This window comes from Tursiops truncatus, chromosome 4 (assembly GCF_011762595.2).
Source record: "Tursiops truncatus isolate mTurTru1 chromosome 4, mTurTru1.mat.Y, whole genome shotgun sequence".
NCBI classification, from domain to species: Eukaryota; Metazoa; Chordata; class Mammalia; order Artiodactyla; family Delphinidae; genus Tursiops; species Tursiops truncatus.
This window is the reverse complement of record NC_047037.1, coordinates 106,130,115-106,202,203: the sequence shown is the minus strand read 5'-3', so window position 1 is coordinate 106,202,203 and position 72,089 is coordinate 106,130,115. Positions and strand designations below refer to the sequence as shown.

At 33.1% G+C, this 72,089-nt stretch overlaps 1 non-coding gene across 1 annotated transcript; it reads right to left on the bottom strand.

Moving 5' to 3' along the window:
* Positions 1 to 44,156: 44,156 nt before the first annotated feature.
* LOC117312269 (small nucleolar RNA SNORA11) lies at positions 44,157 to 44,286 on the bottom strand. The gene has a single exon (XR_004526526.1). It is a non-coding gene; the product is annotated as a small nucleolar RNA SNORA11 (small nucleolar RNA).
* Positions 44,287 to 72,089: the final 27,803 nt, after the last annotated feature.

The following is a 72,089-nucleotide window of genomic DNA, read 5'->3' as shown; positions in this document are numbered from 1 at the left end:
TCAAATTACACAGCAAAAATATTTTCCAGAAAGTTATCAAGATTTATTCTTCTGTGAATTATGTATTGATTGACAGCATCCTTAGCAACAATGTATTTGTAAGTTAAATAGTGCCGCTATAATATCAAATAATAGCATGTATTATGTGAATGGAGATAGAAATATTTTAAAGAAAATAAACATATATATGTAGGTCACTTGGAAGAAATATATAATTAATTTATTATCTTTGTAATTAGAATGATCATATCATTAACAAAAACCAGTAATACAGTATTGCATTTCTGTGAGTTGCAGATCTCTAGTCCATGTTTAAAAGACTGTAGAAGTCTTTGAAAGGCTTTGTAGGTTGAATTTATTACAAGCACTTTATTTGTTGGGATCCATAGCTAATTAAGTAGATGTTTGCCAGATGACATTTAAGAGAGATCTTAAAACTCTGGTAAAAAGTTCATATAACAAGATGGGAAAAGGGGTGCAAAGCATCTTGGGCATCAGGAACCACATGAACTGAAGTGAAAAAAAGGGAGAAAGTTCAATAAACACTGACTAGTACCTCTTAGCTATATGAAAGATAAATTGATATGTCAGCAGCTGTCAGGCTGTGGACGGATTGAAGGATATAGAATTTGTAATTTATTTGGAGAACAAAATGGACCCTCAGGACTTTGCACCCTCAGACCATAAAGCTTTAAGATATAAAAAATACATACATAACACATCTACATACTCCTGTCCCCACAAAATGAGAATTGTTATATATTAAAACATAAAGACTATAAAAATCCTTATTTATTTGCCTCTTCACTTTAAATCATTTCACTTAGTTGTTTTTGTTTGTTTGTTTGTTTGTTTTTTTGCGGTACGCGGGCCTCTCACTGTTGTGGCCTCTCCCGTTGCGGAGCACAGGCTCCGGACGCGCAGGCTCAGTGGCCATGGCTCACGGGCCAAGCCGCTCCGCGGCATGTGGAATCCCCCCGGACCGGGGCACGAACCCGTGTCCCCTGCATCGGCAGGCAGACTCTCAACCACTGCGCCACCAGGGAAGCCCTCACTTAGTTTTTATGGCTATCTGTATTCATGTAATAGCTTAGAAGTAATTTTTATATGTTGTCACAAACTTTGGTATCAATTTCAGTACTTAAAATTGATACCATTAACTTTGCACATATTATATTTGAAGAAACTGCTACTATGAAAGGAATAGCCACAGGATTCATTTTTGTCCTTGGATTTCTTTGCCTTCTTTGCTTATCTTATATACTTTTCATGTGCAATCTTGAGATAGGTGTGTGAAGGTGAGCTGGTGGCTTATGATGGACAAAGAAGATAACTGGCAGATATTGGCAAGTCTCATGAAATGTTTAGTTACTTCCTGGTATTGTCTTTTAAAAATATTTTAAGGATATGGCATTACAGACAATAACAAGATATAATTCATAATTTCTCTCTTAAGGAGAGAAGAGATATAGAGAATTTTGAGAGATGTCAGGGTAAATCTTTTCTCCTGTTTGGGCCCAATTCTGCCTCTAGCCTTTGCCTTTAATCAACTCTCTGACATAGATCTTATTTTCAAAATCCTAAATACCCAAATAGCAGTCCATCAGGGGAATGTGTGGCCTCATTGAATTCCAGTATTTAAAGTTAAAATTTCCTCCATTTCCTGGTAGAGGATGCTGTAGGCATACATCTCCTGAGACTTGTTCAGAATGCAATCAGGCATGTCTTGATTTGTATAGGCAAATCTCAGCAATTGCTTTATTATTTCTTTTAGAATAAGAATCTGCCCCAAATGAATAGACAAACGAGGATGTGCCCTCACTTGGAGATTTATCTTTCACATGTTTAAACATGATGATATTTATACATTATTTTTGTAGAATAGTGCATTTTACATGAAGAATTTATTCCCATTTTTAAATGACAAACTTGCTTTCAAACTTGATAAGAGGATGTAACATGTTTTTCAACAAAATATTGTATGTAGAAGTAGACAAGTACTACCTTGAATATTAAATGCATTTCTTAATACATACACACATTTAATATCAATCTGAGACCTCACATGGGATGAAAAATGTTGAAAATATCTAAAAGTCCAAAGGTCAATAGCTTCATGATAAAGAAGCCCAGAATATAGGAAAACTATTTTTAAATTAAATCGGCTAACTGGGGACTGTAATAAGCTATCTTATCAATTTCATACACTTATTTCTAGTTCATAAAATCAGAGCTCTTGAATTACACTTATCTTTACATATATGCAAAACACATTGCAAAGGACAGATATTAAAATACGCCATCCCTTCCATGAGACAGTATTGCTTCCACAAAATTTATTTATTCTCTAAATAAAGCTAAATACATTCACAGACCTTTAAAGAAAAACAGTTTACTCAGTGATATGAGAAATGTTTAAGAACTTAAGGATGCAGTTAAAAAGGAAGTCCCAAGGTATTTTAAAAATTATTCCTTATGCTATATTGCTTTAGGCTTCACTAAATTTGCAAGAGGAAATAAACATTTTTCATATTGATGTAATGTATGCTTAAGGGTATACAATAATTTTAATATGTGTTTTTTCCATAGTGATATATACTTCTAATAGAAAAAAAAATACACCTAAGTATTTAGAATATTTAGGGATTCCTTTGCTTTTGTAGGTCTTAGGTAATGAACAAATGTGATAAATGTGTATAAATATCATCCTTTAAGATGCAGAGTTTACCAGCTTAAGAAGTTACATTTTTGAAAAATGCAGGCAACAGTCTATAAAATGTTCAAGTTGCATTTAAAATTGGTTACTGTTTTTCTCAGAGTGATACAGTATTTGCCTTTTAGGAAAATTAAATTACTAACCGGTAATTATAGTTCTCTGAATGTAATATTCTCAATGGATTTGTATGAACTATCTTGGGGCATTTTGGCATGTGAGATGTAGTCATGTAGCTACATTGTAAAATAAAGAAAATTAAGTTCTGATAGATTGTATCTTAAATTTGTCTAGTATCTTTCTATAAAGGCACTCTTTTATTTTTCCTTCCCAACAGTCTTGCAAAGTAGATTCACTTAACCCAGATATAGTTCTTTAAGGCACAGAAAGTTTGAAATGTAGGCCTGCGATAATAATATCATTTATAGAGCTGGAATTAAAATCAGTGCTGATAACTCTTAGTGAAGCTCTACTCTGTTATATTGAGTCTGCCTTTGTATTTGCTAAATTATGTAGCAAAGCAATACAAATGGAATGTGCTAATCTATAGAAGAGAAAGATTTAAAACACCCCTTTCCCACACTATCCCATGTGCTTTAATTTTTGGAAAATTTAATTCAGTGTGATGTTATATTTTAAACTGTATTAAAAATACATTTTAAAATTTGTATATAGTATAGAAATTCAATTATTCTGTAATGGGATAAAAAGCATAAAGTATCTCTAGATTCTAGAATAAAAATATTGAAACATAACTGTTCTATTTACAGTTGTAGAACAATAACAAATACTTTACCCTTTGAGGAATCATAAATAATAAAATACATATTTCTATTGACTCAAAATTTTTATAGCATAATATACTTAAGAAAGAACTAATAACTTCTTGAAAATATAAAAACCATTAGTCTTCATATAATGTTGACTTAAGGAGATTTTAAAAGAATAATTTAAAAGTTTAAATTCTTCTAAATTCCAAATGGTTGCTTACTGTTGCCAAGTCAAAATATTTTTTTTTCTTTCATTTATGTCCAAAATAGTAAGTTTAAATATTACTTTTAAAATACATGAGGTGACTCATGAGTAGAGAGTTAGGAAAACAGGTGAATGCCATTATGATAGATACTTGGATGGTAAAAATGCCAATCATGCCATAGAATTTTACCCCCATTTTTCTTAAGTAGAATTCTATTTATTCATATTGCATAGAAATAGAGTTAATTAAAGTTAAATAGATTTATTTACTTATATGAACATCTGGAAACAAATGTTCAGTTAAGAGAAAAACATCTAGTTCAAAATATCTATTTCAAAAGCAAATTTTCATACTATTGAAGCACGTCTTAGTTTTTCTTTTAGAAATACAGATTGCATGATAACAAATAATTATTTCCTAAAGCCTTTATCAATATATTTGAGGTTGCGAGATTAACCTTTATTTCAGATGAATATTCGTGTTTCTAATTTTAAAGAATGGATGGTTTCAAAAGATTCTAGTATAAAGCATGACTTCCAGGCAGAATTTTGAAGCTCACATGGGAATTAGATGCATTTTTCCCTCCGATAATGCATTATTCAGTGGAAAAATGCAGTGTAAATTTGAGTGACTATGCCCAGCTCTAAATTCCATTTAAAATTTGAGAAATATTTTATTATATAATCATCAAAGATAATTATTTTTGCAGTCATTTTACTTTATGGGAAAAGAAATAGATAAGAAAATAGGTATAAATTTAAGCATAAAAAGTCTAATAACTTATAGAATACTCATTTTTAATATGACATTTTGTAATAATAAAAGCAGCTAACATTTGAAAGCAACTATGAGTGCCAGTGCCTTTAGGCAGTATTTCATTTCAGATTTACAATAGCTTTGCATGGAGAGGTAAGTCATCCTACCAAACTGGGAGGGAGCAGAACTGGAAATGAAACCCAAATCAGCCTAACTATAAAATGCATACCCTCAGCTAATATGTTGTTCTTCCCCATTAATTTTATTTCATAATTAAAACCTTTAAATCCATTTCCAAGTTTTAATTTATCAAAAATATTTTATTTTACATTTAATACTATTCAGTACCTTTCTTTGAAAGATAATATCCTGTATTACAAATGTAGCATGTGCTAATTATAAAGTATACAAAAAATGAAAATTACATCAGAGAAAAAAGTTTTAATTACCTGCAGTCATACTACCCAAATCTTATTTACTCATTAATCACAAATTCCTTGGACTCTTTCCATACGTTTGGTACATATAGACCCATACAGGCCCAGGTAGGCACAAAGGTTAGGTGCCCTCCATCATAGAGCTTGGAGCCTAAACAGTGAAAGGAACTAAGATTGAATGAAACTTTTTGATTTTTACATAAAGTGATAATGTTAATTGTAATGTTTATAAGTTGATTTTTCTGAAAGGATTAATGGTATAATTGTCCATATTGTCAATTTTTATATTATTTATAATACATATTTTTCTAGTAAATATGTATGTTATAATAATTTTAACATTTAGTTTTCTAATTTTCACAATTTATTTGCTATTTAATAAACATAATTCAGATAACCTCTAAAAAACACATATTTATTGTATAAAACCAGGCAAATTCATACTTATTATATTTGGTATCATTAAAAATGGTATCTTTTGTCTAAATTTTGCCTAATCTGTAAATTGCCTTGCTGGTACTGATGCCTAAGACATCATTTCTTTTTTCACTATCTCAATCATATTTGGGGGCCTCCGTGTAAATATGCTATAGATTTTGAATTAAGACTAAGTGAATATATCTCACATTCAGTTTCAACGCATTCTGGTTTTTCTTTTTGTAAATGTCAGCACATTCATCATTTTTCATATCCTTACTGGAATATTAGTTACACAAAGACAAATCCCATGTCTGTCTAATTCTCTGGCATACAGCAGGCACTTAATACATATTTGAAAAATAGAACAAATATCCTAGTTTTAGAATTTATTTCTTAACTATTGAATTGTAAAATTTTATTACATTTTTGTTTGTTTTTGGGTCCACGTATCTATGCTTATTTACGTGATTTTTAAAATTGTTATTCTGACATACACTATTATGTTATTTTCAGGTGTATAGCAAAGTGATTTGATATTTTACACATTATGAAATAATCACCATAGTAAATCCAGTTACCATCCATCACCATACAGTGTTGTTACAATATTATTGACTATATTCCCTATGTGTACATTACATCCCCTTGACTTATTTACTCTGTAGCTGGAAGTTAGTACCTATTAATCCCCTTCACCTATTTTGTCCATCCACCCTTAGCTCAGTCATCAAATTAAATGTAATCATCAAAATAAAGTAAATTTTAGGTAGGCATAGCATGACTTAAAACATAAGCAACCCTTATCACTCTTCATAAGGATTATAATGTAAGATTTGATTTCCCTATAGGAAGCAAAATGTCTCCATATTTGTATTTTTATAGGAAAACCACCAAAGGAAATTTGAAATAAGATTGCTAAAAACATTTATTGATTTTCAGTGTATTGAGAAAACTGTTAATCACATAAGACTATGATAGTACTATTTTATTGTGGAAATGTTTTTTGTCAGAATTATTTATTCACAGAAAGTGTTGAGCAAATTACATTTCTTTGCCATAGAGAATTCAAAAAATGTGTTGTCTCCTGTGCTGATAATGTGGTATTATTGTCACAAACTAAGAGCCCTCAACAGAAAAATTGTCCTGCTATCTATTATCAGAAATAATAGTTTGAGATCAACTACTTTAAAGTTAAACAATAGCAATAATTTTTTAAGCTCTCCTCTGCTGTTGAATTGGCATCTATCCAATATCACTCTGCATGGCTCAAATTATTTATTTACCTAGGAATACATTTTGCAATTAATTTACCCTGAAGCCTTTTAGATTAAGTTATGCTGCAGAAAATTATATGTAACGTGGGTAAAATATTGTGATTGTTTTCAATGACCATGATGGTAGATAAGTAACATCTGTTTTTAAAATTTTCCAAGGGAAATTTTTATGCCTTTTCTCTGCAGTGTTGAACCTGGAGACTTTGTATTCTTGTTTGTCCTTATGTTGGATGCAGATGACCCAGATCTACTTTTACAGGAAAAAAATTCTTGGCTCAGACAGCTCTCACTAAGCCCATTTACCTGAATAGGTTGAGTATTCAATCAAGAGTCTTGGTTAACTAGGGGCAGGACAGGAATAAAGACACAGACGTAGAATGGACTTGAGGGCACGGGGAGGGGGAAGCTGGGATGAAGTGAGAGAGTGGCATGGACACATATACACTACCAAATGTAAAATAGACAGCTAGTGGGAAGCAGCCGCATAGCACAGGGAGATCAGCTCGGTGCTTTGTGACCACCTAGAGGGGTGGGATAGGGAGGGTGGGAGGGAGACACAAGAGGGAGGAGATATGGGGATATATGTATATGTATAGCTGATTCACTTTGTTAGAAAGCAGAAACTAACACACCATTGTAAAGCAATTATACTCCAATAAAGTTGTTAAAAAAAAAGATAATGTCAAAAGGGAAATATGTTGAAGCTCACAATAAGTTGTAAAGTAAAAATCGACCAAAAAAAAAAAAAGTCTTGGTTAAGTCGCTTTACATAACACAGTTGTACTTAATGCTATTTTCAGCTACCAAGACCACAAAAGTATGTAAATCTGCTGTGATCTGGTAAACAATATGACTATTATACTCAAGTATCAAAGGCCTGAAACTTTTGTGCAGCCAGTTCATTTCCTTAGCTAGTCAAAGTTTTATACCTAGACAAAGCCAGAACATAGGAGCAGTGACCTTAGATGATAAGGTTTTAGTTCCCGAAACAATTGTTGTCATTGATTTTTAAAAAATATATATATACATAAATCTATTGGAAAACAATGGTAAATATTTCTAAAGCTGATAACCTGAAGTTACTTATAAGTGTTTTTTGGGTTTTTTTTGTTTGTTTGTTTGTTTGTTTTGCTGTACGCGGGCCTCTCACTGTTGTGGCCTCTCCCGTTGCAGAGCACAGGCTCCGGATGCACAGGCTCAGCGGCCATGGCTCACGGGCCCAGCCGCTCCGCAGCATGTGGGATCTTCCCAGGCCGGGGCACGAACCCGCATCCCCTGCATCTGCAGGCGGACTCTCAACCACTGTGCCACCAGGGAAGCCCCACTTATAAGTATTTTTATTCAAACAAAATTGTACTTGTCATCTTCCACTGTCATCTTCCATTTAACTGTATTGTTAAATGACTTGCTTGAGTCTGTATGGACACATTAGGTGATTTATACCTTAGCATTTTAAATTTGAATAACAGCTACTAAAATGTGGTTGAAATAAACCAGCCAACATCATTGAAATATATCAAGTCTAGAAAGAATTTTAAGAGTGACTACCAGCTTCATGATAATCATAAGTTAAAAGTATGTTGAGATATTTCCATTAAAAGAAAAGAATCATTGTTCTTTCTATGTGTTTTATTTTAAGGTTTTCTCATTAGCTAGTACAATTTGATAAAATAAATTATTCTTAGGGATGGAATAATGCATATATTTATACATGTATGCAGTCAAAAATAGCTTTTCACATTCAAAATGCTTTATACATACTAATTAATCCTTATGACCTTCCACTGAAGTAAGTGTTATAATCCTTATTATAGAGATGAGGCACAGAAAGGTTTATCTACTTGCTTACTGACACAGAAACGTAGAGATGGGGCTCAGATTAATCACCTATATTTGGTTCTTATTCATTCTTCCATAGTCCCATATAAGTAGCCATTTTTATCAGTAGATTTAAGGATTAAATAATTCTGTATGTACGGTTATATATTCTTATTATTTTAGCAAAAAATTAACATAAATATGAATACTTTACTTAATCACTGAAATATAATTTCAAATCAAACGAACACTATGGGGCAATCTCATGGTGTGATGTACTCTCAAGCAGCAATTTCATATAAACAGTACCTGACTTATTTTTGTGTCTCTAAAACCTCAAGATTTGTCTGAATCTACACTCCAAGAAGAGTAAATAATTATGCTGCGATTGCACAATAAACTTCAGGTGTAAACTAGGATTATTTAGCTTTTACTTTCCTGTGCAATTTATAGAAATCTAAACTTAAAAACTAAAGTTAAATGTATTATTCTAATAAATGTCTCATTACTGTTTCTTTATGTAATTATTTTTGTACTATAGTTGCAAAGCATTGACTGCTGTCAAAAAAAATTAGGTTACCTGGGGATGAATATTCTCTAATGGTAAGATCACCAGACTGCAATCATGGGTGAGCCCCAGTTTCTATTCTTAGAATCACCCAATAATGCCCAGTTTAATCTTCTGCAAAACTTTTTAACAGTCTTCACTTTTGTTTCTTCAGTTATAAAAAGAGTTCAATTCAACACATATATTTGATCACTTACGAGCAAAGTAATATAAGAAAAATAAGGGGGATGCAAAAACTAATGAAAGGTTGTAATCCCCCTTAAGAGACAAAGTTTCTAGTGGGGAATACATTATAAAAATAACTATTCTAATAAAATACATAGAATTTATAGAATTTAAAGAGCAGTTGATTACTTTCAGATGGTTAAATTGGAGATGATATGTCTAAATAAAAAGTGGCTGAGGTGGCATTTAGAAGACTTTGAAAGTGATAGGACATTGGTGGAAGAGATTAAGGACAGGATAACAATGAGTATTTTATTTTTGAACAGAGATAAGGTGGAGGAGATGGCATGAACAAAGGCTCAAACTGACAAGTGTAAGACATGTGATGGTAGTGATGGCTGCATATGGAATAAAGAAAAATATTCTGGAACTAACTGTGAAAGTCTTTGATGACCAGGCTTAAGAAGTTTGAATGTTTTTTTCTAGTCAATGGCCATACAATGAATGTTTTAAAGGGTGGGTCTGTGTAATCACATGATCTAGGGTAGCTGCTATTGGAAGATGCCCTAAAATTGAAAGGTATGAACTAGAAACATGGCAGTGAGAGATGAATATATATGTATATAAACTTCTGAAACATAATCAGAGGATGAACCACTCAACCTCTGAAACTTGCAACCATATATATATATATATATATATATATATATATATATATATATATATGTATATGTGTTTCAGAAGTTGAACAGACAGGAATTGGAAAATTCCAGAATAAATGTGAAATAGGGAGGAGACAATGTTACATCATAATTTTGTAGACAATTTCTAAGACCATTTTGTAAATCAAAACTCTTCAAAACATAGGATTTCATGTAATTGGATTTAAATCATGAATGATGATTTTAACTCATTCATGTAACAGTATGGAGTATTTTATTTTTGGACGAAGTGGTTTCTTTTTTGTGATCTAAGCGTTAACTGATTCTTTAATTCAACCTTTCTTTTAAAGATTCTTGAGTTTTCTGTTGACTAGTATAATATATCTCTCTGACATTTTAGGATGTTGAATCATCAAGTTTTTATTGAGTGACTGACAATTTGATAAATTTCTGATAAATTTCTACATATATATGTGTATGTACATATGTACATATATACTTGGAAGTCCACAAATAAGAAATGATAAGAGGACATTTTAAAGAGTAAGGAATTTTATTTTATTTAAAGAAAATCCACTGAAGCATAAGGGAATGAGGCATTTGAGCCTAGCAGTAATATGAACAATTCAATTTTTAAGACTACAGCTACAGGCAAAATCTGTTCTTAAAACCAATTACTTTCCAAAGAATGCCTGATTCTTTTTTATGTAGCATTGATATCTTAGTTGTGTTGTTGTTAGTCATTATTTTGTTTACATCTGACTTTGTCTGTTTGGTCCTTAGGGTAAAAACTTTGTCTTTTTATATTCCATACAATAATTAGGAGAGCCTTAGAGAAACAAAGGAATTTTAAGGAACTCAGCAGGTCATATATTCTAACCTCGTGGTCAAATAAAATACAAAACCAAAAAAAAACATAAACAATTTTTTGTGATGCTCCTGGCCTCTGATTCTCTTGTTTATCTTTGAAAATGCATGGAGGGCTTACTCCTTTCCAAAGCTTCCCAGCTCATTGTTGTGCAGGTCTCAGTTCGTTATTAAATTGAGATGGAAGTTGCCTCATTTTAACTTTTAACACTGGCTCTTGCTTTCTTGAGAAACACAGGAGTCTAATCTTTCTTTGACATAATAGACTTTCAAATATCTGAGGACTGCTGTCCTGCCCTGTAAGAATGTGAAATGTACATGAGTGGGATAAATTGTCAGGTTTGTTGTATGTGCTCCTTTGTTTATTTATTTATTTGCTCAGAAAAATGAGAATGGTTTATTGTATCCTGCTGCATTAATGTGGCTTGGTTTTTCCCCATAAGAAAATTTCTGCTTTTAGTTTCTTCTCACCAGTTGGCTCATTTCTTAATTAAGCTTTTTTTTTTTTTTTTAAGCAGTCAAATAGAGGCATAAGGATGAACTTAAGAGAACCAAATAGCTGAATTGAATTCAACTACTATTCAGAATTTGCTTTTAAATTCCTCTTTAATATAAAAATAAATTTATAATAAAAATTTATCTGTTCTCTTAAGCTTACTAAATTTCACTATTGACATTATAAGATATGGAGAAGTATTTCCCAGTCATTGTTGATCATGTTTAAATGTAATGTGAAGGAAAAGGGAAGATAGAAGATTGACTTTACCTAATAAAATGATGATGTATCAAAATCAGGAAGTGAGACGAGTTCATCATTTATGCCCTATGTATTCTGTATTCAAGAGATTGTTGTTACAACTCAAGAACAACAAAGCAAAAAAGAACTAAAAATGGGCAAATAACTTGAATATACATTTCTCTAAAAGAGGTATACAAACGGCCAGTAAGCACATGAAAAGATGCTCAACATCATTAGTCATTAGGGAGTTGAAAATAAAACCATAAAGAGATAGTACTTTACATCCATTACGATGGCTATTATAAAAAAAGCAAGCAAACAAACCAACAGAAAATAACAAGCATTGGTTAGTGTGTGGAAAAATTGGAATGCTGTACATTGCTGATGGGTATGTAAAACAGAAAATATTTTCCACGTTTACCCGGTGGAAAATGTTATGGCAGTACCTAAAAAAATCAACATAAAAGTGTTACATGATCCAGCAGTTCCATTTCAGGGAATATACCCAACAGAAGTAAAAGCAGAGAATAAAAGAGATTTGTACACCCATGTTCATAGCAGCATTGTTTACAAAAGCCGAAAGATAAAAGCAACCCAAGTGTCCATCAAAAGATGAATATGGTATATAAATACAACAAAATATTATTCAGCCTTAAAAAGGAAAAAAAAAGTCTGACATACACTACAACATTGATGCACCTTGAAGATATTATGCTATGTGAAATAAACCAGACACAGAATTACAAATATCTGTATGATTCCTCTGACATGAGATTCCTAGAGTAATCAGATTGGTAGAGACAGAAAGTAGAATGGTAGAATGGTGGATTGCCAAGGGCTGGAGAGAGGAGGGAATGAGGAATTAATGGTAAATTGGTACAGACTTCAGTGGGGAATGTGAAAACCTCCTAGAGATACGTGGTGATGGTTGCACAAAAATGTGGATGTATTTAATACCACAGAATTTTACACTTAAAATGGTAATTGTTTATCCCAATAAAAAATGAAGTAATACAAAAATGGGAGTAATGAGAGTAAAGGAAATTCCAATAAAAGTGTGTGTGTGTGTGTGATGCATCACACCCAAAAATTCATATAAATTACAGTATAGTCCATCTGAGTCATATTCTAATTGCGTGGTACATGGTGCACTAGAAAATGGAAATAGACAAGAAGATAAAACAATAATATTTTAAAAGGTGGATCAGACCAATACACAGTCTTGATAGATCCATTTAATAGGTTTTGAAATGTTTTCTTGAGCATTGTGAGAAAGACCTGTCCTGATGATGCAGTTGACTACTCTGTCACTTTGCAACACTGTGTGCGCTTCCGTGAGTCGTAACCCCTTGCAAACTCATAAGTTTTATCTACAGATTTATATCTAGTCCTCTTTTGATATATTATGTTTTCTGTTATGAAGGTATCGCCTTTATCCTTGGATTGTATAAGCTACAGGAAAATTAGGTCAACTCTATTAGGAATAATTTTAAAAGTGATACTTTTGAAACAGTTTTATTCAATGAGATACTCTTAGATGAATGTCAGAAACCTCACTTTTTTCTATCTAGTGATGTACAGTTTGCTGTGGGATTTTATAATTTTCTGAAACTGACGACTTGATTGCTTTGGGGAAATTCACATGCAGATTTTACCTTGAAGAGTCAAATAGCATTGCTAAATGATGGATCAAGTGTAATGGGATTAAGGATTTTTTCCATCCTTTTTATATTAATTACCCATCCATAAAGAGAGAAACTAATCACCCTGTCCCTGACTAATGCTCTGTAGGCTTTTGATATCTGTTTGATGAAACTATCACAAAAGATAAAGCTGGAAAAATTATTTTCTACTTTAGATACGCATATAACACTAGAGTTGGCAGGGTTTGAGTTTCTGAGACCAAATGAATATGAAGTGATGAATGCCACCTCGCATAGAGAAGCAAAACTTAACAGCTATCTTTGATGTTAAAAACAAGTGTGATATGTGTGTTTCTAAAACCGAAGTCTGACTGCCCATTAATCAGGCTCTGCAGGCATAATCTGTGGCCACTTGAAGTTTGGCTGAGGAAGGACAAATACATAGAAGATGGTATGGGCTCCTTCTCTAACCATGGCAGTAGTCTGTCTATCCTGCTTAGACCTAACAAGTCCTAGGAGATAGGAACCACGTGAATGTTTACTGTAACAGGAATATTTGTTCACCTGTTGTGACTCACTTCTATATAAAGATACAATCATTTAACTTTTTTCAGTTATTCCATGTGCAAAGTGATATTCCAAAACCATCTGGGGAGAAAGCTTCCATTAACCACTCCTGGTGTTGGGGGAGCTAAGTTCTCCTTGTATATGAGTGAATGGCCATTAACTTTCAAGCTATTTTGTCTTAGTGTGCTCTTGATTAGAGATTTTATATAAGACATGCAGAAAATTTGTACTAATGTTCCAAAAAAAGTCTATAATCCAATATCTAGTTAGCTACAATCTGGGAATGATAGCAACAAATTTATATAACACTAGAAGATATTGTAAATAAACATAGAGGAAATTTTTTCCTTCATAAATGCTGATTAAGCATTAAATGTAGCACTTTGGCTAATGCATATTTCAAAGGCTTAAATTAAAACTTTTTACCTAGGCGCCCCAACCAAGTGTAACCTGAAGGATATTTTTTACTTTTTTTGAATTTCCATTATTGCTGGACATTATGTATGAAATTTATGAATTAATGGGGAATTTAAACATTTATATATAAAATGTTACTTGTAATAATACCTTGGAATAAGCTTTAGATTATTAATAAATTGTGTGCTGAGTCCTGTTCTTTGCTACATCTTTTTGGAAACATTTTTACCTATTAACTTCCATTACTATAATCTGAATCCTATTTTTTTAAATGATAAATTAGACAAATTTAGAATTTATGATGGTGGAGGACCATGTATTACACCATTTCCTAATTCTGGAGGTTTTGAATAAAAGGCTGCAGAGGGCTTCCCTGGTGGTGCAGTGGTTGAGAGTCTGCCTGCCGATGCAGGGGATGCGGGTTCGTGCCCCGGTTCGGGAAGATCCCACATGCCGCGGAGCGGCTAGGCCTGCGAGCCATGGCCGCTGAGCCTGCGAGTCCAGAGCCTGTGCTCCGCAACGGGAGAGGCCAAAACAGTGAGAGACCTGTGTACCGCAAAAAAAAAAAAAAAAAGGCTGCAGAAATTTGCAGAGATGTTTCTTTTGCTTATGTTTAAATACAGATTTTTAAACATAGTACAAGTATTTTTCAGTAGAAAATTATTGAAACAATTTTTAAATTGCTACGCTTATTTTTGAATATTTAAATGGATCCTATTTGTATCTGTTTAATAGTTCTAAGTTAAAAAAACATAAAAATCCGTGAATCTACTTAAACCTCAGGTAACTAATTTACTTCTGAAAGTTTTCTTGTGACCAACAAAAGCTGTGATAACTTTACTTCCACAAAAGGAATGTAGTGCCTATTTTACCATTTATACTTGAAATGTTCTTGAATAATAAAAATAAAACTTAGAAGTATACTTTTGAATACAAAACATTTTACTAATTTTGACACAAATCTGTTAAAATATACTGCACACTTCCATGACTAAAAAATGAAATCAATATAATTTTACTTTTCCTGATAATTCAGTTATTACTAACGTGTAAGTGAACTCTTCGAAAATGCAGTGGTACATTGCCTAGTTATGAAAGTGTTTGGATATCTTCTCCATATATTGTAAAGATATTTGAATACTTACATTTGTTCTTTTTTAGTTTCTTCTTATTATGCTTTTCTAATTGCCTTTCAATTTCACCCTATAAGCTGCAGTAAATGAGATGATTTACATCAGCATCTTTCCCTTTCTAATGTTGCTTCTAGTCAGTGAGCAGGGAACACACATATCTAAACTCCTTCAAATTTAGTAAAATTAAGGGGAAAATGTGTGTAAGAACATGGCTTCCTATAAAGTGTATAAAATTTAGTACATGGCTTTTATAACAACCATTCTGTCTGCCTGAAGGTGTTTTTGTTTGCTGTTTTTTAAAAAAATGTCTTTATGATATATAAAATGAGTTGCATTTTTAACATGAATGCCAGGTCAGTGCAAAAAATATAATTTTTTCACATAATTTCTGTTCTCTTAGTTTTTCTGCATATATAGTTTCTAGGGTCATGTTATCAGTACAGTATTTTTTTCTTAATTAAGAGTAGTAGGAAGTATTTAGAAGGAGTTACTATCTATTTCAAGTCTACTAAAGTCTTTAGAAGATAGTTTTTGGATGTATTCCTTCCATGTGTACTTAGAAATTGACAACAAATGGTTGATATATGATCAAATATATGAAACTGACACCAAATGGTCAACTATATGTAATATAACTTGAAACACAATTAATTTTGTTTATAGTTTGAATATATAATTCTCAGTCAGCCCTATTTTAGTGTTTATGTTGAGATTTTTTCATTTAATAGAATGTTAATATGATCAATTATACAAATTCAGCTTCATTTATTTCAGAGGATTACTTTAGCACTTTATTCATATTTATAGTCCCACAAATATTTATTGAGCACGCACCTATGATATGCAAAACAATACTATAGGCCCCGGTGATACAGAAGTATACAAAATAGAGTCCTGGGAACACAGACGAGTACATAAGAAATGATTAATAGCTACAATATATTATAGTACATAGTAAAATAATAGTATCTTTTATCTTACAGTCTATCAGAGCCGACAGACAAATAAACATAAAAATAAGTACTATATGTAGGTTATATAGTTTTAAGTGCCTCATTGAGAAGATGACTTTTGCTACCTGAAGGAAGCACAGAAATGGAAAAAATCTTTTCAGGCTGAAAAGAAAAAGGGAAAAAATTTCCCATCCTACTTTTTCTGAGTTGTTCACTTCTAACCACTTAGATTCAATTTTCCCCTTAATTTAAGTGTTTAGTTTTCAGTATTGCTATTTAAAGTTCACAAAGTTCTATAGGATTTCTAATGTACTCTTAGAAAATAGCAATCATGTGGCAGAGCTTGGTGAGAGACTGGATTAGAACCAAAACTATGAGAAAGAAAGAGAAAAGGAAAGACAGGGAGAGAGAGGGGGGGAGAGAGTGAGAGCAAGGGAGAAAGAGAGAGAGAGAGAGAGAGAGAAAGAGAGGAGAGGGAAGGAGAGATTTTGTAATAGACATGATCTCTAAAGTCAGAAAAACTCAGTCTGAAATATTACAGAAGGCTAACACTGGGCAGTATCTTATCAAAATTTTAGGAATAGATAAATGTAAATTGTTCTGTTTAGCAATAAAGAATGAGAATAAAATTTAAACCTCTAGTACATAGTGCTATTTTTTTTTTCGGATGAGAATTCAGATCTTTATGTATCATTGAATACATCTTGAAATGTAATCCAGAAGAACGTTTTGGCTAAGACAGACAAAGATCTTTAGGGGATTTGTGATACTATTGTTCTGGAGTGTAAGTGGTTAAAGAGATACAAAAATTCACTTGAAGTGTTTAAAGGAATGCAACAATTCTGAATAGAAAAACTGTTTGGTAATGTAAGGAATAATCTGATGACAGTTTTATGAGGGCACAGTGGAATATGCATACAAATGAGCGTGACATATCCACTTAAAAAGTCAGGTTGATTTTTATAAGATGGAAATGCAACTGGAGGTTTTATTAAAAATTTCTCCCAAGAGACCCATTTCATGCTTCATTAATTAATTCATTCAATTAATCAATAAAAATCTATGGGAAGGCAACTAAGTGGCGGACGCTGCCTTTATGTTCTTCTAGAGCTTAACTTCCATTGAGATGAGAAAAAGTAATTAAGATAATATTTGCTAGAAAATAAGAGTTATATGAGAGAGAATGACTTTGGAGAGACTAATGTACCTGAAGAGTTAATGAAACTCTTTCTGAGGAGATAGTATATAAGTTGGTAATTGAATGTAAAGGTATCACTCATTTGAAAATCTTGAGGGAAAATCTCTCTATGACTAGGAGAATATTTAGTGTAAATTTAGCCCAAACTGGTTCCTCCATGGGCAAATTTGCATTTACTTTATTAGTATTTTTTAAACTTTTATAGAGATATTATCAAGAAGTCTACCAACAGAATTATTTTATATTGGTTTAGTTAATAATGTTTTATTTTATATCTCAATTTACCACATAAAAATTCTATAGGATACACAGGGATAAGATGATATAAATAAAATGGCTAAGAGAAGAATTAAAAGAATATATCTATTCTTTATATACATATATTTTAATATGTCATTATATTAAATAATGTTTCATATTAAATATTATATATCATTATACATGTCATATATATATACCATATATATATATATTACATATATATATATCATTACATATATAATGATATTACATATCATTACATATATATATATATCATTCCTAGTATGTAAAATGGTCAATTGAATGCCAAATTAATGGCAAATATGTAAGAAGAAACAAGATATATGTATAGCCTCAAGTATCTCCCCCAAATACTTACTATTTTTTATGGTGCTTTTACATATGTCTACAATTCTTTGAAACTACTCCCTCTGGGAGGAGTAGTAAGTTAACCTCCTCTTGAGTGAGGGCTGGGTTTAGATACTCACTTCTAATGGAGTCTAGAAAGGGAAAAATAATAACCTTACACTGGAGAAACCTGGCAGATACTATCTTAACCAAGACATCCAAGTTAACCAGTAACACCACATTGTTATCTGTATCCATAATATAAAATGATGGAAAGGGAATTTTACCTTTGTAGTATTCTCTTCTAAAATCATTAACCACATCTAATCATAAGAAAACATAGGCAATCCCAAACTGAGGGATGGTCTACAGTACCGCTGACCATTATTCTTCAAAAGTCTCAAAGACAAGGCATCACAGATTGGAAGAGACCAAGGTGATATGACAACTAAATGCAACATGGTATATTGACTTGGACCCAAGAACATAACATTTAATTTTGATAAAAGTTCTACTGCTTTGTAAGACACTAAAATTAGGGGAAACTAGGTGAAGGATATATGGAATCCTCTACATTATCTTTGCATCTCGCTTGTAAATCTAACATTATTTCAAAATAAAACATTTGAAAAATATCAATTGTTTTATGGTTAAGTGTTTAAAAATTTTTAAATCTATATTTTTCTGGTAAAGAGCTCATTTTTAATCTGGAATGGAAAATTATCTTGGCCAGATAACTTTTACAAGTATTATATTGCTATTTAGAAGCCATGTTGTTTAATTTTAGTGACTTATGTTTAGACTGTATCATTCATTCCCATGCAAAAACAATTCAATTGTGTAAAGTGTTATATGAAAATGGCTCTAAAAAGTATGCTATGTATAATTGCAATTTATACAAGAAGCACTCTGAATCCTACTTTCCAGATGATGTAAACAAAAATGATTCTCTCACATTAACACTTAGCTTTTCAGAGATTGCATCAGTGATGCTGGGGAAGGATTAAGGCATTAGAGGCTAAAATCTGTCAAGTGTGGTTATGCATCTGAGATCATTTACTGAACCAGGAACATACTTTTATTATTTTCATGAAAAATGTGCTTCTATAAATGAATACTCATGTGATTATTAATACAAAGACAAAAATAGAGCATGTTTGTACAATATATTCTGTTGCTCTTATTTATGATTGTGGTCCTGAAATATCCTATGAGAAAGCATGATAGGATATCTTTTCCAAATTTATTTAAAGACTTTACAAAGAAAAAAGAACACGCAATATGTTCCATTTCAATATATTATGTGTCTAGGTGCTGGAAGAAGCCAGATGCACAGTAATTTCCATGCCTGAGACACTTTCTAACCTTCTGATGATTAGCCCAATCCCACCAGTGCCTTCAGAAAGCTCTTTCTGCTGAGACAGCTATTTGAAATAGTGGCTATTTTGAACATGTCTAGATTTGAAGATAATAAACTAATCTCTTCATAAATCTTACTATTTCATATAAAGTTGAGCTATACAGTGGGTTACAAAAAGAGCAATCTTTACCTATTAGGTATTAATACTACCTTAAACCCTGAAGTCTATAACGTAAGGCCTAATTTGCATAATATAGTTCCAAAATAAGGAATGGGAGTATTTTCCTTACTATTTTGTGACAGTGATGATACAGTAAGAGCATGATTCACTCAATTAAATTAATTTAATAAACATTTACTCAGTGGGACCTGAATTTTAGAAAAAGTGATGGCTGTGCCTTTTATACCAAAAGTAACAGATAAGTTAAAATATTGCATTAACTAGAAAAAGAGTATGAAAATAAAGAATAAACATAAATGTTTAAGTGTTTACATGACAGGCTATGAATAAAACGGTAAGTAGGCGATCAGAGAGTTAAGAAGTGAGTTGAGAACGTAAGATGTTACAGAAGCCAAGAAATAAAGTCGTTTAAGATGGATACTTGAGAGGCAAACACAGCAAGGCAGTGATAAAGAAAAGAAATGAGAAAGATATTTGGAGTTTTGATTGAGAGATTATAAGTGACCTTTGATGTAAGAGTTTCAATGGATTTATGAGTATGTCTCTTTTTTTATTTATTTTTGCTGTGTTGGGTCTTCATTTCTGTGCGAGGGCTTTCTCTAGTTGTGGCAAGTTGGGGCTACTCTTCATCACGGTGCGTGGGCCTCTCACTCTCGTGGCCTCTCTTGTTGGGGAGCACAGGCTCCAGACGCGCAGGCTCAGTACTTGTGGCTCACGGGCCTAGTCGCTCCACGGCACGTGGGATCCTCCCAGACCAGGGCTCAAACTCATGTCCCCTGCATTAGCAAGCAGACTCTCAACCACTGTGCCACCAGGGAAGCCCGAGCTTGCCTCTTAATGGTTAAGAAGCCAGTGGTTTGCAAGGAAATGCAGGTGTAGGCACGTCTTTTGGTAAATGGGATAATGCAGGAAGGGACAGTTGTCCTATGGCCAGGATTCCTTTGACAACTGATTACCTTTCAGGTCTGAGAAATGATCTAATATTTTATTTCGTTGTTTTTCTTTTTTCCTTTTCGTAATGAAAATGTACCAATTTGTTTTGTTTCATTTTACTTATTATTTCCAGTCCTTTAAACATTTGCTAGATTTCTGCTGTGTACAAATTATAGTGTTAGGCACTATGGGTGGCATTAAAATGAGCAAGATATGCTCCCTCTCCTTAGGAAAATGATACTTTTTAAAAAGTATTTGAGACATAATAGCAAAGAGTATAGTATAAGGAAGACTATGTTCTAAAATACATAACATAATTTATTACATGTATCGGAGTGGGGGGAAGATATAGAAAACTTGGTTGAAATAAGATCAGTAAGACATTTTAATGCCATGCTTAGAAAATGGAGTTTAATGTGCATCATTAATGATTGTAACAAATGTTTATTTTATGTTTGTGAAGAGTCTAGAAGATTGGATTGATGAGGATCCTAGACCTCAGTCCTTTACCTCTAGGAAGATGAGCTCTGCTCAGAACTTTGGACTACCTGAAAAGTTCAGTTAAACATGTGCCTTTGTGGTATCCTGAGTAGTGCTTTCTGACAGACTTGGGATGTTGACTTTGAACAACCATACAAAGTGCTAAAGTAGTAGGCCTCCTATAAGAGAAACATAACCCTGGCTCCAAAACAGATGGCACCATTAAAAAAAAAAAAAAAAGGCTATTATTTTTGACATTCCCGAGAGAATGTACTGGAGTACTCTTCTGAGTCCCAAGGTGGGAAAAATAGAACCCACAAGGGTTCTCTAGAGATAATGCTCTATCTTTTTTTTTGGCTGGAATAAATCTGGAGACAGTTCCCAGCAGTACTATGACTAATGTTCTTGGAAGGAATCATCTATATATCGATCCAAATAGAGAATATTTATTTTAAGATTGGCATCTAACTACTCTCTCTGCTTTTCAGGGAGAAAAAGGAAAAAAAAATGTGGTAGTTCTTATTGGAAATAGGAGCATATGTTTCCCAAAATATTTAACAGGCTTTTGTATTATCTAAACCTTGATATAAACCAGGAGCAATTAAAATATAATAAACAAAATATGCTCTTTTTTCATATAATATGCAGTACAAGCACTTAACATATATAGCAATTTGAAAGGTAAATTCACATTTATTATTTTAATATGAGTTTATAAATAAGCTTTTTAGAGCAGTTATATATGACATATTTAGACACACCATCTCTAAATGCACATCAAATTCTTCGTTATAATGCTTACATTTTCTTGACAAAATAAAAAGGAAACACATTGCTCTTATTTCTGTATGATAGAACATGAATTTCCTCTACAAGGGAGCCTCTGAGGATTTGGTAAGAGCAGTTGAAGAGCTGTGAACTGTACTTAAGCACCTTTAAAATAAAAGTCTTTAATAAATGGGAGTCATTTGCTTTTTCAGCTGTTCTTAAGAATAGCAGCCCGCAGGGGGAGAAAATACAAGAATGAATGAATGCTTAATAAATATTTGTTGAATTGAATTGAGGAAGTAATTGATTATTCTTCAGCCACAAAAGATATTTTGGAGCTTTTAGAAGGAAAATACTATGGCAATTTAGTTTGATCTATGTAGAATTCAGTAGAGTACCTGGTAGGTAGGAGGTCCTGCCATGGTAAGGCAGCATGCCTCAGCATGGAATTGATATGACACAGGCATTTGAATATGATCATTGGGACATAGCTGCTGACAATACAAAAGGTTAAAAAAAAGTATATTTTTAAACTGGAACAAAAGGAGATGGCAGTTCTTGACACACAGTAGATCCTTAGATCTGCTATGAATATTATTTTCTTCTCTTTCCTTTCAAAGTGGGAAATGAGACAAGTTTCACCGAAATTATGATGTCTTGATCACCTAGGAAAGAGCCTATAATTGCCTTCCAGCACAATAGTGAAATGGTGCTACTGGTCACAAACTTGATTTTGGAAAGAAAAACTAGAATACCTCATAATCTTAAATCTAGTGACCAACAAGTAGATAACACAATGACACTAGCAAACACCTTTTTAAAAATCTTTAAACATTTCCTCTTATTTTTTCCTGATAAGAAGGGTAAACTGTAGGTACATTTTTACCTTTTCAGACATGTTTCTGTAACTATATTTATTATAATTCATTTCTTTACCTGGTATAATTGCTGTCTACAGAAACACCTAGCTAACACAAAGCCTCTCAATCACGACTCACTTGAGATTTGGAGCTGGATAGCCCTTGTTTTGAGGACACTCTTGTGCATCTTAAGATGTTTAACAGCATCCCTGACCTATATACACTACATATGCCAGTAGTAGACCCTCCCTAGTATTGACAATCAAAAACGTCTCCAGATATTACCAAATGGACCCTTGAGGATACTGGCTAGGCTAACTGATAAATTATATATATGTAGTTCTATTTAGTTGTGTGTATATACTGTAGACATAAAAGGGACAAGTAATTTCTGTAAGAGTATATTTAAGGAAGGTGAGCTTTCTTTGCTTTATACACTTTGAAATATTAGTCAATTGCTATTGTGTTAGTATTTATTGAATGATTATTACATGATTCTCTTTATGTTCTTGTAAAAATAATGCAAGTTCCTTTTACAATGAATGGCAATTAAACTTAAGGCACTGAACTAGATAGTCTTTACACATTATATAAGCTTAAAAAAAAAGACAATATATATGGAATGTACATCTCACAGTTAAAGTTAATTTTCAGAGGACTTAACTTAAGGTCACACAACTAGAGCCCAAAGTCAGCTCTTTTTATCAAAACAGGTAGACTTTCTTTGACAAGACAGTGAAATCACATGGTTTAGGAAGCTGTTAAGAAAATGCTTTCTCATATCTAAGTTTTATAGGCCTCCAACATAATATTAACTTGCTATTATTTTTAAAATTTCCAAATAGTTTGAGACTTTCTATTCAGGGAAATTTTAAAACAATGTAATATTAATTTTTCCAAACATTTTTTATATTCCTCTTGGGAGTCTGTCCAATAATATAACTCAAATACAAAAAAGAAATGATCCTTCATAATTTTTTAGAAACCTTTTTACTAAAACTATATTAAATTTTTTATTTGAAGCAAAACTTTGGATTATAGTATTCATTTGTAATTTTGTTTCTTTGTCATTTAGTAAATGCTCAACTTGCTGATTTATGAACCTTCTCTTGTCTGAAAAAGCCAAGCTAAATTGCAATTGGCAGTTCTGTAAAGGAGTCTAAATTATTTTCTTTCATGAGTAATATGAAAAATTGAAGTGTAATTGATGTTCATTAGAAACCAATGTGGATTTTTACAAGTACGTAACTAGAAACTCTTGTCTAAAAAAGAGGTAGTTGAAAAAGTGCTTTTAGTGGATTTTTTTTTAACATGAAGGCACTGTTTCATCAAATTGCTGCAGACCTTGAGGATTTGGGGGAGTATTTTGTATAGACATATAAAGTGATTATCATATTTCATTGAAATATGCATAATTTCATTTTCACATTTCAACATATCTGAATTTGTGAAGCAAATTAAAATCCCTAGTGTATCAGAGTTTAATTGGCACCATTTTTCTCTTATAAGTACATAAAATAATGATGCAAACTACAACTGATGTTTATATTAAATAGCATAAAATTTAATGAGAAATATCAAAGCATGTCAATGTTTAAAATTTTGATCCTAGAAATATTAACTCATTTGTTAAATAATTTATATAATAACATTAATTGCTAATGTAATTTCCATTGGCTATGGTTTAATTGTTTAAAAAGTCTGTGAAAGATATGTTTTCCTAAATTATTTTCAGTATAACTTTTTTATGCTGTCATATTTTGACAAATTATTCTTTATTTTTGTCTTATTGCTTTGCGTCTACAAACTATTTTGAAAGATATGCAATAAATCTTTTTAAAAATGCATGTTTAAGTGACTAAAAAAGTGCTAAATATCTATCACATAAGTTCATCAGTTTCAAGAGTGGGTTTTTGGACTAACGTAGGTACTCAAAATGTACTTGATTAAAAAAATGGGAATGATAATTATACATGGTTATAATTATTTCTATATTTGCTCAAGATGTCTTCTGCCTATTGTTTCTTTTTTTAATCATATAGGTACAGGAATTTAGTATATTGATATATAGTTTGCATAGACATTTTCAGAATATATGGAATTCCATGAGTGTATTTCCTTTTTCATATTTGTATGCCCATGAAAATATCCTGTACATGTCAATCATTATAACCTAGTTTGAACAGGAATATTATCATAGGATTACATTTGGTTATGTCTTTCTCTAAGTATGAAAAGCCCTTGATATTATATCTTTTAAGCACGCATTTTTAAAATGAGGAGTAAATAGACAAGAGTTTTGAAGTTTGCATCTGTTGATGTAGAAAGTAAGTTATTAATATTACATATATTCAAACTAAGCACAATTTATGGAATTATAATTTTCACTGTAAGTGAAACCATGTAGAACGATATTTCATGCTTTCAGTTTCTTGTGATTTGAAAGGGAGCTGTTTTTCTCTGACAGATTACAGAGGATTTGGTATCAACTTTCCATTCCTCAAGTTTAGGTTACAGGTTTTTTTTTTTTAAGTGACAAATGGAAGAAGCCTGAACCTTGAATAAATAATTTTTCATACCCAATAATCCAAAGCTAAAGTGAACCAGGAATTTGAAGTAATTATTTAGGTAATTGAAGTTCAAATCAGTAGCTCACTTTGATAGAAAATCCTATTATGCTCATCAAAAGAAGACATTAAATAAATTGATATGCATTTATGTTCTGAAATAAACAATGTGCAAAACTTGTTAGGCATTACTTTGCCTGTCCTCCAGAAATTAGTATTTTAACAGAAAATGCATGGATGTGTGTAGGAACAGATAACTGGATAAATGGAGTAACTGATGGTCCATTTGAAACAACAAATATTTATTATCTCATAATTTCTGCAAGCCTTAGCTGGAAACTCTGGCTCAGAGGCTCTCCCAAAGCTGCAATTAAGGTGTAGATTGAAGCTATAGCCAATTTAAGGCTCAGCTGAGGTCCTTGTCCAAACTCACTCACATGGCTATTGGCACGTTTCAGGTCCTCAGTGGCTGTTGTCCAGATATATCAGTTTTCCATTGGGCGGTTCACACATGGCAGCTGGTTTCCCTCAGCACGAGTGAGAGAGAGCCAGAGAGGGAGAGCAAGACAAAAGCCAGAGTCTTTTGTACCCTAATCTTGGAAATGACATCCCATTACTTTTGCCATATTGTATTCTTTAGAAATGAGTCCCTAGGCCCAGACCACACTCAAAAGGAGAGAATTACAAAAAGGTATGAATATTCAGAGGCAAGGATCATTGCAGGTCATTTTAGAGGCTGCCTACCAAAGCACCACCAGCTCTCAATATACCTGTCCTCTTCTAAGGCTAAAGTTTTTCTTCTTCTCTACTTTTTGTGGTTATGTCCTTTTCCCCCATCAACAAATATTTCATTTTCTCCCTTCACCACATATGTTTTTCATATTCTGTAAAGCTTGATAACCACATCTCCTCAATCATCTTAAATGTCAGACTAGGTAGGAACATTCATTTGTTGAATTTGATACTCTGTTACGCAGTGTTGTTTTCTGAATGCCATGGCTATGTTGCTGTTGAACTTAAAATGAATTAAGGAAATTACTTAGTGAAAGCTGCCCATGACATTATGTTATTCCCCAAACTCACACAAAATCAATGCCTGCAGAAATTTAAAAGAAAGGTGATAATTTTGAGCAGGGAATCTTTAGAGATGGAAGAGAACAAGAAGTAGTAGGAGAGTACTGAGCAAATTAATGTTCATAAAATCCAAATCACTGAATGTAACAAGGGAATGTCCTCCTATGTGCTGCTATCCTCAACTTGTAGAATGTAGTGATTATTATTTCTTACCAACTTCCATAAGTTTTGATTTCCCTTGATGAGCTAGGATTTATTGTTCTCATAAACTTTTCTTAATAAATGCAATGAGATTGGTAACTGCACCAATTAATTAGTCAAGTACATATAAAATCCCTAGTGTTCATTTAACTTGGTCTTTAAAAAGAGTCAAAATACAGATATATAAAGAGCTAAAATGTGTAGCCACTATTTTTTTATTTCAAAATTTATTTTTAGAAAAGGGAAATGTATAGTTTATGGTGCTTTGTAATCAGAATAGATGAATGATATTCTATGGGCAAGACATTTGTAAACAAATAGAAGTCCTTAGAGCAGCTGTAGGCCAGGAAGCTACTAATTATCTTTGAAAATAAATAGCTATGTAATGTTACAACCTTCTAGAGTTGCCTCCTATTTCTTTTTACATGGTTTAATCAAGAGTCTCGCTCCTCACATTTTTTTTATTCATATACTTTTAAGTATATTGCACCTTATTTTTGAGTCGTCAACAGTAAGCAACTTACTTTTATAATGAATACACATTGCTTATAGTAATCCTATAATAAATTAAAATGTAGCAAACATTTATTTAGTATTGACTGTGTGACAGAAACTTTTCTTAGTGTTTTGATAATATTAACATACTTAATCTTCAGTATAATACTTTAACAAAAATACTGTTATATTCCCCACTTTTCAGATGAGCAAACTGAGACATAAATAATTTAGGTAATTTACCCACAGCTGGGACTGTGAACCTATAAAGATTTGTGCTTATAAGTAGATTGTGGTTTAACTACAAAATCGTAGTGGTCTATGTAAATTGACAGCTCTGAATAAAAGCACCATAAAGGCAGAGGATTTGTTTGACAGCCCATTATATATCCAAATAGTTGTTGAATGAATGAATGAGTGAATAAATGAATGTATACATATATTATGGGTCTAGTTGGGGTTTTAATAAAACATCACTGAATTCAGAAAGCCTAAATGATGATCTAGATTTTACAAATACCAGTCATCAGAGATAGTGTTTTGTTAATTTCCAGAAGTGTTTATTTTGAACTAGTGGAAGACTTGCAGTTTCTGGAAGGTTTCCACATGCAGGGTCACCAAATTCATCTTATGGAAGTGGTGCTTCTGAATGAATAATAAGATGAGGCAGATATTTTTCATACCTACACAAAGCTCAATCTAACTTTGTTGTCACAATGTCTCATAAACTCAATTGTTCAGATAAAATGGAATTTTACTTGTAAAATGATATATTTATTGACAACTTATATAATCATTCATAATAGAAAAAAACACATCACATTGTCGAGAAATAAAGGCTGAAATAAGAGCCTGTCAAATCAACTTAGGATGTACTAAATGGTACAATGATGATACACAAAATTGGATTTTTAAGATCTGAAGTAGTTCTTTACCAGGAAATTCTAATTGCTTCTTCCTCAACTTTTAAACAAAAGTCTTTTAGAATTCAATTATTTGGTAAAAAAGCACTTATCTTTCCGTTTTGCTCAGTAGTGGATTTCTATGTGTCATGTTGACATTACAATAAAACTATTTGGCAAATCTCAGTTTTTTTCATTGTTCTCCTTGTGAATTCACAGGAGCGCATCTTCCCTTAGTCATCACCGAGAGAGCGTACTGAGCACCTGGCACGTGCTCCATACCTTTCTACACACAGTGTGGGTTGCCAAGAATTGGAGGGGTAGGAAGGAACCCCAAAGAGGTTTAAAAGTGAAAATGTATATCAGAAGTTTCAAGATAAGTGTGTAAGTGTTATAGAAACTGAAAAAGTGGAGATTAATGGGAAATGGGAAAAGCTGAGAGTATTTTTAGAGGAGATGGGAAGCATAATTTTTTATCATGCTTTAAAGTGATGACACGACTGACATGAAATAGGAGAAAAGGAGGAGGAAAAAGTGGCCATTTTGTAAACATAAAATTTAACTTAAAACAACAGGATTCAAGCTGGACGACAGCGTTAAGACAGTTATATTTTTGAGGGCGTTAAAAAGACCAAATCTGACTTCCATGTGCAAGACAACAGAGAACCATTACAAGTTCTTTTAAGATGAAAGCAGCTTTTTTGTTGTTGTTGCGGAGCACAGACCCCGGACACGCAGGCTCAGCGGTCATCGCTCACGGGCCCAACTGCTCTGCGGCATGTGGGATCCTCCCGGACCAGGGCAAGAACCCGTGTCCCCTGCATCGGCAGGCGGACTCTCAACCACTGCGCCACCAGGGAAGCCCGAAAGCAGCTTTTAAGAAGATTAGTCTGACAGGATAATAAATGATGGGTTATATGGATAGTAGACTTAAATGATGGAGAACCTATCTATAAAGAGTGATACTTAAGCCTTTCATGGCCAAGGAAGGAAGCTTCTAGTTTCCAGAAATTATGATAGTGTAAATGAAGAAGTATGGCTGTACTTCCAAGAAACTTGATATGGCAAGATAAGTATTAAACTATCAGGTATATATGGTAGAAATGAAACATTTTCTATAGGAGTCACAAGACTTTGTAAATTTGAATTCACAAGATTTTGTAAGGTTTCCTTGTTTCAATGTCTGCCTTTATGATTTTGAAGATTTTGAGCAGCAGACCTATCCATAATAATTGTAAAAGCTTCTCATGGATAATTCACTGTTTTCAACTATGAATTTATACTTTTCTCCAAAACCTGCATATCCTTATGAGAGATAGAATGATAGAATTTCCTGATATCTCATTCTCCTTGTTTTTGCATATGCATTTATCCGTGATCCCCATTATTCCCATATTGCTCTCAAGCACTAGTCTCCCCACTCCCTAGCCCTCCATCCCATTGTCACTTTCCTTGTCTGGACCCTCACCCTTTCTACCCTAGACGGACACAGTAGCTCTCTGATCTCTTTCCTCGCTTCCAGTTTATTCCCACCCCAATGTAACCTCCAGCTGCTGTGAAGCAACTTTCTACATCGCAGATCTGATCATGCTATGCCCTGTTTACAAAATTTGTCACCATTTTGTCCATAGAATAATTTCCAATTACCTAGGAACATAAAAGACATTGTTAATATTTTATACATTTAACATATGTATGCACTGATCACCTAAAATGTGCTGAGCACTGACTAGGTGGGGTCATGAAAGCAAAACTTGATATGGAGGCTGCATCAGTGGAACCTAAAGTCCAGTGGGGAAGACTGATGCTAATCACATAATTACATCAAAAATGTAAAATTGCAGTTGTGAAAAGTGTCACTGAGGAGTTTGTGAGGTCATATAATGGGGATTTTACCCCAGTAGGGAGGTCAGAGAAGACTGCCTGTGAAAGTAATTTTGGAAATAAAATCTGAAGGATAGATTGGTAAAAGAAGAGAAGACTGGGGTTCTCATCATATAGGGTTCTAGGGAGAAAAGCATGTGCAAAGTTTTGTTGCATGCAGAAATATGCCGGGGGAGAGGGACTTAAAAATTTTTCAGTTAGTCTGTAACAGAGTGTGGGGCAGGATGTCTCAAAATAACACTCAAGAGAGGGGATAGAACACACAAGCCTTTTAGACTAGTAAGCTGAAATGTTGGGAAACTAATGAGAGGTTTTATGTAGGTGGGTGGCATGATCAGAAAAGCATTTAGTACGGAACAAGGAGGGTGGGTTGACAGAGAGCAATCAATCTGAGTAGACCAAAAAGGCCAATGAGTGCTTGCTGGGACAGATGTGATGAGAGTGGTGAGCTTGAAGATCTAAGAAGAAAGAAGTTATTGTCTGATGACTGAAATGTAGTAAATGCCTATATTTGACTACAGTGTGGAATGAAGGAAGAATATAGATAAACAGTAGAAATAAGGATTAAAAAAATGAGACAGAGTACAGGTGAGTGGGAAGGTAGAAGGTCAGAGAGGCTGTGGCAGTGAAACCTATGCTTGTTATGGAGAATTTAGAATCCTCACATATAAAATGGTTAAATATCTTATCACCTCTAAGAGTGAGCTATTCAATAATTGTCAAATATGCAAGGGAATATAAAACAATTGTCATTTTAAACAGGACTATCACAGTATTTGAAATACAGTGAGGAATACAATTATTTTTATTGTCAGAGTTAATGAAAGTTTCACCCAAATAATTTTGAATACTATTGTTCCCTGGATAAAAATTCAATCTGAAACTGACAATTATGCACATGGCAAATCTTTATCCTAGCTTAGAGTGTCCCCAGCAGGTGGTTTACTTATGATTAATGATTTACAATTCTTGAATATTCAGATTGGTAAATGTGCTGTAGCTTTTAAACTGCCAAACTCTTTTTACCCCCAGCTTGCCTTATGACAGCTTGCCTTCATTTTAAACATGTTGTTATGAATGTGATTTAAAATGAGTGCCAAAAATATGAGATGGCTTCAGGCATTGACTGTTATGGGCAAACACCCTGCATGAGCTTTTCTTCTGTGTTAACAAAAATAAAAATAAATTATAATTTTCTGATAGCTCGCTCGATATATTCAGATTTTTAAAAGACAGTGAATACTGTTTTTTTTTTGATGTCTTCCATCATATTTTGTCATGAGTCACAAATCAAAGTATAATCAAATACCTGTTCTTTTTTAAATAATCTATCAGATGCTAATATTTAAAAATTATAACTCATCAGGTGACTAGTTCAACTTTAATAATATTTGGTAAAGCTAAGAAGATATAGAAAAGTTATAAAGAGGTTTACAGGTTTAAAATGTTTTATCCTAGAAAAGATAAAATAAGGCAGTGTATTGATTTCTATTTTGAAATACACGAAAGCCTGTTTTGGTTGAGGACGGACCTGAAAATACATAAGAAAACTCAGTGTGTGGAAGGAACCCTATTCTCAGAAGACCTTGACACCTCTTAATTATCATCTGGGAAAAGTCATTTAAACATCTCTAAGTTTTTATTCAATAATCTGTACATTAAGCTAAAAATAGATGTCCTAATGACATCACAAGGGTTTTTGAAAAACAAATGACTCAATTTCCTGCTAAATTGTGGGCATGGTGTAGGCAGGAACCATCTTGCTTTAATTCCCTGGTAGATGATAGGCCCTTCAGTGTTTGCTAATGAATGAATAACTCAAATTGGAATATAAATGCGAAAGTAAAGTGTAAATGGTAAAGCATTATTTTGTGAATTTCAGTAAAGAAGGAAAACTTAATTGGCCTAGGGAAAACCTCTGTGTTTCAGGACAAGCATTGGCAGTTATCAATTATGGAAACTCATACCCTAATAACCTGGTAAGAATACTTTTTGTTTGTTTCTTTTTATTTTTCCAAATGTATTGAGTGCTTATCTTATACAATGAGCACATATTTATTGGGTTATGTCTAGTTAAAGGTAGGGGAATAAAAATAATGCTAAATAAATAGTTTTATCATCATAGCTGTGATCAATGCAGTGTGCAATGGTAACTTAACAAGGTAAACTAAGCCCACAACCCACAAAGCAGAAAGCAATATACCAGGAATTTTATAAGTATTTTTATTCAAGAAATGTTTAATGTATACTTTGTGCCACTCTGTTTGACACTAGAGGTAAGTGTAACTACACAAGATAGGTTGAGACAACCTTATACCTATGTATTTCCTCCATTTTACAGATAGAGAAATAAAAGCTCCAAGAGATAAGGTTTCTTGTCTGAAACAATACAGATAATTTATTAACTGTGACTCCAACCCAAGTATGTTTGAATTTATTGTTCTGCTTCCTCTAATTCGTTTAGACCCTGAAGTTGGAGAAAGAGCGTTTAGGGACTCTTCCATTTGGGGGATTCAATGTTTCCAACGTCTGCTCAAGAGAATTATCTGACTCTGGTGTTATGTTTTCCAAATGTCATAATGTTTATTTCTGATCATGGTGCTGCCCTATATTTTACTTTTTTTTTTAATGGTGCCTCTTAAGAGGACATATGTTTAATATAGTTAAAAGTGTAATCTGCCCAAGTGAGTATTCACACTATCTGAAATGCCTGTTACTGCTATAAACAGATCTTAGATCCACCATCTGTATGAAGTCTTTTGTCTTGGGGCAGGTTGCACTGCTGATGACAATGGTTTTTCCATAAATTCTCATCACTGCTTACTTCTGTAAATATTTCCCTGGTGTCTTGGCTTGCCCTATTTAGCTACCCCAATGCAGCTAGTGATATGACTTATTTAACTCTGCTTCTCTTTTATGCTTATCCTCTTCAGTATTTCACACAGAGCCTTGGACATAGTAGTACTGAGGACACATATGTTGAAACAAATTGGCCTAATTCATAGAAATTAAAATTTTATAATTATTATTCTCTTCCAATATTTAGAGAAGCAATGATATTCTGAAATTTCCAAGCATTTTTACAAGCACTTATAATCTATTTATTGGTTCACATTTTCAAAACAATTGTCAATATAACATTTTTAGCAATGTTAAAATGCCCATTGGTGAACACTGTAGGAGGGATTTATTCTAATTTTAATCTCTTATATCATCATATACCTACTTTCTGTGACTATTTACAACCTAATTTACCTTTCTCATGTGCTTACAATAATGTTAGTATCATGTTTTGTTTTTTGTTTTTGCATTAAAATAATACCTCTCCATAAATATTATACCCTAATTCAGGCATAATTCACACTAGCGGTATCACTTTCCTAACATCATATGACAAACTACAATAAAATAATTTAATTTTCACAGGTGATTTTGAAGTTTGATTAAAAAATAACTTGTTAACTTATGATTTACATCTTAATTTCAACTAGCCATTTTATTAAACATACATATTTACATATATATGTAACAGTAGTAGACAGTCAATTCTACAATCTGTGAACAAAAAAGTGTATTGATTCTCTTATTGTCCTGGATTGTATGAGACAAGTTCACTTATTTATCCCCATGTGGATTAAATGTTGTCTTTACTTCTCTTTAATTGCTATGTGCTTAATTTTCCTCCACTCTAGAGTGCAGCTATTCATGGCTTTAACTTCTATTAGATTTTCCATCATTTGATCTTTAGTGATCTATTATAATACATTGTCCCATTATGATTCATGTTGTCTTACATTTATTACTACCAAACTACAGGGTTTTTTTCATAACATTTTTAATATGCACTTCAGTGTACATAAAACATTAAATGATCTACAGGGAGCAATTGGTGATTCTAACTGCTTATATTCATGTTATAATTTGTCTGTACTATTATTTCTGTGATCTTCTCACTATGGATTAGCAATGTGGGAAGGAGAAGGAGCCAGAAAGTGTCATCTGAATTAATTCTGCATGTGTGTGTGTTTATGTGTGTGTGTATGTATGTGTGTGTATGAGAAAGAGAGAGATAGATTAAAGCAAGGAGACAAAGAAAAGCAGAGAAAAAGAGATAGGCAGAAACTGACAAACATAAAGAGAGAAAATAATTCTTTCATTAGATATTCCAAAATTTTATTTTATTAGACTTAAAACTTTTACAGAATTTTAAAAGTAAATATAAGTTTTCATCCTATCTTCCCCTCAATGTCTAGCATTGTACATGTTCATGGCAAATGTCTTCTTGAATACAGATGAATTGAATTTACACACCTCTAATACATGTGATGGAGGAATTGAACCATAATGTGTTTTCTGATAAATATAGCAATACACACTTTAAAAGAATGCTTAGAATTAATTGAATAAATTAACAACTCCCTAAGATTCCTAACATCAAGCCTGTCATGATCAAGTGAGGGAAACAAACCTGGAGTCAACTAGTTATAAGTAATCCTGGAAAGTCCAATTTAGAGATATATACACATTGATATTGTACTTAAAAGGAAGATATGACCAACTCTGAAAGAACCAGTGACATTGCATAGAAAAAGTTACCCTTCAGGTGCTTCTTTAAAAATTCACAATTTATGATCTCTGGTCTATCAAACTAATGGATGTTTTCTTTAGATAAAATTGCATAATGCATGTGTCAGTGCCTAGTGGACTCTAAAGAAATATATGCAAGTAATTGATGTTATAATTAGAAGCATGTATATTTATGTCCTAATAGCTCTTTCTAGGATTAATTGAAACCAGTGGAAAGATCCATGTGGAATCTTTAGCTAAGATATGTGATTTTAGGCAAGTCTCTAACTTCTTGGAAACTCAGGTTTCTAATTTATAAAATAGAAATGAATAAGGCCCATCTTGCATATTTGTTGAGGAAAGTATATAAGGTTATGGGTATGAGAGAAATAATACTAGTGTTATTTGGTATGCAAAACTGTTAATTTCCCATGATGTCCCCTTAATCATTAAGTAACTTTCTGGAAAAATATTTTCACTCATTCAGTGAACATCTAGAGCACCTATTATTTACCAGATGCTGGTAACATGGGACACAGGGCTAAAAATAATTGGAGCTCACATTCTGGTGAGGAGCTTAAGAAGTTTGAGTCAATGAAAAGTGCTTAGAATTAAGGACAAAATGTACACCATACAGAGGTCCTGAAAGTCTTTCTAGAAGAGAACGGTCAACATATAATTACTGAATCTTATGCCATATAATGAGATACAGTAGTGACAGAGTCAAATCAAGCTAATAAGCCAAATAGGAGATTGATGAGGTGAGGAAATAAACTGGAGAATTAAAGAGGCCAAATAAGTGGTGTTCAAGGTCAATTTTATAGTGGGGTACAAATCTCCATATTGGATTTTTGCAAACCCAGGTTTCATGGGCAATGCAGATTCTTGAGTCCAGAACATGTAGTACATACAGGCTGGAATTTCTAGTAACTGGAGTTCCTATAGCAAGTTTTATTTGATAGAAGGATACCTCATCTTTTAAAACTTACACCCATTTTGAATCTAAGTATCTTGAAGGAACTATATGTTATTATTAGCCTTTTTCACTATTTTAATACAAATGTATATGTTCTAACTTAACTCACATAAAAGCAATTATATAAGACTTTTCTTATCAATAGCCCTGTGATAAATAAGTAATGAATGTTTACTCATATTAAATATGGCAACCATAATCTTATTCTTTTTATAATTGAAGGCTTTTAAAAACTGATTTAAAAAAATTATTATAGTTGATTTACAATGTTGTGTGAGTTTCTGCTGTATAGCAAAGTGAATCAGTTATACATATACATATATCCACTCTTTTTTAGATTCTTTTCCCATATAGGCCATTACAGAGTATTGAGTAGAGTTCCCTGTGCTATACAGTAGGTCCTTATTAGTTATCTATTTTATATATAGTAGTGTGTATATGTCAATCCCAATCTCCCAGTTTATCCCTCTCTCCTCTTACCCCCTGGTAACCATAAGTTTGTTTTCTACATCTGTAACTCTGTTTCTGTTTTGTGGGTAAGTTGATTTGTACCCTTTTAAAATTTTTATTTATTTTAAATCAAGGTGCTACCATTATTTATTTATTTATTTATTTTGGGCTGTGTTGGGTCTTTGTCGCTGTGCGTGGGCTTTCTCTAGTTGCGGCCAGTGAGGGCTACTCTTCATTGCGGTGCATGGGCTTCTCATTGCGGTGGCTTCTCTTGCTGCGGATCACAGGCTCTAGGCACGCAGGCTTCAGTAGTTGTGGCTCGCGGACTCTAGAGTGCAGGCTCAGTAGTTGTGGCACAGGGGCTTAGTTGCTCTGCGACATGTGGGATCTTCCCAGATCAGGGCTCGAACCCGTGTCCCCTGCATTGGCAGGCAGATTCTCAACCACTGTGCCACCAGGGACATCCTGTACTCTTTTTTTAGATTCCACATATAAGCAATTCTGGAAATAAATTTAATAAAATTTTACACATTTTTCTCTCATAGCATGTTTTATACTACAAAGTTTCAACTGTTGGCATTAATCATTCCTATTAGCTCTACCCAAGTAAAATGGGTTCTATAAATTATTAGCTGTATTTACTAGTTTAGACCTTTTAGTCTGTTAAACAAATACCATTCCCTCTACTTAATATGAAGTTGTCAATAAAAGTATCTTTTACAGCCCATTTAAAACACATTTTTCCAATTTTCATTTAATAGCAGGCATAATGAATAATGAACGAAAGGATAATGCTTATAAAATTAGAAATATCTATTAGAAGTTTTGATACTCTCATTGACATTTGACAATAAAATTCTGGTATTGATGCAATACCAGATTATTGTAGAAATAAAATAAGTGCCTATTTAATTATTTGCTAATTAATCATATGCACCTTGCCACTCTACCAGTCACAGTCTACACTGCAGTAACATGGAACCGTTATAAATAATTTTCTTTCCATAATAGTGCCAGTGACATCCTATTTGGCTTTAACACTTAAGTTTCTTCTCTTGCATGAAGCTTGCTCTTACCACCACAGAAGGATTAATCCCTCCTTTCTCTCTATATTTAGTTACCTTATGTCACTCCCATAACTGCATCTTGCTCTAATTAATTTTTTTTTAACTTTCTGACCTCCTCCTAGACTAAAACAACTTAAAAAAAAATTCCCCACAACATCTAGCACAATGCTCAAAAAATATTCATGGCACCAAATTGAACTGAGATCAATAATTTAATACACAATTAAGTACCTGTGCTTGACATTGTGCTAGGAGTTTTGATTATGTATATGCATAGGAAATTTTATCCTAGTATCTTCAGAGCTCAACAAAAATGTGAAGGTACTATGAAAGAGTTTGGACTAAGACTTTTCTTTTGGCAGAAGAAAGTTATAGGGACATTTAAATTAAGAAATAAAATAAGTTCATAACAAATGACAGAAAGTAACTTTTGAAAATAAAATTAAAAATTTCATTAAATGGTTTTGCACTTAATAACTAATTTATCAATGATCAAAATCATAGATCTTTCAGATAATATAAATGTATCCCTTTAAACACTCTTTTATACTTTATAAAGTCTGTTAATACAATTAAATTATATGTATACATATAGTATATATATATATATATATACACACATATATGTGTATATATATATATGTGTATGTCTATATATTTCCTTACATTTTGAAGCAGAATTTACCCCTAGGTCCATAAATAAACATTACTACAAAATTTTATATAATGCTATTTCTGTTAGATTTTTCTCCAGAAGCTGTGTATTTGTATAGTATCTGTGTAGAAATTTACATTAAAATCTTTCCATTGTGATCTGGAGGTTCTAAATTATGTAAAAAAGAAAGAAATAATATGTCATCATTTTACACCTAGAAAACAAACTGTGTTTAGAAAGAAAATAAAAATAATTTTGAATAGGATAGTAAATAGACTAGATCACAGGTAACTTATAAAAATAACTTGATGCCAATAAAATATTATAGAAAACTTTTCTATTTTCCAATTACAATATATTTGTGATATCCTCCAAATTTAAAAGGAAAAGATAAGAGGTTGAACAACACACTATATTAATATTTGATTTTGAACTCAAATTAAGATAACCTTCTGAATATTGAGCCTGGGTTGTTCCTTTCACATCTTTAGACAAATCTTGTTGTGATTCCTGTGACCTTTAATTTTCATCATATTTTATTTTTCTTTGAGAAGTAGTTTAAGATTATTGAAAAATAACCTAAAATAAACAATAACAGACCAACAAAAACTACTTTACGAAGGCCAGGAAAACACAACACTGGAATCCCAACGTTTTATCTTCAAAGAGTCCTGGATTTCAAGTCCCATAATCTATTTTCCAGTGTTGGCACTTACCTGTTGCCCAAATTTGTTTAGTTTTGTTGTTATTTATGATAAAATTTAATTTTTCTTAACCTAATTTTATTCATCTGTCAAAACAGACACTGAGATATTCGATCTCTGAAGTCATTATTTTATTATATGTGAAATCTTAACTTGTCAAATCATACAATCAAGTCACAGTAGAAGAATTTAGGTCATCTTATAAACAGATTTAAGTGACTTTTTTCAGCCTGTCATGACAAATTAGTTAAGATTTTTTTCAAAAGCTAAGCTTTTTTCATTATCCTTTTTCCAGTTATAAATTTTCAATTTAATCTCATCTATTTTATACCTGCTTTGATTTTATGTAAAAGAGACAGTTCATATTTTTTAGGTCTTATGAAGAATAAACTATTGAAGATTATAAATAATATTAAATTGCTAAGAAAAAGAAAGACCTTGGATTAGAAGTATTTTTAATTAACTTCACAATCTTAATATTTGAAATGGAATCCAATTACTGTCTTGACCTCCTCTAGGAAAATAATCTTTAAGACGCTACAAAGAAAAGACACTAAAGAGAATGGTTTACTAGGCAGAATCAGACACTTAGAAAAATACACACACACACACACACACACACACACACACACACACACACAATGCTTACAAATAATTATTTTACTATTAAGCAACAGCAAGTTATTTCAAAATTGAGAGGTTACAGGCCATATGTTTAAATACTTGCATGAAACATGTTTTAAAGCAAACCCATGACCTTTTGTCAGAATGATAAATGTTGGCTCTTATTTCCTTTGTGAGGATAAGTCTTTTTATCCTCAATGATATCAATCCAAACTGTCTGTTGCAAATCTCTCAGGATATGAATACATGAATGGGCCATCTCTGGTGGTTTGCTTCTTCCTCTGAATATTTATTTTCATTTTTTAGAGAGATTTCTGCTTTATATATTGGGTAACTGACATTACCTTTTATAAGATGTATATTTTTATTCAAGTAAAACATTACATTTTGGATGTGTATGTTTGATATCTAGAAATTCTTCTTGTGTCTTTCTGTTTTATTTTATATCAGCTGTGTGGGATAATCATTTTTCCAAGAAAACTCCAAACTTCGCTACTATTCTTTAGCATCCATCAATCTTAAAGTTCAAAATTATCATTCAAAATTCAAAATTATAATGTATACCTAAACATTTCTGCTAATCAATGTATCTTACTGGTTTAATGGGGACTGAAAAAGAATAAGGAATATGATTTAAAGTAGGTGAAAAAGAAATGAAGATGTTTAAGTTCAGTTAAGAGCATGAATTATAGAGTCTCTTCAAAATAAGAAAAACAACCAAATTTTAATCGAATTCAATTTGATGAACATTTGGTTTATTGTAGTTATTATAAGCTCACCCTGACAAGTTAATAAACTATAGTTCTTGGAAGGACTTAAAAAAATCAGGACATAAGAAAACTCTCTCCTTTTCTCCCCTCTTTGTTTCACGTATTTCTTTTATTATCATTAACCTTTATTGTAATTAGATACACATGCAGTTCCTCTAATAGACTATAAGTCCCTTATAAGAGTAAAGACTGTTTTTTTCATCCCTGCTGCCCTGACAATGCCTAACACAGAATGCCTTATATAAAGTCTAAACTCTAGCACTGTATGATGACTCAAATGTCATCCAAAGGCACTAAATATTAGCACCTTAAAAAAGAGTGATTTGCCTTGCACTTTTCACATTATTGATATGCTTGAGTTTTGAGTTTTCCTTCTATGTATGACCTAAATTTTCCAGGCTCTAGGTTAATTCACAGATATTACAAAACTCAAATTTAATTTTGTGATTTAGGGATACTTTGTTATAACACCCTTTTATGTGCTGTTACTAGAAATGTTTTAATAAAAGTACAATGGTAAGACTATAACAAAAGGGTAGCAATACTGAAAGGCATATGACTTAGTCAGATAAAACTTGCCATAAGGAAAGTAGAACAGCTTTAATATACACAGAGATGGATGGGAAACCAACAGCGAATTGAAAAATGCAAAGTTTTGCTCACAAGGTGACCTGGGAGAAAGGCAGTCAGTGAGGGTGAAGATTTTACTGGTTTAATAATAAATAGGTATACATAAATAATTAGTTTGTGACAGTTTTAATGACAACCCAGCCATGGGAGAAGATAAATCTACATATTGAAAGAAAGCAGTTAAAACGTTGGCTTGCAGAATGACAGAAGTAAAGAGGATACGTTTAAGTGGAGACAGGCAGCTTGTCTAAATATGGCTAATATTAAATACAGGTGATTATAGCATTTGAAATTGAAATTAAAAATAATCTCTGATTCACTTATTTTAAAATTGCCAAGTCCCCTCAGCTGCATATTTCACCAGGTGCTGGTGCAGTTGGAACAACAAGCATATCCAATGATTTAAAAATAACATTCACGGGTGTCACCTGATGTCACTCCAGATAAGAAATACTGTTCCCAATCAGAGAGAAAACACTCTCTGGTATTCATCCTAACACAACCCAAACCTGTGCTACATATTTATGCCATGTATTTTTAAATAATCTTTTGGACCTTGAACATATTAAATAGATTAAGCTTTCTGAAAGTTGTAAACATAGGAAAAAAATGCAACACTTTGGTTTTAGGAAACTTATGCCTGTACAGAGCTCTTTTTTCTTGATGAGGTCTAAAGAAAATAAAGATGTTTTGATTGTTTTTCTCCAAATATTACAAACTGAGTCAAATATATGTGTAGTATGCATAATTTCTTCTTTAAAATGATATTTAATGCCTATAATTTCAGGTAACTCAAATACATAGTCTCCTAAATATATTGGTTCAGATTTGGGGAAGAAAACAAACATTTATCAAGTCATTCAGGCAAGCAATACGCTAGGTGTTTTGTGTGCATTTACTTTTCCCAATAAAAGTCCTATGAGGAAGATATTTTATCTGTTTTACAGATAAAGTAACTGAAGTCCTGAATGGTTAACTTGATTTCCCAAGATCAAAAAGAAACTCAACAACAAAAATAGGATTGGCCCTTAGAATTCTAAGGAAAATTCTATAGAAAAGCACAGGCTTTTCTATATATGTACCTAAATATCTCTATAAGGGTTGTTTCTCAAATTTATGTGGAAAAAACTAATGATATACAGTAATTTTTTAAATGCATTGATGTGTATTCCCATCACCCTCTTCCCACCAATTTGACTTTATAGTCTGAAAATAAAGCATCAAGAATCACAAGTGGTAAAGCAGTTATACTCCAATAAAAATGTTAAAATAAATAAATAAATAAATAAAAGATTTAAAAAAAGAATCATAAATGCATTTATTTCTATTGCTCAAACCACAAGTGCATTTATTTCTATTGCTCAATCAAAGATTGGGTTTCTTCAGGCATCTGTACCAAAAAAAGTGGCTTAATTGAAATACTGTTGCACACTACATTCACTTTCCATTAGTCTGAAAATGAACTAACTTGACTTAATTTAGAATAGTGCCAACTCTTTACTGTCCAAAATCTTTGAGCAGATCATGGACAGAGACTCTCTAATCTTAAGCAATTTTGAGTGAAAAATATAATTGATAAGCTTATAGAAGATAAAACAGAAAATGACAGAGAGAAGAAAAATGAACATGAAATATCCAGCAACACATCATAGTTATTGGGATGATTCTAATACATTTTTTTTTTTTACTATCTCTCACTCCTGAAGGTCACGGAAATGTGGAAGAGAAATAGAAATTGAAGGGAAATATCAGATGTGAAACGTCTGATACTGCCATAATGCTATTTTAGAAGTTTTCAAAGAAAAGAGATACTTTGGTGCTATTAAGTCATAAGAAGCATCAGTTACTTCATTTTAATTTATTTGGATGATCATATAAGTCTGTTGAGACCTTTATGAAACCAGACTTTGGTCTTTTGGCATTTTGCCAATCACTTCTAGCATAATTTTTTTATCAAATATCATAAAGAACAGTGTTTTTTTTAACTAATAAATTGAAGGCAATTACTAATTAATATGTTAAAGAGAACAGCATTTTCTGGTCTTGTAGCTACTCTCCCCAGTTTGACATTGGTGTTGCCCCTTAATTAGACTGTCCTCCAGCTTAGTCATTTGCATTAAGCCTATCAATCGAGTCAGTTTTCTTCACTTTCAGGCTATATTTCTTCATCTTACACACAAGGCTTTCTCAGACATGTTGCCAGATTCTTTGCTGAATCCATACACATCAAAATGACTACATCCCCCTAAAAGTAGAGCGAGTCACAACTAAGGAGCCCGCCTGCCGCAGCTAAGACCCAGTGCAACCAAATAAAACCAACAACAACAACAAAAAAAATCCCACTAAAAGTGTCAAAATAACAAGTAAGTTAATATGATGTGGTAAATTAAAGAGAACTCATGCTGCCTCTATTGGACTGGACACATAAGAGCTACCTTTCCTGCTAAAGAGATTGGAGGGATAAAAGGAAATTAAATGCAAGACAAATCTCGAGAACTATAGGGGCGGGTTTCAATTTATATTCCATTAAATACTAGGGAAGCTTTTATTATGAATCGTCTTGAAACTGAAATGATCTTTCCTTTCTTTTTTTCCCCTACATCTATTTAGATACTTAAGCTTTTCAGAAAACCATAGACTTGTGCATCTCTCTTTGGGATACGTCTTTCATAGAGAGGTTAGAACTTGTTACTTACAATAGCTTGGTGATGATGCCACCTAATTTTTCTTGAGTGGGTGGTGAGAGGAAAGAGATTATCTTCCACCTGTGAATTGACTTCTTAAAGTGGAACTCTCCAAGCTCTTCATAAAATCATACAATGTGTGTGTGTGTGTGTGTGTGTGTGTGTGTGTGTGTGTATACACTAGGTTCTATATCTTAGAGACATTAGCAGAATTTAAATAGCTATATCTGAAATCATCACTACATTTCTATAATATTATTTCAATGGGAAAATATTTCCCCAAATTATAAAGAATATATTTATAAATTACTTTGGAGTCTTAGACTATTAATATATTTTAAAGTGATTTATGTAAGTCTTTTATTTTTAAATGAAATTTAATACACTCATGCATAGTTTGAATATTGCCCATATAGAGAGTAATTTATGAGGAATGATTATATTATCACTTTAAATTCAGAGATCATAGGTAAGATGGCCCAGAACGTCAAAGCCTTTGATACAATAAACCTGGTAATTCAGATTGACAAAAAGTTACCAAATATCAGCTCATCGATCCCAGTGTTCAGTAACTATATCATTGATCTGGTTGTTGCCTCATTCAACATCTTGGTAACAAAAGCATATAAAGGAAATTTTACAAATTTCCCTTCAAAAAAGGTCGATTAATTATTTATCCCACTATAAAGATGGTGTTTATAATTATTTATAGAATTTTAGCTATTTGTATCATTGTATGATGCAGAGGTAAGTTTTTTGAGATTAATCTGTGCTTTTATTTGCCAGTATAACTACAGTAGCCTGCAAACTTTTTTAATCTAAAAAGTACATTTTACATCACAATCCAACAAACACACACTTATATAATATGTATACATATATAAAAGCGAAACAAAAGTTTTGCCAAAAACGTCTACCCTGAGTGTTAATTCTTTTTAAGACTTTTTTTTTTAAACCAAGGCTGAACTGAACTGACACATCATAATCACCAAAGTCCCTAGTTTATCTTAGGATTCACTTTATGGAGTGAATAATGTTGCACGTTCTATGGGTTTGGACAAAAGTATGATGACATAAAATCATTATAATGTCATACAAAGTATTTTCACTGCTCATAAAAACTTCTGTACTCTATGTATTCATCTCTCCTTTCCCCTCAAACTCCTGGCAACCATTGATCTTTTTATTGTCACCATTGTTTTGCCTTTTCCAGAATGGCATATAGTTGGAATCTATTTTTCTTCTTTCCTTGAAGAGAGGGGTTCAAAGTCTTTGTGCCTATAAGACCACCCATGGCCCACACACACATGGACTGGACAGGCTCTAGGTGGCAAACTCCCCTACTAAATACTATAACTTTCCTTCCAGTACTGAGTCCTGCCCAGCAGCCATGTGGAGGTGCAGGGGGATATGTGTTGGGTATTTGTTCATAGGAAGGCCACAAGCTTTGTGTCCCTTGTCACAATGAACCCAGATTCCTGTTGGGTGTGTTGTAAACAGACGAGCCATTTCTTCAGACTCCCTGCTCTGAGCACACCCTGAGATAATTTTTATTAGGGTAGCCAACTATAATAAATAAATACTCTTCTTATAGAAGGGAGGAAAATACAACAGAAGTTAATAAAAATATTGATGAGATGTTTATTATAAAGAGAATTTTTTGTACTTGTTCTCAAAATTTACATTGATATGTCTATTATTTGTATTATCTAATCTCATTTTTTCCTTGAAGGAATATATATAATTTAATTAAGTGACAGTGTGTTCTTCCTTATAATTATATATATTTAGATTCTTAAATAAACTGAATGAAAAATTAAAGTATATTCATATAAAATATTGAATGATTGTTCATTAAAGGTCAGAGTGCTTAGAAAATACTACACAAAATGGCTCATATGGAAGAGTATTCATTTGCCTATGTATGTCTTTATTTTATACTTGTCATAGAATTAACATAAAATTATAAAATAATTGTTTGCTGATATTTATTTGACAAAGCCCTAAAATAAACATAGTCAATTTCATTTATACAGGGCTGGAATTGAAATCAAAGTAGAAAAGAATTAGAAAATGTATGTCATAGATTCATGTAAAACACAGTAAGAGATGAAGGATGTGAGCACTTCAACATGTAAGGATGTCTTAATACAGAGACACACAAAGCAAGTTAAATAGAATCTATTTAGAACTAAAACCAATTTTATTATAATTTGCAATTGAAAGTGGAATTGTTTTAGAAAATATTAATGCCAGCTCACCTATATTTACATATTAATCTGTGGGGCTTTTCTTATAAATAGAAACAAATAGTCTTTCCCTGCATGAAAATATTATAACACTTAATACCAACATAATGATAGCAATTTTTAAAAATAAATTAAAACAGCAAAATTATAGACATTTAAGGAATCATTTTTGGCTATTTAATGTTATCTTTGTCCTTGTAAATATAACACTTTCAAATTATAGCAGACTGTCTCATTCTCAGTTTTCAGGAAAATAAGGAATAGAGTTTAAGTACCATGACAAGTATAAGTGGAAATTGAAAAAAGTATTTAAATATAATGAAAATAGTGTTATTTAATTTTCAGATGTTTCAATCAATGATAAGAAATTATACTTACTTAAATATTTCCGTAATTAAAAAATTTTGGTCCAGTTTATTTTCCCTCTTTAGAGAACTTTGCTGTATATTTAGAAATCAGGCATTCAGCTACATATCTATAAATCAAACTTTAAAAAATGTTTCTATCAAAACAAAATGCTTTTTGCAAAAAATGGCTTTTCTCATGTCTTTGGTCATTTGATAATAACATTTTATTTTATTTGTAATATAATAGTTGGTTTATGAAATAAAGTGTTACTTATGCAAAATGTAATGTTTTTTAAGAATAATTGTAAAAATGGAAATTGTATGCTAGCTTGATGTAGATGAGAGGTCACTTGGAAATGAGTCATATTCCACCCTTAGCCAAATCTACTATTAGACCAATCTAAAAATAATTTAGAGAAGAAAAAACACATTATCCCAAGCTCCTCAATTGTTTAAATGGTTGTAAAAGATCCCTAGCACGCATGAGCAGGGAACCAAACTGTAATGACTCAACATTTCTGATGAAACTTGCTCCCCTATTTCCAGGACCACATCCCCAGTGCAGAGGCCATCAGTCTGGTATTTAAATAAATTTTAAAATAGTATTTTGAATTACTATTGAAAACATAGGCATATAACCTAGTTACCCTGAGTAGCCGTCAATGAAACTGAGTGTACCTTATCTCCTAGTTGAAACTTACAAAAAATGAGATTAAAAAAATTTAAAAGGTTACAAGAAATGATCAACTTGAATATTATGAAGACAATTGTGTAAAATGAAAGATTACTGTATGCATACCTTAAATATTTATTCCAAGAGCAATTTGAAAGCGAAGAAGGTAGAATGCATAGTAGGTATCATCTTAGTGGTTTTGAATTGCTGATCAAAAGAATGATAAGGTATCAGGAAATAAGAAAGGAATAGTACTGTATAACACTCAAAATGTAAACAATGCATTCATTTACATGAGGCAGAAACATTTTTTCCCTATCAGAGAGCTTTGTTGTGTTGCTCTACCTTGTTTTTTATTTTATGTATTTATTTTTTAGTAAAATTTAATAGGTTGAGAGACTCAGCCACTCCTGAATGTAATGCCCTTGGAGACAGACTCCAAAACTAAACTGACCTTGTCATAACCTAAAATGTTTACTTCAAAACTGCTCAGTTCAAAACAGAACTACACTTGCTATATCACAGTGATACCAATAGTAATTTAAGGTAACTGTCACTTTAAAAGTAGCCATCAACTCTGCCTAAATATGCATTATTTTTATATAAAAACCCTGGTATCCTCTTTCAATGTATATGTCAAAGAGAGCTAATACAATTGCCTTTAAAGCAACTTCATTTCTCTGTTATGCTACTGTGAAAGAAAATTGTAGTCATTAGTCAAAAAAGTGAATAAAATTGGTTATATGCTACATAGTGACCTTGATATTGATTTTAAAAAATTATTCTTATAACCTGCATGATACCAAAACAACTACTGTTCACAGCCTCACCTGTATAAAGAAACTGTTTTCCACTAGAAAAACATTATACACTTGTCAGTTAAAGAAAGAGTGTATTGGCTAAGTATGTTTTAGTGGCTGGGCTTACAATGGAGGAGAGACATGATATTATTGTAATAAAACTATACAATTTGAGGCAAATTAATTCTTTTAAATTTATCTTAAGCTCCATAGGGTTTAGAATAAGTAGGTATGCATATGAAGTAGTATTATCAGTAATTGAAATATTAACAATTATAATAGACTGATGAAATAAACATTGTCTTATATTTATTGGTTTAATTAGTCATGAATTTTAATTAATAAGTTGTTAAACTTATTTTCCATACCTCTAGTGAAACACACTAGAAATCCATATAGATATTCCAACAAATTTTTTTTTTAAGATATTACCTATGAGCCTCAGGCAATCTCTAGGTCTTTTTTAGTTCCTGAGGTTTCAACTGAGAAAAGTGCCAATTAGTTCCAATTTTGATGATGATATTCATGATGTGGTCTCTAATATAAAATAATTTTTGGTGGGAAATTTGGTGACATGTTTCCTCAGGATATAGACAAAGACCAATATACTCCGCATTCTACAGCACTGTCTAAATGTGACATAGTCTGTCAACGCCAACACATTTAAATAGAAAGTGAAAAAAAAAAATCCTTTCTATGACTGTAATTTCAAACAGACAGTTCAGATCCTTGGAAGCATCTCAGTGTCTGACTAGTTAGACATTTAGGGTTTATGTTTGTAATTTGATGATAACAACTATTGGCTATATTGACTGTGCCAAGGAAGTAAGAATCATATTAAATTTAAATCTCCTCAGGTAAAATCATATCTGGAATACTGTGTTCAGTCATTGGACCCATATTTTGAGGGAGATATTGATAAGCTGGGGCACCCATAAGACAATGACCAGGATGTAAGAGAACTTTATAGCATGAGGAGAATGATCAGGGTTACTGAGAAGTTCAAATTTAAGAAGAAGATGTTGGTTAGGAAAAATCTGGGTTTTTAAAAAACAAAATATTGAATTCATTGTCCTGTGGATGATACTCTAACCTGAGTCTATAGGTACAAGAAATAACTAAGATCAGTGGGTAAAGTTCCTAGGAAATTCAATATGAGATAGAATTCCCTGAAAATTATAGCTGTCTGAAATTAAGATGTACTGCTCTTGTTAGCTGTGAGCAGATGACACAAGTTACATGGGAGACTATAGAGTTCATGCCTGGAGTAAAGAATTGGATGAGGAATCCTCTATAGACTTATGTGATTTTGATGTTCTGTGAATTTAATAACTGAAATATTTCCTTCTGATAAACTTTTCCCAAATGTTTCAATATTCCAAATGTTCAAGGCAGGAATCTATTAAGCTGAAACACATGAAATTGCCAGTCTTATAGGTTCAAAGTGGTTGAATAGTAGCAATTTCATGCAGTTTTATTTACATCCATGGTTTACTGAAACTAGTCTCTGAAACAGAAATGAGCAAGCCAAATAGAAAGAAAACAAAAAACTGCTGCTATTAACCTCCATCTCCTTAGCACTTACTCATTTAGCACAGTTGAGACCAAATTCAGATGACGTGTTTCATTAGTATTTGGATTGGCTCCAAAAATGAAAAAAATAAATAAAGCTAATTGTCATATATCAAATTGCTTTCACTCAATTTAATTTCTCGTAGTTGTTAGACAAATAGAGAAACAAACAATAACTAAAACAAAAAAAACACGAAAACTACATGAGCTAGTAGTTATGAACACTCTGAAAATTGAAGAGTACTATGGAATTTATGCTATATCTTTAAGGATACTAGCTCTTATGTAATAGTAAGCAGGGCATGATAAATGAATTTATAAGGATATCATGATAGAAGTAATTACATATAAGGAAAGTAAAACAATAAAAGAAGAGAGATGGGAGGAAAAAGTAATGGTAAGTGGTGATAACCACTGTGAACAGGAGTCAGGACATCTGCACTCAATCCCATCTGTCGCTAATTATTTTAGTGATTCAGAGGAAGGCATGAAGTCTCTCATGGCCTGAATTAGCTCATCTGTAACATGAGTGGGTTGGACTAATTGACCTCTATATCAATCTAGGCTTCTGAAACCTGAAATTCTGTTACTGTTTGAAAATATTCAGGAATCAAAAATATAGAATCTTAGTAAATGCAATCTAAGATGAAGAGAATTTAACAAGAAATCAACATTTTATCATGGCTAAATTAATGGTAAAATAAAATATTTAGAGGCCAAATGATTATTGAAGGACTTAGTCCATGAGAGAAAAATGTACACATAATGCTATTTGTGTGTGTGTGTGTTTCTTGTACTTTGGTTAAGTTCATTGCATAGACTTGGTTGGAATATCAGTTCAGTGCCTTGTTGGGTTTGTTACTGTAGTGACCTTGAGAATACTCCTTTCAGATGTCTGCAGGAATTAATTGACCTATGACCCCAGATTCTGTGCTCTGAAACCCATCACTGTGGTTGGTGTTGAAGCACCATTTCCCATTGGATGCTCCCAACCAATAACTGAATATGGCAGGGATAAGACAGGTCCATTCTGGAAAGACATATGACTCCTCTGATGGTGATTCTCTTGAAGAATACCAGATGGCCTTGCTAAAGTTTCCTTGACATTTCATTGCATTTTAAAATGTTTCCATTCAATTTTTCTTCCTTCCTTCTCTCCTTCACTCAGGGTAGGCCTGTTTCACAATCTGACAGTCCCAGCTTCTAGTGGCTCCCACCTCTTTAACCGACACAGGCGGTTATGAGATTTATGAGATTTCTCTCATAAATCTCTTGCATGTGTAGTCATTTCTCAGCATCTGCTTCCTGGAAGATCTGTAATAATAGGTCACTCAGATCTTTTCCACTTCATTCTGTTTACTAATCTATAAATTGGAAGTAGTATCTAAATTATTTGGTTAGTATGAAAATTACATGATCTCATCAATGAAAATATAGTATATTGCTTATACAATGCTAGTATTTATTATTATGCTCTAGCCAAATTGGACAACTGAGTTTTTTGGTTTTACCACTCTTATTCAAATTGTGCCATTATACTAAATTACCCTCTCCATATATAAATATCGAGTTCCTACATCACTCATTAGAGCAATCATTACGGCCACCTCTTTCATAAAGCTTTAAAATTTAATTTTTTTCTTCGAAACTACTAGTACACTTAAAATATTTTCTCTTGAACGTCATTCTTTCTTTATTTTTCATCTGCCCCATTCTGTATGGAAAATATAATGGGGTCAGGGCTTCTGTCTCACTCATATTTTTATTTTTGGGAATCTGGAACCTAGGATATTCAGTAAATGTTAGTTAAGTTTAAAAACAAATGTTTGCTGGTAGTCAGGGGTCACATCAAGTAGAAATTTGCCATTTGCCAAACAAACATAGAAAAGTTTGTTTCTTCTATTAAGTGCAATGAGAAACCATTCATAGTTCTAAGCATGGATTGAGAAAACAGGATATGTGTTTTATTTTGATTGCCATGGACACTCCGTGGAGGAGATAGTGGGGTTGGAATTTAAGGTCTGTTCTGAAACTGAATGTTGTATTTGTTATACCAGAGATGTACAGTTGCCCTTTACCTATTATCACTGTAACTTAACTAATCATGCAGTCTATCTCTTTAAAAGCAGTCACTTCATTATTTTCCAGCATTAATAATGAATCTGTAAGGTAACTTGTGCTATTAAAATGATGAAAACAACATTAGGGTCTCAAGAAATAATGACCTTTCCCATATTTAACTCAGATCATAACTGTGATGCTGAGAAATCAATTCAGACTGGCAGTGGCAGAGATTAGGCAATAGAAATATAATGGGGGATCCTCCCTTCCAGGCCATGGCCTGGCCTGATAAATGGCATATTTTAAAAACTTACAGGATTTATTCCCTTTTCTAAAAACCTACAGGATTTATTTCTTGCTTCCTCATCAAGGAGTACATTATAAAGAAATCTTAGGCACAGATGTATGGTGGTTGGCTTCAGAGATTCTGGTGTTTGTTTTCAATACTGTAACTTCATTATTTGAAAGGATGTGGATCCTTAGACTATCAAACATGAAGGAATGAGAATACAAAACATATTCCAAAGCTAAGCCTAAATGACACTGTCTCAGATTATCTATGGTTCTTATCCCCTCCATTAGTGCAAGTAATCGAGTGTTTGAATTTGAAAGTGCAAGTTTATCTCATTGTTCCATTATAGGTAATAAAAGTGACCTATGTGAGGATATTAGATTAGTGATTTTACTTAGTATTCACCTTATGCTTAGAAGGTGTGAAATTGTTAACTTGTTCAAATTAAGTCATTAACCAGTTATGTAACAAATAGACTTGTGCTTAAAAAGCTTAACTAAGCAGGTGCAGAGAGAAAGGAGCAGCTCCATCAAATGCTTCAGGAAACCCTTTCTACTGCTGTTCTTTATTTTTACATCTCATTAACAGCAGTATTAACTATCATATACTGCTCATATAGGGAAAATTGGAAGATAGTAAGCATTCTGCATAATCCTCTTAAAAATATTTTAAGTACAAGGAAGAGTTGGTGTTTCTTGTTTGTTTGCTTTTTGATATATGCTTTTGATATATGCTTTTGATATATGCTTTTTGTTTGCTTTTAGATATATGCTTTTTGACATATAGCCTCATGTCATCTTGAACCTTCTTATTGTTAATAGGTAGACACATGAGGAATTCTGATATATTAGTCTGCTAGGGTTGCCATAACAAAATATGAACTCAGTTGCTTAAAAAGTAGAAATTTATTTTTTCACAGTTCTTTATACTAGAAGTCCAAGATCAAAGTGTTGGCAGGTTTGGTTTCTTCTGAGGCTTTTCTCATTGTGCATTACACAGCCACTTTCTCACTGTATCCTCAGGTCTGTGTGTTTTCTCCATCTTAATTTCTTTTCTTATAAGGACACCAATTATATTGGATTAGGGCCCAACCATATGACCTAATTTTACCTTAATTACCTCTTTAAAAGTTTTATCTCCACATCCAGTCACATCCTGAGTTATGGGGGCTAGGACTTAAACATGTGAATTTGGGGGGAACACAGAATACAGTTTGACTCATAAAATCTTGAAATTTTTTTCCATCAATTAAATGCACATTTTTTTCTTATTTGAGAAATATCCCTAATTCATATGAGACAGAGACTCTATAGTGAAATCAGATATGATATTTCTGTATCACCTCTTTAGATTTCCATAACTACTTGCTTTTCTAAATTCTAGAGAGCTATGCAGAGTGTATTTAAACATGGAGTAATCAAAACAGACCAAGTAGGAAGAAAAGAAAAAGAAGGAAAATGAGTTCAGGGATGGTCAAACACAGGGCAGGACCGCTAAGATATTATAGTCAATATCTCTCTTCCTGGGTTTCACATGAAGGACACAGAGGTAGGATATTACTTTCAAGAGTTTTATTGACCAGTTGTTAACAAAAGGAGGTAGAGGTGGGTAGCTTCTGTTATTCTTTGAGCCCAGACTTCTAAAAAATAAGAGAAAAAAAGATATCATTATTTATTTTTTAAAAGATGATAACAATTGAAGGATTTGCTTTTTTTATTCTGGAACATATCAGCATATCAGTTTCTCAATTCCACCTCCTTGGGTTCCTTTTTTGTAGTGTTTTGTTTCAAGTTTGTTTTGTTTTAGTAATTTTGTCCAATGTGAGCATGAAATGCTCTTTTATGGGTCAACATACTGTGAAGCTGCTAATAAATGAAGTGTTTTAAAAACTATCAGAGAAAGAAACACAGGGACAACATGATCTCAACCAGCTCAGAGACATTTCTAGAAAGTACCAGACAAGGACTTTATGTAGAAAATTGTGTACCTCATGCAAATATGCATACTCGGAAGAAAGTTTCTTCTGAGCTCATAATTTTTTGTGATCTTTACCATGGATAATCAGAATATTACAGTCTCTTTTTTGCAATTCTTTAACTTAAAAAATTTGAAAATAAAACAAGTCACAGACCGGGAGGAAATATTTGCGAAACATGTATTTGACATGATCTCGTAGCCAAATAACATCTTATAGAAAACCCCGAATGAACTTTTTGACCAAGCCTATATAAAGAATTCTCAACAAGAAAATAAACAACCAAACCAAATCAAAAATGGGCTAAATATCTGAATAGACATCTCACCAAAGAAGATACACAGATGGCAAATAAACATATGGAAAGATACTACTTTAGGAAATTGCAAATTAAAACAACGAGACACTATTACACATTCCTAAGAATGATAAAATCCAAAACACTGACTATGCCAAATGCTAGCAAAGATGTGAAATAACAGAAACTCTTATTAATTAGTGGTAGGACTGCAAAATAGTGTAGCTACTTTGGAAGACAGTTTGGTCTTTTCTTACAAGGCTAAACACAGATTTACCATATAACCCAGTGATTAAAGTCCTAGATGTTTACTCAAAATATTTGAAAATTTATGTCTACACTAAAACCTATACACCAATGTTTATAGCAGCTTTGTTCATAATCGCCCAAAATTGGAAGCAACCAAGATGTCTTTCAATAATTAAATGTATAAAAATCTGTGATACATCCATACAGTGGAATATTATTCAGTGGTAAGAAGATGTGAGCTATCAAGCCACAAAAAGACATGGAGGAAAACTTAAATACATCTTACTTAGTAAAACAAGCTAGTCTGAAAAGGCTACATACCATATGAATCCAACTATATGACATTCTGGAAAAGGCCAAACTATAGAGACAGTATAAAGATCAGTGGTTGCCAGAGCTTCAGAGGGAGGGAAGGATGGAGGAATATATGGAGTATGGAGAATTTATATGTCATTGAAACTATTCTGTATGATACCGTACTGGTGGTTATAGGACATTATGTGTTTATCAAAATCCATCGACCTTTTACAACACAAGGGGTGAACCCTATTGTAAACTCTGGACTTTAGTTAATAATAGGTTAAACATTTTGTTAACTATGAAACTGTAAAAATATAAACAATCACTTTATGTTTGTAAAAAACATATGCATTTCTGTGCTATGGACTTGAGAGTTGTAAACTGCTCTATAGAAGAATAGAATCTTTCCCATATGTTGTAGATATCCTAAAGTGCCTAAAAACAATGGACAGGTTATAAATACTGACCAGTGATGGTGATTTACATTATCTAACCTTTTATTATGTGATATAGAACTTTCCTCAGGAACAGTAATTTCAGTTTTACGCCATTGCAAATATGTTCACAAGCAAATAGTAAACTGTTAACCCCATGGATTGAGAGTGAGATGTTCTTGTTAAACAACTGTATAAAACATAACAGTGGAATAAAATTCTTTCATCTAAAAGCTAGAACTAACGAGCTCTGTGTGGTGAACACTGGGTGTGGCAATCATGCTGCCATTTTCTCTCTCAGACATTGATTCTCTGGTTTCAATTATTATTAGTGGCTTCTATCAATCTTTGTCTCTGTCTCTTTCTCTCATTCCCCTTATTGTACAACTTGCAACAAAGTGAGATGGAGGCCAAATCTCTAAACTGAAAAAATAGTCACATCCCACTTCAAAATGAAATCAAATATAGAATCCTTCATGTGGGTGGCTCTTTGACATTTCCACTGTAATAACATGGAACATTTTTTGACCACAGTCATTTGCTACATAGCTTTTTGATCAGCTGTTTCTGGCCATCATGGAAATTTGAGTGGCATTTGGTCTCCTGGGACCTCTATGCCTTGGAGTCTTTGTTCAAGTGATGAAAAAATTGTGGTGCAATCCTAAATTCTAACTACTGATGAATTCTATTGGAATGGAATATCAAAAAATGACCCAACGATGTCTTCCAAAAGCTGATCATAAATGTCCATACTGTAATTTTGTGTGAGAATTATCAATTGCTAGAATAATAAATTACAAAACACAAAATTGATATGCTATTAAAAGTACTATATTTGATTCAATTTGCTCTTCTTTCAATAATTTACATAATATTTATAGACATTGATTTGCTAATCTATATTTTATAATAATCTTATTAACATCCTCAAAAGGTGTATTGAAATTTTCACTATAATTTCATTATAATTATATATTATTTTGGGGTGTCATTCCACCATGGTAAAATCTCTCAATTTATTTCTTGATATCTTTTAATAGATATTTTCCTTTTTTCCCCTCTTTCACTTTTTTTGCCTCTGTAATAATACCTCATTATGTTTTTTATTATATTTTTTTTGGTGGGTAATTAATGATGTAAGAATGTATAGTGGACTTTTAAAAGTTGATCCTGTAGGCAACCATGCTGATAGCTCTTATTTGGTCTGTGTAGATTTTTGTTAGATTTTCTTTGTAGATTCTTCTGGGTATGTTGGCCTGCATCTATTGTTATCTGCTCTCCAGCCACATCAGGTTCTACTTTTACCCTGTTGTCACCCAGTTGAAACCTGACTGGCATTGGGAGGTCTCTGTTGTTATGCTGCCTCACAGTTTTTTTAGGATAGATGATGTTATTCCCAGGGCATTGTGGGGGAGAAAAGTACAGCTCACAGTTGACCCAGCTAATCATCCATATGTAGTAGCACTCACTCCTATTGAACTCCCTACTGCTTCTCCCAACAAAGGATTAAATACCTCTCTCACTTCAGGTGTTCTTACACATATTTATTATTGTGATTATTAACCTTTCTTGCTTCTGTAACATTTCTTATGTTATAATTGAGAGAGAGATTTAGATGTCCATTCTAGGCATATGTAACTATACAAGGTCAAAAGAGTAATTAAATAAAACTATCATTTTTCTGGATTTTTTTGTATCATAATTATATTTAAAATATTTCACTCACGTATTTTTCTAAAGCTTACTTTTAAAGAACATGTGGAATTCTGAAATTAATTGCAAAAGATGAAAATAGATGTTTTTACCACTTAAGTGTCCTCTTTCTCTACACACATACTAATGTATTTCAAGGTATCGATGGCTTCTGTGTGAGAAAAGTCATTGAAGAGGTTGATATAAGTATAACTGGGGACCTCAACTGACAGAGAGTCCTTAGCAGGAAGGGCTATAGAAACAGAAGCAGTAAATAATCCCTGCTCTTAGGAGGTGAACTTCTTGCATGAATAAGCAACAGTGTATCATACTCTAAGGAACTCCATGTATTTATAGAGAATCTATAAATAAATAGATTTTAAGTAGACCCTTAAGTAATATTTTTTGAGTGAATAGCTAATATTTATTAAACGATATTTAATGAGAGCCCCTATGGCCATTTTGAAGATTAGACAAGGCCACACAAACACCAAAGGTCAGAGAGGGGAATTCAAAATCAGACCAGCCAAATTTCTGAGCATCACAATTCTTAGCTACTAGATCAGATAGAATAAAGGGAATACAGGGCTTTTAGAAGGGTGAGATCAACTCTTAGTGATAATTATGAATATCTATTGGGTTTAAATATTCCTGCATGTATTAGAAACATGTACTTAAATAATATACCATCAGTGATTTGTGGTTTAAAAATGATCTCTAAGAAACAATAATTTACTTATGAGCACATTCCCTATTTCATAGGTAAGGGTATCAGGATGGTTGTCTATGTTACCTGACAGGGATGACAACTTTTTGTTCTATATATAATGGAAAAATTTAATATACTTGAAAAGCATCTTATAACCTGACAACTAAAAAATTATTCTGATTGATTAAATTAATTTCAACATAATAACTACATATATCATATAAATAGTACAAGTTCTAAGTCAGAATAATTGCATACTACCTTAATTCTTTGTCTCTCTTTAAAATTTTTTTTTCGGTTTCTCAAAAAATTGTGCTTGTTAAAAATTAAACTGGATCTGGGAATTTCCTGGCAGTCCAGTGTTTAGGACTCTGTGCTTTCACTGCAGAGGGCCTGGGTTCAATCCCCAGTCAGGGAACGAAGATCCCACAAGCTGCGTGGTGTGGCCAAAAAAAAAAAAAAAAAGTGAATTTAAAATATCAAGACATCAAATTTTATGATTTCATGTACAATGCTCTTTATAAACATGAAGTAAAGACATATTTTATGGGAGAGAGTTTTGGAGGCTCTTGAAAATCTTGATCTTTAGTGATCAGTGTTGTTGTTTGGAAAGTGATAAAAGTTATATAATTAATTACCACTCTCCTTTTAAATTGGCTTTGAGTGCTTTTGTTTTCTTTGTTTTGGAAATACTTTGGGTTCTAACATCAGTCCTGCTATTTACTGCTATTGTGTATTTTCTTAATTTAAAAATAGAAATGATAATAACATCTCTTGTTAGGGCTATTGTGAGAATTAGTTGCAACAGTGTTTATGAAAATCTATTCTGTCTTGGTACATCATAAGTTCAAGAGATCTGGCTGGTTTTCTTTAGAAAAAGTACAATAAATTTTTATTGGCAATAAAATAAAATACTGTATTGTATTACTATCTGGAGGAAAGAACCCTGTAACTCTTTAAAATTTTCCATAAAAACTTACCAGTTTGTCAAAATTTACATCCTAGAAGGGGATGGAATCCCAGTTTAATGAGTATGTATTAAACTACTAATTTCTGTAGGTTATTTTTCACTTCTTATGTCAAATTTTGTATTTTTCAGCTCAAAGTATTCTCATCATTTTAATACTTTTTATGGCAGGAAAAGAAAACAAATGATATAGGAAGTATTCTGGAAAGAAAGCAGTGTGGTCGCAGACCAGTGAAGGATAGCAACTTGTGGTGGTTCAGCTCCCAGAGGTTAGAGAAGTGAAGTTGTAGCTTCCCTTGGGATCACCTGTCTTTCCTCTGAGTACTTTGAATGTAGGGAATGGCCCAAAGGGAAAAGTCAACTAGCCCGCTCAACAGCTTAGATGACAGTGAACAAATGCTTGACTAGAATATTTGTTTTAATGAAGTAATTTAATAAAATATTGTCTAAGGAGATGCACTTGGAATATTAAGAGACTTTGTTCAGGTGGCTAAGTTGATTATTTCCTGCCAGGCTTATTTTTATCAAGTAAATTGACATAAAAAGGAAAAATCTTCCTAAAGTCGTAGCACTGTAAAATGCTCAAATGTAATTTACTTTGGAGAATTGTCCTATAAATATATATATCAAAGTGCAAGGCAGTAAGGAACACTGTAAAATCCTCAAATGTAATTTACTTTGCAGAATTGTCCTCTAAATATATATATAAAAGTGCAAATATATATATCATGATGCCCCCTGAGTGTTAACAAAACATTATTTTTTTAACATCTTTATTAGAGTATAATTGCTTTACAATGGTGTGTTAGTTTCTGCTTTATTACAAAGTGAATCAGCTACACATATATATATATATATCCCCATATCCCCTCCCTCTGCATCTCCCTCCCACTCCATAGTTGGTCACAAAGCACCAAGTGGATCTCCCTGTGCTATGCGGCTGCTTCCCCCTATCTATCTATTTTACATTTGGTAATGTATATATGTCCATGCCACTCTCTCACTTTGCCCCAGCTTACTCTTCCCACTCCCCATGTCCTCAAGTCCATTCTCTACGTCGGTGTATTTTTTCTTGTCCTGCCCCTAGGTTCTTCAGAACATTTTTTTCTTTTTTTGATTCCATATATATATGTTAGCATACGGTATTTATTTTTCTCTTTCTCACTTACTTCACTCGGTATGACAGACCTAGGTCCATCCACCTCACTACAAATAACTGAGTTTCGTTTCTTTTTATGGCTGAGTAATATTCCATTGTATATATGTGCCACATCTTCTTTATCCATTCATCTGTCAATGGACACTTAGGTTGATTCCACGTCCTGGCTATTGTAAATAGAGCTGCAATGAACATTGTGCTACATGACTCTTTTTGAATTATTGTTTTCTCAGGGTATATGTCCAGTAGTGGGATTGCTGGGTCGTATGGTAGTTCTATTTTTAGTTTTTTAAGGAACATCCATACTGTTCTCCACAGTGGCTGTATCAATTTACATTCGCACCAACAGTGCAAGAGGGTTCCCTTTTCTCCACACCCTCTTCAACATTAATTTTTTCTAGATTTTTTGATGATGCCTATTCTGACTGGTGTGAGATGATACCCCATTGTAGTTCTGATTTGCATGTGTCTAATCATTAGTGATGCTGACTATTCTTTCATGTGTCTATTGGCAATCTGTATACCTTCTTTGAATAAATGTCTCTTTAAGTCTTCTGCCCATTTTTGGATTGGGTTGTTTCTTTTTTTGATATTGACCTGCATGAGTTGCTTGTAAATTTTGGAGATTAATCCTTTGTCAGTTGCTTCATTTGCAAATATTTTCTCCCATTCTGAGGGTTTTCGTCTTGTTTATGGTTTCCGTTGCTTTGCAAAAGCTTTTAAGTTTCCGTTTTGTTTAAGGTCCCATTTGTTTATTTTTTATTTTTATTTCCATTTCTCTAGAAGGTGAGTCAAAAAGGACCTTGCTGTGATTTATGTCATAGAGTGTCTGCCTATGTTTTCCTCTAAGAATTTTATAGTGTCTGGCCTTATACTTAGGTCTTTAATCCATTTTGAGTTTATTTTTGTGTATGGTGTTAGGGAGTGTTCTAAATTCATTCTTTTACATGTAGCTGTTAAGTGTTCCCAGCACCACTTATTGAAGAGGCTGTCTTTTCTCCATTGTATATTCTTGCCTCCTTTATCAAAAATAAGGTGACCATAGGTGTGTCGGTTTATGTCTGGGCTTTCTAAAATATTTCATTGATCTATATTTCTGTTTTTGTGCCATTACCAAACTGTCTTGATTACTGTAGCTTTCTAGTATAGTCTGAAGTCAGGGAACCTGATTCCTTCCAGCTCCATTTTTCCTTCTCAAGACTGTTTGGCTATTCAGGTTTTTTTGTGTTTCCATACAAATTGTGAAATTTTTTGTTCTAGTTCTGTGAAAAATGTCATTGGTAGTTTGATAGGGATTGCACTGAATCTGTAGATTGCTTTGGGTAGTATAGTCATTTTCACAATACTGATTCTTCCAACTGAAGAATATGGTATCTCTCCATCTGTTTATATCATCTTTAATTTCTTTCATCAGTGTCTTATACTTTTCTGCATATAGTTCTTTTGTGTCCTTAGGTAGGTTTATTCCTAGGAATTTTATTCTTTTTGTTGCAGTGGTAAATGTGAGTGTTTCCTTAATTTCTGTTTCAGATTTTTCGTCATTAATGTATAGGTATGCAAGAGATTTCTGTGCATTAATTTTGTATCCTGCAACTTTACCAAATTCATTGATTAGCTCTAGTAGTTTTCTGGTAGCATCTTTAGGATTCTCTATGTATTGCATCAGTCATCTGCAAACAGTGACAGTTTCTCTTCTTCTTTTGTGACTTGGATTACTTTTATTTCTATTTCTTCTCTGATTGTTGTGGCTAAAACTTCCAAAACTATGTTGAATAATAGTGGTGAGAGTGGGCAACCTTGTTTTGTTCCTGATCCTAGTGAAAATGCTTTCAGTTTTTCAACATTGAGAACGATATTGGCTGTGGGTTTGTCATATGTGGCCTTTATTTTGTTGAGGTGTTCCCTCTATGCCTACTTTCTGGAGGGTTTTTATCATAAATATGTGTTGAATTTTGTCAAAAGCTTTTTCTGCATCTATTGAGATGGTCATATGGTTTTTCTCATTCAATTTCTTAATATGGTGTATCACATTGATTGATTTGCGTATATTGAAGAATCCTTGCATTACTGGGATAAACCCCAGTTGATCATGGTGTATGATCCTTTTAATGTGCTGTTGGATTCTGTTTGCTAGTGTTTTGCTGAGATTTTTTGCATCTATGTGCATCAGTGTTATTGGCCTGTAGTTTTCTTTCTTTGTGACATCTTTGTCTGGTATTGGTATCTGGGTGACAGTGGCCTCGTACCATGAGTTTGGGAGAGTTCCACCCTCTGCTATATTTTGGAAGAGTGAGAATAGGTGTTAGCTCTTCTTGAAGTGTTTGATAGAATTCGCCTGTGAAGCCATCTGGTCCTGGGCTTTTTTGTTTGTTGGAAGATTTTTTTTTTTTTTTTTTTTTTTGCTGTATGCGGGCCTCTCACTGTTGTGGCCTCTCCTGTTGCGGAGCACAGGCTCTGGACGCACAGGCTCAGAGGCCATAGCTCAAGGGCCCAGCTGCTCCATGGCATGTGGGATCCTCCCAGACCGGGGCATGAAGCCGTGTCCCCTGCATCGGCAGGCGGACTTTCAACAACTGCACCACCAGGGAAGCCTTGTTTGTTGGAAGATTTTTAATCACAGTCTCAATTTCAGTGCTTGTGTATGGTCTTTTTATATTTTCTATTTCTTCCTGGTTCAGTCGTGGAAGGTTGTGCTTTTCTAAGAATTTGTCCATTTCTTCGTGGCTGTCCATTTTATTGGTATATAGTTGCTTGTAGTAATGTCTCATGATCCTTTATATTTCTGCAGTGTCAGTTGTTACTTCTCCTTTTTCATTTCTAATTCTATTGATTTGAGTCTTCTCCTCTTTTTTCTTGATGAGTCTGGCTAATGGTTTATCAGTTTGTTTATCTTCTCAACGATCCAGCTTTTACTCTTATTGATCTTTGCTCTTGTTTCCTTTTTGTCTTTTTCATTTATTTCTATTCTGATCTTTATGATTTCTTTCCTTCTGCTGACTTTGGGGGTTTTTTTTGTCTGTTTTTTTTGTTTTGTTTTTTTGAGTCCAGCTGCTCCGTGGCATGTGGGATCTTCCCGGACTGGGTCACGAACCCGTGTCCCCTGCATCGGTGGCGGACTCTCAACCACTGTGCCACCAGGGAAGCCCTGGGGTTTTTTTTGTTCTTCTTTCTCTAACTGCTTTAGGTGCAAGGTTAGGTTGTTTATTTGAGATGTTTCCTGTTTCTTAAGGTAGGATTGTATTGCTATAAGCTTCCCTCTTACAACTGCTTTTGCTTCATCCCATAGGTTTTAAGTTGTTGTGTTTTCATTGTCATTTGTTTCTAGGTATTTTTTGATTTACTCTTTGATTTCTTCAGTGATGTCTTGGTTATTTAGTAGTGTGTTGTTTAGCCTCCATGTGTTTTTTTGTTTTTTTTTTAATAGATTTTTTTCCTGTAATTGATATCTAGTCTCATAGCGTTGTGGTCAGAAAAGATACTTGATAGGATTTCAATTTCCTTAAATTTACCAAGGCTTGATTTGTGACCCAAGATATGATCTATCCTGGAGAATGTTCCATGAGCACTTGAGAAGAAAGTATATTTGTTGTTTGGGTTGGAATGTCCTATAAATATCAATTAAGTCCATCTTGTTTAATGTATCATTTAAAGCTTGTGTTTCCTTATTTATTTCCATTTTGGATGATCTGTCCATTGGTGAAAGTGGGGTGTTAAAATCCCCTACTATGATTGTGTTACTGTCAATTTACCCTTTATGGCTGCTAGCATTTGCCTTATGTATTTATGTGCTCCTATGTTGGGTGCATAAATATTTACAATTGTTATATCTCCTTCTTGGATTGATCCCTTGATCATTTTGTAGTGTTCTTCTTTGTCTCTTGTAATAGTTTTTATTTTAAAATCTATTTTCTCTGATATGAGAACTGCTAGTCCAGCTTTCTTTTGATTTCCATTTGCATGGAATATCTTTTTCCATCCCCTCACTTTCAGTCTGTATGTGTCCCTAGGTCTGAAGTGGGTCCCTTGTAGACAGCAGATATATGGGTCTTGTATTTGTATCCATTCAGCTGGTCTGTGTCTTTTGGTTGGAGCATTTAATCTATTTACATTTAAGGTAGTTACTGATATGTATGTTCCTATTACAATTTTCTTAATTGTTCTGGGTTTGTTATTTTAGGTCTTTTCCTTCTCTTGTGTTTCCTGCCTAAAGAAGTTCCTTTAGCATTTGTTGTAAAGCTGGTTTGGTCGTGCTGTGTTCTCTTAACTTTTGCTTGTGTATAAAGTTTTTAATTTCTCTGTAAAATCTAAATGAGATCCTTGCTGGGTAGAGTAATCTTGGTTGTGGGTTTTTCCCTTTCATCACTTTAAGTATGTCCTGCCACTCCCTTCTGGCTTGAAGAGTTTCTGCTGAAAGATCAGTTGTTAACCTTATGGGGATTCCCTTTTATGTTATTTGTTGTTTTTCCCTTGCTGCTTTTAATATTTTTTCTTTGTATTTAATTTTTGATAGTTTGATTAACATGTGTCTTGGTGTATTTCTCTTGGATTTATCCTGTATGGGACTCTGTGCTTCCTGCATTTGAATGACTATTTCCTTTTCCATATTAGGGAAGTCTTCAACTATAATCTCTTCAAATATATTCTCAGTCCCTTTGTCTTGCTCTTCTTCCTCTTGGACCCCTATAATTCAAATGTTGGTGTGTTTAATGTTGTCCCAGAAGTCTCTGAGACTGTCCTCAATTCTTTTCATTCGTTTTTCTTTATTCTGCTCTGTGGTAGTTATTTCCACTCTTTTATCTTCCAGGTCACTTATCCGTTCTTCTGCCAGAGTTATTCTGCTATTGATTCCTTCTAGAGAATTTTTAATTTCATTTATTGAGTTGTTTATCATTGTTTGTTTGCTGTTTAGTTAGTTCTTCTAGGTCCTTGTTAAACATTTCTTGTACTTTCTTCATTCTATTTCCAAGATTTTGTATCATCTTTACTATCATGACTCTGAATTCTTTTTCAGGTACACTGCTATTTCCTCTTCATTTGTTTGGTCTGGTGGGTTTTTACCTTGCTCCTTCATCTGCTTTGTGTTTCTCTGTCTTCTCATTTTGCTTGGGGTCTCCTTTTCACAGGCTGCAGGTTCATAATTCCTGTTGTTTTTAGTGTCTGTCCCCAGTGGATAAGGTTGTTTCAGTGGGTTGTGTAGACTTCCTGGTGGAGGGGACTAGTGCATATGTTATGGTGGATGAGGCTCATCTTGTCTTTCTGGTGGGCAGAATGGTATCTGGTGGTGTGTTTTGGGGTGTCTGTGACCTTATTATGATTTTAGGCAGCCTCTCTGCTAATGGGTGGGGTTGTGTTCCTGTCTTGCTAGCTGTTTGGCATGGGGTGTCCAGCAGTGTAGCTTGCTGGTCTTTGAGTGGAGCTGGGTTAGCACTGAGATGGAGATCTCTGTGAGAACTTTTGCTGTTTGATATTTCATGGAGCCAGGAGGTCTCTGGTGGACAAATGTCCTGAACTCGGCTCTCCCACCTCAGAGGCACAGACCTGACACCCAGCTGGAGCACCAAGACGCTGTTAGCCACACAGCTCAGAAGAAAAGGGAGAAACAATAAAGAGAGGGCTTCCCTGCTGGCGCAGTGGTTGAGAGTATGCCTCCCAATGTAGGGGACACGGGTTTGTGCCCTGGTCCAGGAGGATCCCACATGCCGCGGAGCGGCTGGGCCCATGAGCCATGGCCTCTAAGCCTGCACATCCAGAGCCTGTGTTCCACAACGGGAGAGGCCACAACAGTGAGAGGCCCACGTATCGCAAAAAAAATAAAAAAAAAATAAAGAAAGAGAAAAAAATAATGAAATAAAATAAAGTTATTAAAATTAAAAAATATTATTAAAAATAAAAAAATTAAAAAGTCATGAAAAAAGGAAGAAAGAAGAGAGCTACCAAACCAAGAAACAAATCCACCAATGATAACAAGTGCTAAAATGTATAGAAAAAAAAACAAAACAAAAAAACGACTGACAGAGCCCTAGGACAAATGGTAAAAGGAAAGCTATACAGACAAAATCACACAAAGAAGTATACACATACATACTCACAAAAAGAGAAGAAGGAAAAAAGAAATTATAGATCTATAAATTTTTAAAAAAGTAAGAGAGCAACCAAATCAATAAACAAATCTACCAATAATAATAACTCTAAATACTAAACTAATATAAACATAATACCAGAAACAAATTAGATGCAGAAAGCAAACCCCACGTTACAGTGCCTCACAAAGTTCACCTCCTCAATTTGGGATGATTCGTTGTCTATTCAGGTATTCCACAGATGCAGGGTACATCAAGTTGATTGTGGAGATTTAATCTGCTGCTCCTGAGGCTGCTGGGAGGGATTTCCCTTTCTCTTCTTTTTTGCACAGCTCCCGGGGTTCAGCTTTGGATTTGGTCCCGCCTTTGCCTGTAGGTCGCCGGAGGGCGTCTCTTCTTCGCTCAGACAGGATGGGGTTAAAGGAGCAGCTGATTCAGGGGCTCTGGCTCACTCAGGCCGGGGGGAGGGAGGGGCATGGAATGTGGGGCGAGCCTGCGGCAGCAGAGGCTGGCATGACTTTGCACCAGCCTGAGGCGCGCCGTGCCTTCTCCTGGGAAAGTTGTCCCTGGATCACGGGACCCTGGCAGTGGCGGGCTGCACAGGCTCCCAGGAGGGGAGGTGTGGATAGTGACCTGTGCTCACACACCGGCTTCTTGGTGTCTGCAGCATCAGCTTTAGCATCTCATGCCCACCTCTGGGGTCCGCGCTCATAGCCGCGCTCACACCCGTCTCTGGAGCTCTTTTAGGCAGTTCTCTGAATCCCCTTTCCTCGCCCACCCCAAAACAATGGTCTCTTGCCTCTTAGGCAGGTCCAGACTTTTTCCCCAATCTCCCTCCCAGCTAGCTGTGGCGCACTAGCCCCTTCAGGCTGTGTTCACACCGCCAGTCCTCTCCCTGCGATCCGATCCAAGCCCTAGCCTCAGCCCCCAGCCCCGCCCGCCCCGACAGGTGAGCAGACAAGCCTCCCGGGCTGGTGAGTGCTGGTCGGCACCGATCCTCTGTGCTGGAATCCTCCACTTTGCCCTCTGTACCCCTGTTGCTGCGCTCTCCTCCATGGCTCTGAAGCTTCCCCCCTCCACCACCCGCAGTCTCCGCAGTCTCTAGGGGCTTCCTAGTGTATGGAAACCTTTCCTCCTTCACAGCTCCCTCCCAGAGGTGTAGGTCCTGTCCCTGTTCTTTTGTCTCTGTTTTTTTCTTTTTTCTTTTGCCCTACCCAAGTGCGTGGGGAGTTTCTTGTCTTTGGGGAAGTCTGAGGTCTTCTGCCAGCATTTAGTAGGTGTTCTGTAGGAGTTGTTCCACCTGTAGATGTATTTTTGATGTGTTTGTGGGGAGGAAGGTGATCTCCATGTCTTACTCCTCCCCCATCTTGAAGGTCTCCCTCAACATTAAGTATTTTTCATACTAACCATTATTTTCTTTCTTTCCTTTCTCTTATAGGTGAGTAACTGAAGGTTAAAATCAGAATTCCTGGATATGAAGTATTTTATGCTTTTTTACTAGTGTCCTGTGGGTAAGTAAAGAAAATAGACTTGGATTAAGCGCCAGATTGAATGCTGAATCATGCAAAGATATAAATTAATGAGTTGTGGTACTTCATCACTGGAAGTGATGATCAAATATTTAAAAGCTATTTGAGGTTAGACACGTGACACCAGGGAATATTTTCTTGTTTAGTTTTATAATTGTGTCATTCTGACCTAGCAGATAGGAAAATCAGTGCTTTATATTTGAATGCCAATGACTTGCTGTGACATAGCTAGTGTCAGTGGATATTACCTCAGATGGAAGATTTTTAAAAAATATAAATGGAGAAGTGATTTTGACAGTTTCACCTATTAATACTGAAGAGTGTATAAAAATTGTGAAAAATAAAATTATATTAAGTCTAGAAATAAAGACCGTGTTATCAAAAAAACCTTTAGAATTTAGATTTTTAATCTTGGAGATATGATGGATCTCATTTTTTAACCAATGTAATATTAAATATAGATCAAATGAAATACACTTAACAGTGACAATGTTTAAGAACAAGATTTTAAGAGAAAATGAATGAATCATTCTATTCTTAAAATTCTATGAGAAAAACTTTTGTGATTATTTTATTAAAGGAGTTTTTGTACAATTAGGGAATTATTTCCTTTTGTCATCATTTTTCAACAAATACTGATTTGGTCTAAGATATTCAAAGTATTTTAAATAAGTGACTCTTCAAAAATCATTTCAAAAAAGAAAACAGCTTTTATAGTGAAATTCAAATGTCAGGGAAGGCTTCTTTATTAAATATTAATTCTATTCATGGAGGTTATTATTGCACATTGAAATTTATGAGGTGGAAATATACTTTAAAAATTAAAGTAATCGTTCCTTTAAGATTTGATTATAGCATTAATAAATTATATTATTTAAAGAATATATTGCAGAGAAAGTATCTTTATAGTATGGATGGATGAGATTTCTGACATGATTGCATGATACCATTTTGTAAGGAAATTTTTCTTCTTTGTCTGCCTCTGGTTTACTAGCATTCATAAAATGTGATATTAGTTTTGGTAACAAATTTAAGTGCAGTATGATGATAAATATTTTAGATACAAGTTTAAATAACATTTTAATATTGTTGCTTTATTGAATATATTGTTATACATGGAAGTAGCTAGAGGGGCACTAGATATTACTTATCTCTATGTTTACATTTATGGCTTGGTGTTTCTTGGCATGATAATTTTTTTTTAACATGAAAAAGGGTATTTCTTGAAATGATCTATTTATGATAAGATTATGTATTTATTAGTTTGTGAAAATTATCTGTAAAGGTCATAGAAATTACTTCAACAAAATGTATATTTGTGGTCTCACATCTCAACTTTTGACATAATGGTTATTGTCCATAAAATATTTAATTAAACCAATAACATATTCAATCAATGACATCAGTAACATTCAATCTCATCAGACTAGGTTAATGGCTCTGATTTTGGAGGCAATTAATACGACAAAATGTATCTAGGGATACTTCTGATAGGGAACCTGTCTCTGAGTTTGGTACAGCATTCTCAATGGGGAAAAATTACCAGGTTAGTTCTTCTGAGATTGAGCTGCTTCAAAATTCTGCTTATTTTCTCAGTCTGCTAGGATACTTAGTAGAAAAGATTTTGTTTTGGGAGATATACATACCTATTATTTTGAAATTTGTCATTTCAGTGTTATCACAATATTTATTCATAAACATTTGGGGTTAAAGCATCAAAATTAGATGAAGTAGCATAACTTTTGAGCATATACAAAAGTAAAATAAGTGTTGTAATTGAACCCCTTTTATTACTTGAGAATTAGTTCTTAGGCATTCACGTGTTTAATTATAAATGTATAGATTTAACTTACTCTTGAGATTGACAGAAAAGCAGCAATAAAATTTTACTAAGCATAATAAACTTGAGAGTATGACCTCCATGTAGCATCAACAAAAGTCCAGTGCTTGAAAAATAAGAGAATATTGAAAAGCAGATTAGCCTAGCTAATGATAGGACACTCATTGTTGAGGAAATACAGAATAAGGCTTTGATTTCAGAGAACATTCTGGTTTTATGAAAAGAAATACTCTGGAGAAAAGAATTATACTAAGCACATATTTTTCAAAGAAAGCTTAAAGTTGTGTAATAATCAGGAGTATTTAGATTCCTAAAATAATTTTCATTAATGAAAATACAATTTTCATTCAACATGTACTTAGCTTATGAAATAGACTCTTAGGATAATATCAACCAATTGATGTTCTTTATTGTTTAAGAATGGGCAATAATCATAGTTTAAATGTTCAGTTGGTCAACAAAACTTAGTTGATAAAATAATTTAGGTTAATTATACCACTAGATAATATCACTAAAACTAGTAAAGATATTTATTTTTTGGTAGGTATACATTATCAAAAAGCCTATTTTTTTAATTTTCAAATTTAAATAAACCAAATAATATTCACATCTTTTTCAGGTATATGGTTTAATTAATTTTAAAAATTTACATTTCTGGATAATTTTATTCTGTGAAGGAAAAGCTAAAGGCATGTACTCTATCCAGAGCTAGCATACAAGAAATTTACTTGAAAATATTCATAATTCAATCTTCCTCTCTAGATCTTTCTCTTGAGTGTCTCATGAAAGGTGATTCAGCCGATGATAATAGGACAGCCGCATGTTCAAGATAACATCCCTTAGTCAAGCATCTTATTTCTTGTATAGTTAAGGAAATCAAAAGTTCAATTTGAATGTTTCTTATATAAAATTTGGAATCAGAAGAGTCTTTATATAAAGATTTTCTAAGTATTCTCATGAAGTAGTGTAAACTTTTGAGGTATAAATTTTTTTTTTACATGGACTTCTTAACTACCTAGATAAAAGCATGCTATAGGAAATCAAATTAATACAATTTAAGTTCTCCATTTTTTTTCCTGTTAAGTTATATGCATTTCTTTTTGTTGTTATATTTGTTCAGGGTTTTGTTGTTGTTGTTTGTTTGCTTGTTTCTATTTTTCATATAGGGAAGGTTTGTGTTTTCAGAGAGGTGAAAAGGACAGTATTTACATACAATCTCCACTTCGTAAAAAGCTTGATTTTATTCTGAAAGTATAAACTTATTGTTTAAAGAAACATCATGAAATTTGCTTCTCAGCTTTACAAAATATATATATATATTTCTTTATTGTCTCAAGTCCATTGACCATGTATTATTATTGACTATTACATATCTGAAGAAAAGGTAACCCTCCTTCACTGTTAGTGGAATTAAAAATTGGTGCAGACACTATGGAAAATAGTGTGGAAGTTCCTCAAAAAAAAAAAAAAAAGTACTGCCATGTGATCCAGCAATTTCACTTCTAGGTATTTACCTAAAGAAGACAAAAATGCTAAGTTGAAAAGATACATGCACTTTAGTGTTCATTGCAGCATTATTTACAGTAGTCAAGATTTGGAAGCAACCTTAGTGCTCATGGATAGATGAATGGATAAAAAAGATGTGGTATATATATACAATGGAATATTACTCAGCCATCAAAAAATGTTGTTTTGCCTTTTGTGACAAGATGGATGGATCTAGATAATATTATGTTAAGTGAAATAAGTCAGAGAAAGACAAATAACATATGATCTCACCTATATATGGAATCTAAAAATCAGAACAAACAAACAAAATAAGAATAAATTCATAGATACAAAGAACAAAGGAGTACTGGGGGTAAATGGGGAGGGGAGCAAAATAGGTTAAAAGGATTAAGAGGTACAAACCTCTAGTATGAAATAAATAAACCACAGGGTTGTAATATGGAGCATAAGTAATATGGTCTATAATACCATAATAACTTAGTATTACAGTATTAGGGACAGGTGGTTACTAGAATTACTGTGGTGATCATTTAAAAGTATGCAAATGTCATTGTGTAGTACATCTGAAACCAACATAGCGTTGTATATCAACTATTTCAATTAAAAAGGATTATCACATATCTTTTTATCTTTAAGACATTATAAATGATTAAATTTTAAAATATTGAACAAATTTTGAAAAGATTAAAACTCACTAAGGATTGTTCAATATTCGGTTTTTAGTCCTCTGAACATTTAATCAATTCTTTACCTCAGGAGGTGCCTGGGTTTTAACATTATCTTGCCATTGTAGATACACTTGTAATTTTTTTTTAATCATAAAGTCAAACCCTAAATGAGCTTGTAAGAGATCCCAGTTCTGACAGTTCAAATCCTAGCTATTCATTCACAAAAAAATATTCTGTTAGTGATCATATTATTCCAACTCTCATACGGTTATTTCCTTCTTTTTGTTTTAGTGATGTTATTCATTACTTATAACTCTTCAAAAGATCTGAAATTACTACATACAAATGACCTTGTTTTATTTAGAATAGAATCCAAATATGAAATCAAAATTACATTTTAAATGAATGAAAATAACTCATGTATTGATTTATTGAGACATTAGTAAGTCAGACTAAAATTAAAAAAAGAAATGTACCCATTTAGAAAGAAAAATAGGATTGTGCTGTCACACAAATTCACAAATAAACATATAATTGGAGACATTTTGAGTTTAAAAAAAAAAGTAAATTGAATTAAACAGATAAGTTTTCTCTTTTTCCTAAAATATATTATTTCTACTGCATTTCAATAGTGATTGCACATATTTTATTTTAAATAGTTACGAACAAATATTTATGAATGATTTGTTTAATGAATATTTTCTAGACTTCTAGATGTTCAGTGAAAAATACAAGGCAGTATATATATTTATAATCTAATGTATCTGGTTCTTATAAAATTTCTTGAATTCTCATCAGGAATGTAAGATAATATGTTAAGTTATTCTACTTTTCACCTATATATGTGTCCAACTGATTAGAAGGTCATTTCTAAAGAACTATCACTCATATATTAATATCGTCAAGTGGTACTTCTTTATTACTAAAAGCACTAATTACTTATCTCAAAGTAATAATACTTTTCATTTGTAAAGTACTTTATGCTCTTCAAAGTGATTTTGCATGCATTATCTCATTTGGTGTTGAAAAAGGGAGCCTGCTCATTAAATTGTCCAGATGGAGTGAGGAATCAGAGTGTTCAGCCATAACTAATGTCCCCTCAAACCAAGGTGAATATATATCTGGTAGAGACCTGTCCATAATAAATGAAGGAAAAAAAGAAACATCCCCAGTTATATTAGAATCAAAATTTCTTAGAATAGGCCCACTGTCCTCTTCATGTACTTTGCATAATATTTCTTCCCAGGTTAGTTACTGTCAGAACAAAATTCAGATAACAATTTATTCTGATAGATCAGATCCAATCCTCCTCTTTGTCATTGCTGTTGTTATTTAAATATTTAATAGGCAAATATTTATATTAAAAAGACTTATGAAATTTATTACTTAAATCCCAAACATATTGTGCATCCCTTCCTCTAACATCTTACAGAAAAATGGACTGTAGTAATTGAATATTGTTAAAGATCAGAGCTAAATTTTAGAGTATTTTCTACACTGAAGAGTCATAATCTGAGTCTTTTGAGTCTTTTATGTTGCTAAAAAAAGTCTCCTCCCTTAAATATGGATTTCCTTTTAAATATATATAAAAGTCATTTTACGTATGAAAAGGTTGGGTACATGGCTAATCATGCTGACCAATTTTTCAGTCTCTAGTTTATTATAACAAAGAGTGTGGCAAAAATTTCGGCAACATACAAGGGCTGTGTACTTGACTGAAGGATAATGTCTCTCTAGGGTCCTTTTAAATAAAGAGAGGTAAAACCTCAGCCGAAAACCTTGCACAGTAAAAGGTTTTAAAGTAAGCATCGATTGAACTTTTGGTTTGATGTCTTTAAACCAAATACACAAATCTTTTTATTTATCTATCTTTGACAGCTGCACTTGAAATAATATTAGATAAAATTGTAAAGTTTTGTTTCAGTTTTTTATTAATCTTG